Genomic DNA, 69,960 nt, shown 5'->3' with positions numbered 1-69,960 from the left:
GTTTGCAACAAGGGCAGGAGGAGAAATGTTGTGATAAAGGTTGATTTTGTGGATCTCACGGGGATGGCGACCAGGACCAGACACCCCAGCTGTGCCCAAGGAGTTCAAGACCACGTTCCTGGGGAGGTTTAGCTGTGATGTAGGAAAGATGGGGTAAAAAAGCCCCATCCACAGCCTCCCCCAATTAGTGCTGATGAAGGAAGCTTGGTCAGCATGTAAATCAGTGCAGCTGAATCGGAGCTCCCATCTGGTGCCTAAAGATGTGAGGAGTAGGAAGACACCTTAAAAGGACCTTCCTCTCCTCTTTATCCTCCTTTTTCTCCCCATCCACCCTAGCAGGACCTAAGTCAGGAAGGGGCTGAGGCCCTCATACCTTTCCTGTGGGGAAGGAGCCACGAAATCCCCAAAAACGAGCCTGAAAAAACCCAGAATATTGCCCAAGAGGCTCGTAGGGCTGAAGCAGGTGGGGATGGCAAGTGGGACGCTGCTGGGCTGAGCCCCCCACCTCCCTATGACCACAGTGGGGCCCAGGGCACCATGTCCCCCTGTTGCTGGGTTGAGCGTTGCTTTTCTCTTTCCTTTTGTGCCACCTCTGCCTCCTCCACCACTCTGAAACCCCCTTTCTTCCCTCCACTCTTTGCTTAAAAGCAGCAAACAAGCCATTTTCAGCCACAGTAAACAGGATCAACTCTCTCTTCTTTTTCTTTTTAACCCCAAGAACGCTGCAGGAATCTGCAATGTCTCGGCTGATAACATCTCAGTGCACCCGACCGCCAACATCCATCAGATGAAAAGCATCAATGAAAAATGACAGCGGCGGGTGGCAAGGCCTGACCAACACCGACCCCTCTAAATACCTCAAAATCACACTTTTGTGCCCCAATAGCCAACATCTTCTGTCTTGGGTCCTGTTTGCCTGTGGGTTTTGGTTGCTCAGGGTTAGTTTGCATTTGTTTTACTCCATCAGAGAGCTTCCTGCTGCTTTTTCTATGAGAAAACCCAGCAGCCTCAGGCAAGGCAAATGCACCCATTGGGTGCTGGTGTTCCTGTGGTCCAGCATCTTGAGGTTCTTCCAGAAATTTGCTGTAGCTATATTACTGGATCAGCTTTATTTACTAAATATATATATATATACACACACGCATATATATCTATTTTAAAATTATCTGCTGTTATTTTGGCAAAGCAGGACATCAGCCATCCCGCTGCCTTCCTCCCCTTCCTCCTCCTCCCCAGCCCTTTCCACCTTCCCCGGTTTCCCCTCCGCAGCCAGCGCTGTTTATTCTGCCGCATGTGCTTCAGATTTTTGCTTAATACTAATTCACATAAAATCTCTGTGAAGAAGAACCACCCATCTACACATATGGAAACAGTCTCGGCACGCAGTCCCCGTACCCAGCTGGGAGCCGGGAAGCCGTGTACAGCTCGGAATTAGGCTCCAGACAAGTGGTGAATGTGGGAGAAAAGGCAGTTAAAAGGAGAAAACCACGGCGTGTAAATGGGTTTATTACTTCAGTCACCCAATTAGGAATCTACGGGCTCTCTTCTTCGTTTCTTCTAAGGCAACAATATAATTAATTAAAGAGAAATGTCTCCTCCGCTCCCGTCTGTCACTCAGCCACGAGTCCGTGAGAGCGCCCTATGAACCGCCAACTAAAAACCCTAAAATTCAACTATTTAAAAAAAATATAAAGGGGATGGGGAAAACCCAACCGTAACCCCATCACCCCGAAGCCGCAGCGATATCGCCGGCCCGTTGACGCCACGAATCAGGTGACGCCGCTCTGCACCCAGCGGATGCCGAACCGGCGGCTCCGCCGTGCCGACCACAGAACCACCAGCCAGCCGAGCTACCTGCACCGCCGGTGGGGTTTTCCTCTTCCTCCCCGTCTCTGCCACCACTCCTATCCCTCCTCTTCCTCCCCGTCTCTGCCACCACTCCTATCCCTCCTCTTCCTCCCCTGCACCAGCTCTGCTGGGATACGGGGCGAGCGCGATGGCTTCCAACAGCATCTTCGACTCCTTCGCCACCTACTCCTCCGCTTTCCTGCGTGGTGAGTACAGACCGGGCTGTTTCGTTCCTTGGCGGCAGGAAATGTCATCGGGCTTTGTATTTATTGTATTTATATTTCCTTGCGAAGAAGCAAACGGGTTCTAATGTGGCTTTGCTGGCACCTCGCCGCGTTTTGTCCAGGTTTGGTGGGTGGTTTGCTCTCGGTTTATTCCCGTTTTCCCGCACAATCGCAGTGCCGGGAAGGGTCGGGGCTGAGCGGTGCTGGGATCCATTTGGAGTGCTTGTCCGAGTTGTGTGCAGCCCGAGGTGCCGCACGGCAGGAGCGAAATTCTGCAGAAATGTGAATTGTTTCTAAAGAGAAACAGGTTTGCAAGGGGAGAAGAGCGGGGAGAGATTAAGGTTGCATTCAAGCTTAGTATTTTAAGTATTTAGTTATATATAATACGCTAAATATGAAAACACACGGCAAGTGTGTATAGTGCCTTGCTAAATATAAAACTTCATTACCTGCATCACCGCATCTCCTTGGCTTTGAGTCTTCTGAGAGGCAGCAGAAGGAGCCAGGGACAGGGATGCAGATGGGATGGGGGTCAATCCAGACCAGCTTCCCCATCCCATCGTGGACAAACCGTGCCAAAGCACAGGGAAAGCAGACAAAACATCTTAATGCCCTCTGCTCGGAGATGGTGGCATTATAAATGTGTCCTTTGTACTCCGCGCAGCTAATTAAAGGCAGTCCTATGGCAAGGAAATAAGAGAAGTTTATAAAAAACATTTGCATGGTTCTTTTTAATCTATACTTCGCCCTCCGCAAGCCAGATGAAGAAATGCCGGGGTTTAACTGGGCCTGCTCATTTAAAAATACAAAGAGAGCGAGCAGCAGAAATATCACGTCTTGTATGCAATTTCCATACAAATAGGAACTCATAAAAGCAATAAATATCTTTGTTTCAGACATAATTTTGTCTTAAATGGGGGGAGAATTAAATGATTACACCAAGGATGGAGTGTGGCCAAATGGTGAAACATTTGGTTGGTATTAGGGCAAGAAACCCTTGTTTTCTTTAAGGAGCTCAGTGTGTCTTCTCCTGCCCGGTTAGATTTGGGTGAACACTGCAAAACATCCACGAATGTTCATTTAAATTCCTCACGGCTTTGGGGGATTCAACTGCATTCATGGGTTTTGTTTGCTTTTCTGGGCATATCCATGAAAATGGGTGTTTGTTTGCACAAATATTTAAGGAATGAAAGGAAAAATCCCAAAGGTATTCACCAGTTAGCTTGGAAACGTTGTGGGTTTTTGGATGGAAAAGGGATTTTTCGGCTTTTCAATGGGGCGGGTGAAGACGTCCCACGTGAGAGATCGGCACCAATGGCCTCTCACTCGCACCAGATTCATATATCAGTAAAATATCTGGTGGGGACTGAAATATATTTGCTTCCACTCAATGGTTTGGGGGTTAGAAACCCCATTTTTGGGCTGCCTTCACACCTCCTCCCTTCTCATGGAGACCAGGTGTAAGATAAACTGGGCTGAACTGGGAGGACGCCCCCCAGCAGCTGAACCCCATGGTCAGTGTGAGCCCAAACTCCCAGTGCGGCACGTGGGACGTGACCGACCCACGGCCGTGGGGCTGCCGAACAGTTTTATAGCCTTTTTTTTTTGTGCAAGGAGAAAAATAACGGTGTGTTTTTGTGCTCCATCCGTGGCTCAGCTCCCGGGTCCGGCCATGCCCTCCTGGACCTCTGGAGCTTCCATCCTGGTGGTAGCCGGTTGCCTTTAAGTCATCAAACCACAAATGTCACATCTGTGAGTCAGTTCTTTGTTACCGATGTCTATCGGTACGGGGATGCCTCAGCTATGGGGGCTGGTTTCTCAACGGCCACTGCTGCGTTTTCCATGGAAACCTCGAAGGATGCTCCGTTGGGTGCGATGCTCCATTGGGTGTGATGCAGCTCAAATGCTCTCGGTCCTCTTGGCTGAGCATTGGGAGTCATTTTTGCCCCAAGCTGAGCCCTTGCTGGTGGCACATCCTGGCTCCTCTGCTTGGGGTGTCTGTGCTGGGCTTGTTTGCCCCTTCCTACCTCAGGCTGCTGATGTTTGACGTTTTTTCCTTGTTTTTTTGTAGATCTAAAAGCATATGAGAACAGCCCATGAACCATCACTGTCTGTCCACACTCCCCAGTGAAAATGAAACAACATTAAAGCACTTATTTTGCCTCTTTCTCCATCATGCTGGTGCCCTCGTGGGCAGTTGCCCTCACCCCATCGCCTTGCCCAGGTGGCTTCATGCCCTTGCACGGTAGGCAAAGGGCACTGAGCCTTGTTCCTGGCACCCAGAGAGGGAGTTTCGCCATTTATTTTGCAAATGCACCAACATGGGCACGCTCTCAGCCCTGTTTGGCCATGATGCTGTGCTCAGTGCTGCTCTGAAGGAACTGGGACTGATCCTAGGGTTTAGGCCTGGCTTTACTGCTTCTTCTGGGCTCCCCTGGTCCTCGCCTCCAGTTGATCATGGCAACTTTCCTCCTGGCTCTGACCTTCTTTTTCAGACTTGCTAGAAGGAGCGGGTGGTCTATGTGGGCACAGGGAGACCTAAGGGTCCCTGCTGGCCCTGCGCAGCCTCGTTAGCTTAATGAACGGGCAGGGTTCTGCCTAAAGCAGGGAGTGTGGGGACTCAAGCGGTCCCTGCGGAGCAGCTCAGCCCCCAGGGATGCAGGGGGTCACAGCCCCACACTGGGCAGCCTTGCCTGGGGGTTTGATGTCTCCCTGAGAACATCGTCCCCATGGGGGACCCACCCCATCCCCAAAATATGGCGGCTCGAATAGACAAACTGACTCATCCTGCCCCAGCAGATGCTGGAGGAAGAGCAGGAGGAAGCCGGTGCCGGCCGCCTTTGGCTTCTGAAAGCGGGTGATGCTGATGGCTGTCATTTCTTCTCGGGAAGGTCGCTGCGTCTGGCCCGTTCCCCATTTGCCACCAGCACGTGTTAGTCAGAGTTTCGCAATTGCTGTGTTGGGGGCTGTGAGCTCAGGTTGGCTGGAGCATCCCAGGCACAGTGTGGCTGTCCCACTGTTCCCTTTGCACCCCGGTGCTCCGGCCATACCCCAGCACGGTGCTGTCCCCAGAGCTCCCGAGGTGGAGGACACAGGGACCCCCATGCCGCTCCAGCCCCACGCACGCACTGGCCCACGTGCCGGGGGCTGGCGGGCAGCACCACGTGGCCACGAATCTGGTTTGTCTCCATTCACCCTCCCCTCATGTGCTCGGAGCTCACTGGCTCCTGATTGACTGTCAGTGGCTTTGCCTCTTCCAAAGGAACCCCGCTGGCTGGTGGCATGTCCTTTATTTCTTTTTTTAAATCTATTTTTGTGTGTGTGAACTGGTATAAATCCATTGTCTCTCATCACCTTGTTATGATCTAATAGGAGCAGAGAGGCAGTGGCATTCCCCTTTGCTGAGAACTTTAATTCGTGATGATTTCTTAGACTTGATCTCCTCCGATATGTCGTCAGTGTTTGCGGTCCACTGTTTTGGCCACATACGGTTTGGGAAACAAAGAATGAGCTGGATGTTTGCAGGCTCAGATCCACACATGGCCAGCATTAGGAGCAAGAATGCGACTTCCCATCCGAAGCAAAGGGCCACACTGTAAATATTCCCCAAACGTGGCTGAGCAATGGAGGGGAGAACATGGGAAAACCTGCCGGGAGGTCCCAGCGCCATAGGGGTGATGGGGACTTGGGGCTGAGGATGCGCGTCCCCTCTCCCTCTTGCTTCAGGGTCTCTTTGCGTCCCTTTTTTCTCCTGGGGGTTGCCAGGGTGGGAAGAAAATGTTGCTGTGGAGTGGCGTCCATTAGATGTGCAAGTGATGCAGGATCCGGAGGGATGAGCTCTGGCATTTCCCATCACATTTGCCTTGGCTTCTGTGCTTCAGCGCTGATGTGCCAGTGATGGAGCCGGTGAAAAGGCTGGGGCTGAGTCCTCACTCCTCACTCTTTCATCCCAGAGATCCCAGTAGGCTTTTCCTTCAATTCTTAGCCCAAAAAAAGCCTTGCCTTGTCACTGGTAAAACCTCCATGGACTCGTGGTGAGGCTGATGTCTTGCTGGATGGGGATTCGGGATGTTATTCTGTGATTCAATGATTCTGTGCTGTGGGGAAGGTGCAGGGAGCTGAAGGAAAAGCTTCTGCTCCAGGTGGGGACGTGCCCTGTGCTGTAAGAGGGGACATGTTGGGGTGCACCAGGCTGGGGGTGCCAATGGCAGCACCCGGGGGTGGCAGCGCTGGGTGGGAAGGAAAAGTAACCAAAGACGTGCTGCAAATCTGGGACAGTGTCCCCCGTTATCTGCAGGTTATTGTCATTTTCTGGAGCTTGGGGAAGCATCCCCAGCATTGGCACCAGCTGAAAACACTTTGCAAACACAAATTTGGGTGCTGTACGGAGCATCGTGATGCACCGATAGCCTAAAGCAGCACCCAAAGTGGCCACGACAGTGGTTTGGAGGGTGCCAGGCACAGCCTTCGACCGCAGCGTCATCTTCCTCAGCTCATCTTGCTAAAAACGCTTTAATTTTTTTGAAATTATTATTATTTTTTCAAGAAAGTGGGGCAAGCGACGCGTCTGCAGTCTGGGGGTATTTTCCATAACATAAACATATTAAAAAGAAAAAGGAAAATAAAACAGAAACAATGATTTTCCATTCCCACTGGAAGCAGCGAGTGCGTTTGGAACATGAGGAACGTATTACTCAAGCTATTGTAAAATAAAATATAAAACCAACCAAAATAGGATGAGAAGAGAGAGAGAAGGGATGGGAGACACTGAAAAAGGGGTTTTTTTTCAACAATCTCTGTAGTGCAGGGGGACTCGTAGATCCCGTTTGCCTCTGGGATGGAGGGATAAGAGGGTTTGTGTTTCCACTTGTGGGGATGCAGCGTTTGGCACTGTGGGTGGTTTGACCTTGTAACCAGGAGCCATCGGTGTGTGGAACCTGTGCCCCCAAGGGGAGCTCGACCAGAGGAGCCACCTTCCAAAGGTCTTTTCTCCTAGTAATGATGAGATTTAGGGCTCCGGCTGCTTTTTGACTTCTTCATTTGCAGTGTGTGTGTGTTTATGGGTGCTCTATCGGGCTGTGATTTCACAAGGCAGCATGGTTTGTGTTAAAATAGCTTCTAAAAACAAATCACAACAAAATGGTAGGAATGAGGTTAGCGGCACAACCCTGGGCCCAAGTCTGCCCTGGCTTCTTGCACCTCCTGGGTCCCGGCCAGGGCTGGGTCTGGCACAGGGACAGACAGACAGACAAAGGCTGTCGCAAACTCTCTGTGTGCCGGTGGCGAACGCGCCAGTGCCCGCCATTGCGGTCGTTAAAAAGACGCTCGTTGTGTTAACGAACCTTGGTTGGGGCTTTGCAAGAGGTTTCCCGGGTGCAAACACAGCATCACAGGATGGAGCCGGCAGCGCGGGGTCCGCGTGCCCATCAGAGGGGTGATGGTTAATTACCGCTCCTCCTGCGGCTGGAGGTTCATGCATTGACATGGAGTTTGCAACGCAGGGGAGTTTTCTTGGAGGAAAACCTCAGCAAACGGCTGGAGCGGTTGCTTTCTGTTCTCTGGAGCGAACATGCAGGTTATTCCCAGGAGGGACACGTTTCCCAACCAGCAACGCAGCCGATAGCCGGGCTGTGATGGGAACATCCCCAGCTGTAGCTCCATTTCTCTCCCACTGAGAAGCCAAAAAGCCAGGGAGGAAGCTACACTCAATTACAAATACTAAAAACTTACCCAAAAACTGCCTATTATTTCCATTCCTCTTCATGCTGCTTACAAAATATTTAAAGGACTCTTGCTCCCTGCATCTCATGCTCAGTGATGGTGGCTGTGAGCGAGGGGCAAGAGGATGCTGGAGCTGGGAGCGGGGCCACACGTCGATGGGGTGCACGGAAAAAATGGGGAGGGTGTTTCTTCCCAGCCTGGCAGACATTAAATACCAGACACAGGCTGTGCTGTTTCCCTTTAAACTGGAAGCATATGCATGGAGATAATTCCAGGACAGAGCACGGTGCCGTGATTTCAGTGACTTGAAGTCAGGAATAAACCACTTAGTGGGGATTTGGGAAAGGCCGTGCTGTTTTCCCTCATTAGGAAGGAGAAAGTGCCAGCCGGAGAATGTAAAGACTAAATCAGACGTGCTGTTCCAAAATAAAGCCCTTGTTCCGCAGGTCCTTTGCACTGCACTGCATTTTAACTGGCCCCTTTTGTGCCCAATTATGTTGAACCCTGTAATTAAACACCTTTTTTTTTTTTATTAGCCCTGTGTTGGTTTGAAAAATCTCTATTCAATGAGTGAGCCTACTATTTTGTTTCCATAAAACTCAGCAAAACTGGCAGGCGGGGTGGACTCCTGGTCCCTGCTGGGTGGTGGGACACCCACCAGCATCTCAGCCCTGTTCCATGGGGGGTCACAGAATCCCCGAATGTCAGGGGTTGGAAAGGACCTCAAAGCTCATGCAGTGCAATCCCCCCATGGAGCAGGAACACCCAGCTGAGGTTCCACAGGAAGGGGTCCAGGCGGGTTTGAATGTCTGCAGAGAAGGAGACTCCACAACCCCCCTGGGCAGCCTGGGCCAGGCTCTGACACCCTCACCCTCTGCCACCCCAGGCTCTGCTTCTCAAATTTAAGTGGAACCTCCTGTGTTCCAGTTTGCACCCATTGCCCCTTGTCCTGTCACTGGTTGTCACCCAGAAGAGCCTGGCTCCATCCTCCTGACACTGCCCCTTTCCATATTGATCCCCATGAATGAGTCCCCCCTCAGTCTCCTCTTCTCCAGCTCCAGAGCCCCAGCTCCCTCAGCCTTTCCTCACACGGGAGATGCTCCACTCCCTTCAGCATCTTGGTGGCTGCGCTGGACTCTCTCCAGCAGTTCCCTGTCCTTCTGGAACTGAGGGGCCACAACTGGACACAATATTCCAGGTGTGGTCTCCCCAGGGCAGAGCAGAGGGGCAGGAGAACCTCTCTGACCTACTGACCACCCCCTTCTAACCCACCCCAGGTACCATTGGCTTCCTGGCCACAAGGGCCCGGTCCAGCAGGCGCCGAGCAGCTCAGACCCCAGGATGCAGCTGAGGTTGCATTTTGCAGATGAGATCCCCTCTCTCCCCGCAGAGCTGCCTGCTTGTACAAGACCAAAAGCCAGGACCATTTTGTTTGGGCAAGTTCTGCATTTCTCTCGTCTCCAGCCCGACGCGCTGCTCGCTGAACCGCTGCACTTCCCGGGCTGCCGTCTGGGCTGGGGCGAGGAGCCCGCTCGTGGGCTGCCCCAGGCAGACAGACACCTCCTGCTTCCCTACGAGCTTTTCTAAGCAACTTCTGCAAAATAAATAAATTAATAAATTAAAATATGAGCTCATGCTGATGGGGTTTGATGGAGGCAAGCAGGCGCGGTTCCCTTTCCAAGCTGCTGGAGATGGATGAGGAGCAGTTCCTAAATAACGTCACGTTTGATTTGTCTGACATAGCCAGAAACCAGAAAAGTACCTTCTGCGTCGTTTTTAGTCTGTGACTAATTCCTCCAAGTCGGGGGTTTGTTCTGTGCCGAAAGAGATGCGTAAATGTTGGGTGAACTCGCAGGCTGAGCCGTATTGGGGGCTTATTTTCTTGAGCTACTCTACAGCTACCAAACTCGCACCAATAAGAGTCTTTACAGAAGGGCAAATACAAAAGCAAAGTTTTGTAATGGAAATAATAACCCGAGGAAGGAGCAGGAGTGACACAACCCGGAGCCCAGCAAGTCAAAGTGGCCCTGCTGCGAAATAGCATCACCCAGAGTTATTCATAGAAGTGAAAGCAGTGAATAATCACAAAGGGCAAACAAACCTGGAAAATATGGTGTGGGCCTGCAGGACAATTTGCAACTGGAACCAGAGGCCGGTTTTCTCAGAATTACTTTGCTGTAGATGAGTCGTTGACGGCAGAGTTTGAGGTTGTTCCATGCGGCTGCTACAGGTTCTTCACTGTTTGTCCTGGGAGCTGCCACAAAATCTGGCAGAGGTGGCAGAAATCAGGGACTGATCACATAGGGACGATAAACACCTTGCACAGGCAGAGCTGGTCTTTGGCCAGGACCTTGTGTTTTGTGGAAAAGGGTCAGCGTGTTGCATTGACAGAAAAGTTTTGGGTGTGATCCCATTGCAAAGGGGCTGCCCAAACCTCATCTGCAGAGGCAAGTCTTGCAAGGCAGAGTCAATGAGCTGCGTGTGCCGGGGATTTGATGGGCAAGTTTGAGGAGCAAACGAGGTGAGGTGAACCTGGGGCGATGACTGAAAGCAGAGCTGTGGGATCTGCCCAGGTTGGCCAGAGAGGTGGTGGATGAACCATCCCTGGAGACATCCCAGGCCAGGCTGGACAGGGCTCTGAGCAACCTGAGCTGCTGAAGATGTCCCTGTCATGGCAGGGGTGGCACTGGGTGACCTTTGAAGGTCCCTTCAACCCAAACTATTCTATGATTCTATGTTTGGTGCAGAGCTCACAGCTTCTTTGCGCTCCATTGCTCTGTTTGATCCCGTTCTTCCCATCCCTGACTTTACCCTTCAAATATCAGTTTTGGCGACTTTTCCGAACTATTCTCTTGCTGGAGAACAACTACCAGCCACCCCGCGCTGGCACTGCTCTGCAAAGCTCGTCTGCCTGCAGACAGGTGGGGAAAACCCTCATGTGGATGAAAGCTGCTGGATTAAGCACATTTATAAACCACGCGTTTATAAAAAACCTCCCATGATGTGCTTCCCTCCCAACCCACTGTGTCTGCCTCCATCAGAGCTCAGCGTCAATGGGGTGAAAACCTCAGGGGGAAGATGGGGAAAGCACTGGGGCTGAGGCAGGAGGGGATGAGATGCTCGTGCTGGTGATTCTCCCAGCAAGACGTCACAGGCTGAGGTTTTGGGGTGAAACTCTCCACCTCCACCAAGAGAATATTCCAGGAAAGGTTTTGGAAATTTGGCAAAGCTGCCGTGAGGCTTCTGTGCTGCCCTGCGGTCAGCCAGGGTGAGACGGCGCGACCCCGTCATCCTCTTCAGAGCAAGATGCCGATGATGCACGAGGCCACCGCGGGAAGCACAGCTGTGGGCTGCCTGGATCAAGGGCTGTCTGTGGATCCCGAATCAGTGGGTGCCCTCGGGGTGACCGGGCTGGGTTCCCTTTGCGATGCTGATGTCCCGCAGGGAAGTTAAACGGAGATGGTGTGTTTGCGTTTGCCTGCAAAGCTGCTTTTGCTGAGATGTGACTTTCAGGCAGTCTATCAGAGCTGACCCAAAAGGGAAATTGGAGTTCCCTGTCTGACGCCAGTGCCGTTGCAGGCAGCTGACAGCTGTCCTGCCCTCCCAGGGGGGACAAACACACATTTCTGCCCCCACATCCAAGGGGTATTTGCAGATATTTCAGCCCCAAAGCAGCAACAGGCAAATCTTTGGCCAACAGCCCTTTGCAGGGAGGTGGGTGTGGGAATGCGAGTGGTTCTTGAGGTCCGCTTGCTTCACGTTTGACTTCCCCAAAGGGACAGCTCAGCAGCCGGAGCCCCGCGCGGTGTCACTTCACCCTGCCCGGCTCGAGCACGTACCCCGGTCACTGCTCCGCTGTGTGGGTGCAAGACCCTTCCCCGAGGGTCCCTGCAAACCCAGGGGCACCGAGCACCCGTTTGATACCCAGCATCACCCCAACATTTTGGGCCAGGCTGTAGAGAACAGCAGTGAAAAACGCTCTTTAGAAAACCCTCTTGCATGTTCAACAACCGGACAGGGATGTGAGATCAATTTTTCTCACCCCACCAGCGATGGGGACGAGTGATGGGGCAGTTTTTCAATTCAGAGCGATTTGCCCAGACAAGAAATGGCTTTCTGTAGCCTTTCCGTGTCGCAAGCGCGCTTTGCTCAGCACGTGCCGGAGGGTTCCCCTGCGCCGCGGCGCCCTGCCCGGGAGCCCTTCCGTGACAGCAGCTCCTCTCCTCGAAATCAGAAATCACACCGTGTTTTTCTGCGCCCACCCCGTTGTACTTTTCTCGTCGTCATGTGCCTTTCGGTTCCTCTTTCTTCCATCCAGACGTTTCCCCTTTTTCTTTCCTTTGGAATTTTTTTTGTTTCTCCCTCTGTCGCGTTTTGGGTTGTGGGTCCCGGGCTCTGGTGGGACGGGCGCTGCCCGTGGCGCTGGCGCTCGGTCCCTTCCCTCGTGTTCTCAGCTGTTTCCATGGGCTCCAGCGAAGTTCTGCCCAGGGGCCGCAGGAGTCCCATGAAATACTCACCACAGCTTCAACCACCGACCTTCCAACGTGGGGAACAGACAGGTTGGAGATGTCTCCCTCGTTCCCCATAGGGTCTGGCATGAGGCTTCGTGCAACCCTAAAGCTCCTCCAAAACCTCCAAAGAGAGAAACTTCCATGAACTTGGATAGCTCCGAACAAAGCCCGATGTTTCCAGTTGTATTATCCACCTCTGGGCATTTCTGGAGGAGATGGGATGTCCTTAGGTGCTCCATAACCTTTACATGAATAGTTCCTTTTCTCTGCATAAGCACATTCTTAAAGGAGCATTGTGCTTTCATTCTCCACTTCAACCGTCGTACTTCTCTGTTCACTTGTTTAAATCAAGCATAAAGCTCGAACTGTTCTTTGAATATTTATGACTAGTTTTTATCTCATGCCATGCATACAAAACATACTTGATTTCTTTCCTAAAAGTTTTTTCAAGTGCAAAGTTTTAAAAACATGTGGCTTTTATTGCAGGCAGGAATGAATAACAGCATTCCACCAGTAACCACATTAAATGGAACAGTAATATTCATATGCGTAAGGGCAAAAGCTGCCTTGTTTCCTATTTGCAGTTGAACTCTGAAATTAATTAAGAACTAAAAGGATCTGACAGTCATTAGGATCTTTTAAGAAGGAGTGGAAGTGGCAGATGGGACCCACGCTCCAAAAAGCTCAGCCATGCTATCAATAGCACAGAGGATGTGAGCCCCGAACATGCTCCTCTTTGTCGGGCTCTTGTGGGGAGAGGAGAATCGTGGTCCCGAACAATGAAGAATGGCACTTTCGTGACTTCAGAACCGCAGGATTCACGTCAATCGCACTCGTGCTCCCAAGTCCCTTCGCAGTGTTTGCAAACCCCATCTCATCCCCTCGGCGCTGCACAGGCTCGGGGATTTGTGCTACACCCGGAGCACAGGGCGCTTGCCAAGGGCTGGTGCTGGGGTGCGGTGGGTCCTGGCTCCCCCAGGTGCTGTCTATAGGGATGATAAATCCCCCAACAGCAACTGCATCACTCCCAGTTCACCCCAGTGGGTGCACCTGGGGCTCACCGCTCTGGTCCCCCCATGGCCGAGGGTGCGTGTGTGGGTGCAGACGCGTGTGGAGGTCTCCCTGGGGATGCTGATTTAAGGGAGGACGGATCATTAAATACACCAGTATAAAATGGGGAGAACTGGGAGGAGAGCCAAGCCCCAAAGCCATCAGAAGAGTCAGCGACCACTTCTTTGGCTGTGGCCATTTCTAATCCTTCAGGTGATGGTGAAGGAAACCTGGCCCCAGGTAACCAGGTGGGAACCTCAGGTTGATTTTCCCAGAGAACAACATTTCATGCCAGAATCCCAAACTCCCACTAGAGTCCTCCTCCTGCTGCCCCAAGCAAGGATCCTGGACGCCAGGCGCCAGGGCTGCGGATGCAGACAACAAGGTGGAATCGGGCAGCCGTGGCTCCCGTGGGATTAATGGCTGTCCCAGCTGGGGATTTGGTGTCAAGCTGCAGCCCTGGCCCTGGAAGCGGGTGCTGAGAAGGGTTTCCCCGGCTGCGGGTGTCGCCCTAGCCCGGGGCGCGGCGGATGCCGAGCTCAGCCTGGTGCAGCTCTGCTGGAGTCGTCAACAGGCTGGTCTGGCAGCTGGTCCCTCGCCCCAGCGCAGGCTTCCCCTGATTTATGTCTGGGGCAGCCACTGCTTTCCCCCCCCACCAAGTTCCCCCTTATTTCTTCCCCAAGCCCTGCAGCTTCCTCCTGCAGGAACCTCCGCCTGCAGCGCCCGTAATTGCCCCATGGGAGCCCCTTTTAGCGGTGACACTCAGGGGTTAAAAATTGTCACCATCGCGCACCCCATTGGACCCAGCATCTGTTGTTTGATTTATGAATGAATAGCACGCTCCCTCCCTGCATGCTGCTCTCAGATCCCCTTCACTTAACTGCAAAATAGATCCAGACACCCGCATGGCCCTACTGAGCGCCGTGCTCCTGAGAGGTCTGAGGCAGAGTTTGCGATGAATTTTTAATAGAAAACTTCCTATAAGGCTCCGCGCTCGCTTCCTTGCCGTCGAAACGAGCGGCTCTGCTGCTAAATAGCAGCTCAAATGAATTAAAAACTACAGAGGAGCCTGTAAGGGAAGTAATCCCAGAGACTAATGATTTAAAGAGCCGCTGACCTCCCTGCGATGTGAACAGTAGCTTTTAAGGATTTGAAAAGAGGCCCATGCAAATCCTGGGTCTTATACTCTGTTAATCTCCTCTGGAGTGCAGAAAGGGTGGCAGAGGAATAATCCCCACGCATCGATGTCTCCTGGTTTGTGGAGGACGAGAGCAGCGTGAGGTTTGCCCCCAGTTTGAGACTCTGAATCCTGCTGTGCTGAAAAGGATCATTGAAATGAAAGATAATTCCCGCAGGGCACAGTGTTGTGTGTCCCCATAGCCCGGGGATGGTTTTGCTCACCTGAACATCTCTTTGCAGAAGCAGCCGCTGAGTTGCTTTGCTGGGCTCTGCACCCCTGGGGGTCATCAGCCGATTTGGGGTTGGAGGGAGCCCAGTTTGCCACTGCTCTGTGTTTTGGGTCTCATTTTATATTTCTGAAAGTCAGTGACGGGCTTTGCCCCTATGCAGTGGAGAAATTCAGAGCCACACGACAGGTTGTGGGGGTGAATCTGCATCTCGTCACCCTGAAGAACAAGCCACGGTGGGAGGGTAGAGAGTGCTGGAGTGAGCGGCTTTTGGGAGGGAGCAGAACATGGCACCTGCACAGCTGGGAATGCATTGGGGACTGACTCCAAGTACTTCGGGTGGGCATTCGGATGCTGCTTGGAGGAAGCCAAAGTGATTAAATTAGGTGTCCTTTCTAACGGGATGCTCCCAGTATAAAACGGGATCAGAGGAATGCGTGGGAGGCCGGACTGTGAGCAGACACCGAGCGGATAAAGCAGATGAAGAAGGCAAGTCTGGGAACGGGGAGCTGGACACGGGCATCGTGCTGCAGGGAGGCAGCTCTGCCCTGCTGGAACCGAGCCCGTCACCTGATGGGGACTTGCAGGATGAGGGGAGCAGCCACGGCGGGGCAATACCTGCCCGTACAAGAACACCCGCCCTGCAGCTCAGAATCCCAGAGTGTCAGGGGTTGAAGGGCCCTGGAAAGCTCATCCAGTGCAATCCCCCCATGGAGCAGGAACACCCAGCTGAGGTTCCACAGGAAGGTGTCCAGGCGGGTTTGAATGTCTGCAGAGAAGGAGACTCCACAACCTCCCTGGGCAGCCTGGGCCAGGCTCTGCCACCCTCACCCCCAACAAGTTTCTTCTCAAATTAAAGTGGAACCTCTTGTGTTCCGGTTTGTCCCCATTGCCCCTTGTCCTGTCACTGGTTGTCACCCAGAAGAGCCTGGCTCCATCCTCGTGGCACTCACTCTTTACATATTGATAAACATTAACAGCTCCCGGGTCGGGGGGTGACCAGGTGACATCCCCAGGGCTGCGCAGAGAGGGCAAAGCCGAGGTAACCCCCGGGGGTCGGTTCAGCCGCGGGAAGAGGCGACAGCAGCACTGTCTTGCAGAGGGCCGGGGGGGTCACAGCGGCCGGGCCGCCCCGTCCCTCCCGCCCCGTCGCGGAGCCGCCACGGCGGAGCCTCGGCGACAACTACCGGCCGCGACCCGCACTGCAGCGCATGCGCGATGTGTCCCTCCGCGCATCCCTCCGTGCGCCCTCCCCTCCGGGGGAACCGGGCTGGGGGTACCGGGTGGGGATGTGGGACCCCCGAGCAAACGCCGGCGCAGGGCCGCGGCAGCCCGGCCGGGCCGGTCCTCCCCGCCCGGAGCTCTGGCCCCTGCTCCGGGCTTAGCGTGAGTCCCCCCGCTGCTGAACAGGGGGTGAGAAATAGAACTAAACCCGGCGGCCGCTTTCGCCTAAAAAGGGCAGGATTTCAGCGCCGGTAACTGCGGGAGACGGCCCGACACGCGGGGCTGGCGGCCGCCCCCGCCCGGGCACCGCCGCCCCCTGGGGCTGCTTGGGCTCGGAGCCGCCGCCGGCACCGGCTCAACGGACCCGGCTCGGCCCCCCGGGGGACCGGCGCTGCCCCCGCGCTGCCCCGCTCGCTAACGGGACGTTGTAGAGAGGAAAGCCCCGCTCCTCCTAGTTAAATATATATTTAAAAAAAAAAAAAACACAACTATTTTTGTTTTTCTTTTGGACAAACACGGGTTTTTTTCTGGGTCTTGCGAGCAGCAGGATGCGGAGCCCGGCCCGGGTTCTCTCCACCGGGCACTGCGGCTTGCGGAGGAAAATGTTTCATTAGTTTGCGGAGTGGGTTCAGGAAAAGGAAAACAATTTTTTATGTTGGGTGTTTTGTTCGTTTGTTTTAAGGAAAACTGCGTTTCACACCGCGCAGCGCGGAGCCGGGAACGTCGCGGCCCGGCCGGCTTCGCTCCGACGGGTCGTCCCGGTCCCTAAACACCGCCGGCGGAGCTCAGCCCCGTCGGGAAAGGGCTGGGAAGCGCGGGGAAAGAAACCTCCGCCTCACTTCCCGGTCCTGCCCCCCGCCCACCCCGCGGTTCGGCGTTTCCGCGGCCGGGGCTCCGCGGGCAGCCGCGGAGCGGAGCGAACCGCCGCCTTCGATATGTTCCCTCAGAACCGGCGGCTTCGCCACGAATTTTCTCGCCAACGATTCCGGCCGGAGCCGCCGGACCTGCCCGCAGCCACAGCCCCGGGGGAGCTGCCGGAGTCACCGGGCGCTGCGGGCGCCCCGGGATCGCCGGAGATGAAGGCGGTTTTCATTTTTTGGGAGGCAGGGGAGGCAAAAGGCGGGGTCGGGGAGCAGCGGTTTTCAGAGCAGGCCGTGGGACGCGTGTGCCGGCGGCACCGGCTGCTCCACAGCCGCCGTTCCCCACGCCCCGCCACGGCCGAGCCAGGGCTGGGGACGCGGGGGGACAGTGAGGGACGTGCTTTTTTCCCAGCCGCTCTGCACGGCGGCGGCTCCGGCAGCTCCGGCCCCAAAACCGCCCCATCGCGACCCAAAAGCCTCCGCCGGCGGCGGCAAGAAGCCACCGGGGCCCCGACGTTCGCCCGCCCCGCCGGGCCAGCCCAGCGGGGGGGGGGGCGGGGCTTTCCGAGGCCACGCCTATTTTGACGGAGACCACGCCCCTTTCGGTTGTGGTCACGCCCCTTTGTCCCGCAGGACAGGGTGGTGGGCGGGGAGAAGAACCCCTGCGGCTGTCCCATTGGCGCAGCGCCCCGTCCGTCAGGGCACGGCCCGCCCCCGCCCCGGGGGGCCGGCAGTAAATACGGTACCGGGCGGTACGGCTGACATTTGGGAGCTGGTTTCGGGGCCGCCCGGCGGAGCGGACCCGCCTGCAGCCGAGGGTGCCCGCGGCCGCGACGTGGCTCTGCCGGGGCTCCGCGCCGCCTTTCCCCGGGCGGGGCGGACGGGACTGCAGCGAAACCACCGGGGACGAGCCCCGGAGCCGGGCGGGAGCAGACACCCCGCACCGCTTTCCCCGCGCCGCCCCGCCGAGGACGGCGATCTGCCGGGACGGAGCGAGGCAGCGCGGGGCCCGGCCGCCGCTGCTCCCGCCGCGTCCCATCGCCGAGCCCCGTCGTAATCGAGCGGTGGGCACCGGGCCCCGTCAGGCCCCCCCTCGTACCTCCGGGCTGCGGCGGCTCCCTGACGCCCGCCGTTGTGATGCGTATTCCCGTAGACCCGAGCACCAGCAGGCGCTTCACACCCCCCTCCACGGCCTTCCCCTGCGGTAAGATGGGTGAGAACAGCGGGGCGCTGGGGGCCCCCGCACCGGGCGCCAGGGCTCGACCTGAGGTCCGCTCCGTCGTGGATGTACTGGCCGACCACGCCGGCGAGCTGGTGCGCACCGACAGCCCCAACTTCTTGTGCTCGGTGCTACCGTCCCACTGGAGGTGCAACAAGACGCTGCCCGTCGCCTTCAAGGTAAGCACTGAGCTCCGGGGAGGGTTGTGACCGGGCAGGTGGCCCCGGTGGCTCGGAGGGACCGGCTCAGCTCCGGGCTTGCCCTCCTCCCCGACCTACTCGCCTCTTTCCCTCCGCCCCTTTCACTTTAACTCGCTCTTGACATCACCTTCAAGGGAGCCCGGTTTATTATTTTTAATCAAGTCTCCACATTGCCCCGCGGTCACAGCATCTTAGATATTCCGTACAGTTAGGAGCTCTCAGGCAACTTTGAAGTTTAATGAGAGTGGAGGTTAATTACCTTCTTGGGAGAGGGAGAGAGAGGCAGGGAGGGGAGATCTAATCTGCAAAAAAAAAGAACGAAAACGAAGAGCTGGAGCACCGGCACCGGGCCGCGCTGCCCGGGCTCTCCGCGGCCGCCCGGCTCCGCTCCCGCGGGACAGGGTGACCGACGGGGCAGCCCCGGGCCGGGATTCCCCGCTGTGCTCCCGGGGCTTGGGGGAACGGGGCCGAGGAGAGGGAAGCCAAAATCTCAGCGCGGGGAGCCGGACAGGGCGGCAGCGGAGGCCCGGGGAGCCCGGTAGTGGCGGGGAGCGGGTGGCTGCAAACCGTGTTCCCCCGGCTGTCCCGGCACCGGGAGCTCGGGGCGCCGCTCCCCGGGGAGGGAAGTCCCTTCTCCGCCAGCTCCGCGCTCTCCTCCGCGGCCGCGCAGCTCCCCGGGTTTCCCTCGGCCCGGGCGCGGAGCTCCGGGGCCCCGCTCGCTGCCACTGCGCGCTCCGCAGCGCTTTTTTCCCGCTGAATCAAACAAAATAAAAGCACGATTTCTCCCAGCGGGGCCGACGACGAGCGGCTCCCCCTCTCCCCTCCCCATAGAACCCACTCGCTCATTTTAACCTATTTTTTAACTCATATTCCCCTTCCCCCTCCGATTTTACAGCCTTCCTCGGGGGCTCGGATTGCTTTTGGTTTTGCTTTGGTTTTGGGTTTTTTTTTTGGGGGGGAGGGCAAACCTTAGGGCAGGTTAGTTCCGACCGCAGTGAATTTGAGCCTAAAATCCTCTCCTCCTGCCCTAGGTCGTAGCCCTCGGAGATGTGCCCGATGGGACGGTGGTCACGGTGATGGCCGGGAACGACGAGAACTATTCGGCGGAGCTCCGCAACGCCTCCGCCGTGATGAAAAACCAAGTAGCGAGATTTAACGACCTCAGATTTGTTGGGAGAAGCGGCAGGGGTAGGTACAGGCCGGGAAATGGTTGGCCTTTTTATTTGGCTTTAAAAAAAGAGAGAGAGAAAAAAAGAAACTGAGTTTTGGTTGATTTTCTTGTTAACGATGTATTTCTCCCGGGCCGGTGGTTTCGTTGCTGCGGGCTGGGTTTGTCGCGCAGGGAGGATCCCCCGGCCCTGAAGCGGTTCCCGAGCGGCCGATGGGATGCGGGTGCGGGAGGGATGCGGGAGCATCCCCGGCCACCCCCGCAACAGAACGGCCGCTCTGCCCCGCTCGTCCCGGGGGTTTTCCCCGCCAAAGGACGGTGCAGGGGAAAGAAAAAATCAGCTCCGCGGTGGGGCAAAGCAGCCTCGACCCAAATCCTCCCGAATTTAGCTCCTCAGGGAGGAAAACGGGGGTAGCGAGGGGTGCGCGGCGGTTCGGTGAATGTGCTCAGGGGCAACAACCCACCTGGCAGCCCGTTTGTAAATGGTGCGAATCAGGTGTTTGAAGGGAAATAATAACGCGGTGCTCGGCAGGAGGGGAATGCAGCGAGGTTCGTTTTGATCGGGAGATGCGGGCACAGGGCAGAGCTGTGGGTGCTTTTTTGGGGAAGGTTCGCCCGTTTTCTGCCCTCTTTTTGCATGAAAAAACGGGGCAGAAATTTAGATGTTTAGAAATTTAGAGGCTGGCTGTATCGTTCAATCTCGAACGGATCACGCTGCTGCCTTTTTTAATACAAAGCGTCAAGGAAATCAGGCTTTGCCATCCGACGAGAGGGAAATGAATGCCCTGAAAACGCTGAACGGCCGCGGGTGTCGGGGGAGCCCCGCTGTACCTGCCTTTAAATAGTATAAATAGAATAACTTCGGTATTTCATCCCCAATAAACACTGCAGGTCGAAGCACTTAATTGCTCATTGAAACAGAAATAAGAATATTATATTTTAACGGCCACATGGCAGCGTTTTCTGAAAGGCACCATGTCAGATATATTTTGACTTCTCTGCATTAATTAAAAGCAGTGATGTTAGGAATTATTTGCATGTAATAACTGTTTACTTGTTCCTCTTTATGAAACTTGAATAGTTTACATTCTTTCATACATTTCCTTTTTCCTGTTGGCTCCTTCTCCATGTTGCAGTTTCTTTAAAAACTTGCCACTTAACTGGTTGCAGGTTGATGGATGGAAAATGTTTTTCTTTTATGAATTAAGCTTTCATTTCTGTAATCAATTATTCTCTTAGGCTCTTTTCTTTCTGTGCGTTTGATTTTTTTCGTCCCCCTTACACAAATTTCCAAGCTGAACGCAACCCAATCTCAGCTTGACTCTTGAATTCATTACTAACTTTCCTCCTCTGCAGACCCACGCTCTGAATTACCAGTAGTTTACAGTCTTAGAAAGTGCTTGGGTGAACAGTCTTTGCTCAGGTAGAGTCCTGGAAAATACTCATTACAGCAGTGAAAACACCTCCATCGCCTCTAAGAGGCTTTGGTGCAAGTAGCGTAACTCAAGCGCTGATTTCTATATATTTAATATATTCCTGTGGGTTGAGGCTTTGTAATATTCGTAGAGAAATAACCCTGTTGTCACTCCCTGGGGCTGGCACGAGGGTTTTCTCGCAGTGTGGAGTGTGTGTTCAGCTCCCCATGTCCGGCCGCACTTTCCCAGCGAGGGGCTCTTTCAGCTTTATTCAGCGTGAAAATCCTTTCTATTGAGTTTTTATTCTGGATGTCGCACTTGTTTTCCCTTGTTTGACTTAATATCTCCAAGCCCGGTGCTGGTTTTGTTTGTTCTGGCAGAAATCTGGATTTGCTGCGGAGCAGTTTGTTGGAGCGGAGTTGCGTGTGTGTCTAAGTGTTTGTGTAAATCCGACGTGCGGACGTGGGCACCCGAAAACGCGCAGCGTGAGCAGCCCGGTGTGCGCCCGAGCTGCAGGAGCCCTGGGAAATCAGCAGCAGTGAGGCTCTTGTTTTGAAAGCATGGCTTTGAAATAGTTCAGAATTGGGCATTTTTAAGAATAATAATTAATAATAATTATAATAAATACTAATTAATAATAATATATGTGGCTGGGATTATTCCCCAGCACTGTGAGCTGGGAAGAGCAGGTCCTTACTGATTCTTCTCCAGAATTAGCATGTGGAAGACAAAGAGAGGGGAGAAGGACCAATTTCCCTTTATGCTTAGCTCTTGAAATATATATGTATATATACAGATATAAAATCACCCTTTTCTGCCCAGATTGCACTGTATAAAATGAAAGCCAAGACCAGCGGGGTGCTCTCCCAGCTGGAATCTTCCCCCGGAGCCGTGGGTGCTCCCACAGGCACCCAGCAGCCGTGATCCCCAGGCAGAGGTGCAGGGGGCATGGTGGGAATGAGTAACCTCAGCCCGGCTTCTCGAGAAGGCGGGAAATGAGTAAAAATGATGCTGAGTAATAATTGTCGTTTTCGATTCATGGGAGGATTTTTTTTTGTGAGAGCTGTTTAAATAAAGAAGCAATGGCCCGGCTGTTTTCACGCTGTGACCGCCGTCCCTGGGGAGGTGTTTGTATCTGCAGTGAGTGGGGTGGGGGGAGTGAAATGCAGGGGACTTATTTCACGTGGAAAATAAGAAATTAAATAATAAAACGATACAAATGAGCTATAAAAGTGAGGAGGAGCTGTGCGCCGAGCTGCTGGGCTCAGCTCCTGGGGCGTGCGGGACGATCGTGTCTCATAAACCGAGGGGGTCCCTCCCTTGATTCTCCTCCCATGGGATTTCCTAACTAATTGCCCCTACTTATCCTCAGCCCCGCACGCTGGTTCTGCAAACCTTTCACCAACAAATGCTCCATGTCGGTGGTTTTTCCGCGGCCGAGCAGGCGCCCGGGAGCCTTCGCGCTCCACAGGCTGCGCCAGCCCGGCTCTTCCAGGCAGGTTATCAGTGCAGCCATTTCATTGGGGGTTACGTTTGTATTTGGGAGGATAAAACCAAATGAAAATAAATCATTTTTGTGCAGAAATTGAGCTGAAGGTTTGTGCAGCGTTTAGTCTTGTCTGGAAAGCTGAGGTTGGGCTTGGATCGATAGTTGCTGTCTGCTTTAAAGCCAATATTTCTCCCCCGGTGCTCCCGTAGGGAAACTCTCCCACCTGGGATAATTGCAGGATATTCTCCAGAGGAGATAATTTCATTTTTCTGTTTATTCTTTTTTTCCTCCTAGCTGTATAAATAGTATTTTGTTTTGCTATGGATATTCTCAGGTAGACAGACGATGGTTGGGATCTGAAAAAATCTCTAATTCCTTTAGAGTGGAGAAGGGAAAGGAGGTGGTTTGTTGTTGGATTGATTTGTGAAATGAAGGCTGGAGGAGTTCAGGGCATTTCCAGCCTGGTTCCTGCATCGAGGGGGTGACGGCAGCACAGATGGGGCAGAGGGTGCGGGAGGTGACTGGGTTTGGTTGGGGGTGGGCGCTGGGGAGCAGGGGGGTACGTGGGTGCGGGGGTGATAACACCCTCTGTGATACCAAAAGCATTTTCAGGTTGCGGATGGAAACCTGTCCCGCTGACTCACGGTTGCGTTCTTGCAAAATTGGGCTCCCAAGTGCTTTTCATTGCTTTACGCTCTGGTCAGGGCTGGGAGAGGGGGACGGTCCCCACAGCTGGCAGGGCCACCCCTCTGCTGCCCAAAGCCTGGCCAGATTCAGTTCCCATTTTGCAGTTTCCAAATTTATGGCACCCGTGCAGCCGAGACCCCGGCACAGTTCTGCTCCTAAGGCCACCGTGTAGGTAAATCCACAGGGCCAAAGCCACCCGGTTTCCCCAGCAAACCCCAGGCTGAAGCTGCCTCACCAGTTTGCTCCCCAGGAGCCTGCCATGGGTGCCAGGACCCAAATCCACCCCTCGCAGAGGGGATCCCACATCCAACAGCACATCTCAGGGCTGGGTTCACATGGGAAAAGGCACCAGGAAGCTGCATTATATGGAGGGGGTTGATATGGGGACAGGGCAGGAGAGAGGGGACACAAGTGGCTTTTCCACTGGCTCTGAACCAGGTCCAAGCCTCTCTCTGCAGCAGCTGAACCCCAGCGGGAGCCGGCCCAGCTCTGTGTCTCGGCAATAATGTCTCATAAAATTAAATGATGTGTGTGTTGGAGCTGGGTGGATGTGGCTATTTGTGCCTGAGCCTGCTCCAGCAGGACCCTTTTGCTCCCGCAGGAGCTGAACCCATTTCTCTTCTCATTCTCCTCATTTATTTTTATTTTGTACTTTTTCCTCCTTAGGAAAAAGCTTCACCCTGACCATCACCGTGTTCACCAACCCCACCCAGGTCGCTACTTATCACCGAGCCATTAAAGTGACTGTCGACGGGCCCCGGGAGCCACGAAGTAAGTGATGTGTTTGATTTGGCAGCCACTGAGCGGCATGGGGGGGATGCGGGGGCCGAGGTCTCCATGGCCGAAGGACGTAGGATGCCCTGCAGCTGGGCAGAGCCACCCGGGACAGGCACCGTTTGCATGGTCGAGCAAGCCCCATGAGGCAGGTTCAGCTTGGCCATTTTATTTTACTTCATTTTCTCGGCCCAGCAGAGCGTGGCGTGTGTCCCTGCCTGCTGCTCGCTCCGACCGTGCCCCGTATCCCATCGCACACGATGGTTTTATAGCTCCGCTCCTCATAGTGGTTGGGACGCATGGAAAATGCTTCGGGCTTTGACAGCAAAACTGCAGAGGCCTCAAATCTGGAGGCGCACAGGGCATTTCTAGGGGGTTGCAAAGCCCGAGGTGCTTTGGAGGCTGGCTTGCTGATTATCAAACCCAAAACGCTTGCAGGTTTCCTCTGCGCCGTGTTCGTCCGTCTGTCCGCACGGGCCTGGGAGAGCTCGGCGAGCGCCTTCCTCTCCGGGTCTGCGCGGTTTCGCTTTCGGGTTGTCAAAGGCTCCGCTGGCAGCGGCCAGGAGCTGCGTTGCTTGAGAAAACCCAAAGAGACGACTCAAGCACGGAAACGTCGTTGTGCTGTGACGGAGGAGGCTCCGCTGGGTGCGGGACGGTGCCTCCGGGTTGAGCGCGGCTCATTGCAAAGGCAGCTGCTGGGTTGGTTTCTGGCATCGGGCAGGTTTGAGCTCACCTTGGCATCTCCCGCCACACGGGGAAACACTCCGGTGCTGTTGACCAGAGGAATTTCCTTTTGTCAGGAATATTATTGGCACTGCAGGACCCCCTGTGCAACGGGACCTCATCCCCATTGCTTCCATCTCCGTTTTCTTGCTCTGGCTTCACCTTCCCGCTCGCTCCGCGCCACCCCGGGGACTATAAAGCCGAGTTTGTTCCCTTTGCGTGTCGAGCTGTGAGTGCCCAAATGGAAGGGAAACGGTTTGATCCTTCTAAATATGCTTCAGAAAATATTTGTCTGTTGATGCTGTCGTTGGGCCATGGGTGCCCCTTGATGTGAGGCCAGGTGGAGGCTGTTACCTCGGCGAGGGGGTTTTATTTGCATCGGGGCTGTTTGGATTTTCCTCCCTCTTGATTTTTATTTTGGAGCATGAAAGTCTTTAAAGGAGATTGTGGAGCTGTTGGGCTGGATTTGCAAAGCTGGCGTCCAGGGGATGCAACGCTGTTGGGTTTTATTTTAAGCCAGAAACACAAGGCAGGGCCCCGTCATGGGGCTGCGGCAGCGAGTGGTGGTGGGAGCCGGGAACGGGCTGGGCAGGGAATTTCACAACTTTGCCAGGTCAGGAATAGAAACCAGGTCTCCTGACTCCTGGCTCAGCCCTTTATCTGCTCTATCAGATCGCCTTTCTAATAATAATAATAATAATCAGGGATACATAAATAATAATACAAGGTGAGATAGTTCCTACTCTTAGCGTTTGGTTTTGCTCTGACTCGCCAAAACCCCCTGCTGAATCATCCCCGCTCCTCCTGCATTTCAACACCTCACCCCATCGCTCCCCATCTTTAATTTCAGTTTTCCGATACGGAGGGGAAGGTTTGGTGGCCGGGCAAGGGGCTGAGCCCCGGGTGCACTCACCCTGCACCATTCAGGTTGGGGCTGTGCCTTCGTTTGGCTCAAGGAAGCAGAGGCGGAGGACGGAGCGGCGTGCCCGGCGCTGGGTGCCCGAGGGATGCCCTCCCCGGGACGCCATCCTGCCTGCAACATCAGCACTTCTCGGCCTTTTTTTCTTCTGATTTGTGGACCTCAAAGTGTTTGTTTGGGAGGTGTGAGCTCATTAAGGAATTCTGCGTGGGGTTTATTTGCTGCTTCTGCTTGTTCTGTGAGGGCCCCAAAGGTTGATCTCTGCCCCATCCTTGCACCCCCACCGCCCATAAATTGCTGATGGAAGGAGTTCAGATACAAGTTGTGGGTTTGGGTTTTTTTTACTTTATTCATAGATTAAGATTTTTTCATAGATCATAGATTTATTAGCAGTAAAGGTCATATTTTGACTCCTAATTTGACCCTGGGGCTTAAAGCAGTGATTGATGAAAATCCAGTGCAAGACAAGAAGAAAACAAATTCATCCTCTTTCGCCACACTTTGGTTTGCATTTTCTAATAAACATGAATTTTAAAATATAATTTAAAAGAAATAACGCCCTTTGCACTGGGCTGCAGGGAAGGGCAGAAACCCCCGGTGTGGAAATACCGGCTGCCAAGTGATCCGGGTTCGCTTGTGGAAACCCAAGGTGGTTTTCCTGGTGAACCTGCCACTGGGTGGCTCTGCGGCACAGCACCCCTGGGCGTGCGGCACCCACCGGGCTGCTGGCCGCCCACTGGGGCCGGTAAAGCCCCGGTAAGAACCAGTTTGGCCCAACACCATGGTTTGCGCTGCCTTCCATTGGTTGGCTTTGGGAGGTGAGAGCTGCCAGCAGGAAATGCAATTTTTATGTGTGTGTATACACATTATATATATATATTTAAATATATATTTATATATATGTGTGTTAAATAGATATAAATATCTATGTGGACTTGATCCTTGTGGGTCCTTCCCAGCTCAAGCCATTCTATGATGTATGTAAGCACACATGTGCCATTCTGTAAATACATGCGTATGTGTGTGCATAAAAATATATATTTTTAATATATAAAATCTATTTTAATCCATCAAACGTGGCTGCAGCGTTGCAAATGAGCGGAACATGGTGTGCGTTGGCTCCCGTTGCATAGAATCGGTGCTGGCCGGAGCTGGAGGCTGGATATGGGGCTGGTGTGAGCGGGCAGCAAAGCGCCCTTAAATGTGGAAAGAATTGGCCATTTGTCTTGGTGCCCTGGGAAAGCCCTGGGCATCGTCTTCTCAGATGCGACGAAATCCTTCCAGCAACCGTTCTCGTGGGGTTTTTTGGGTCAGAACGTGGCTGGGCTCCACGCCCCACCTCCCAGCACCCCATTCATCTTCCACCCCTGCCCCATCGCTTCATCTCAGCCCTTGAGCAAGTCTTTTAACTAAAGCCGTGCCCAGAAGAAGGAATAATAATAAAAAAGAACTTCTGAGGAGTTTGCAATTGAGTCGAGATGGGTGAGGAATGGCGGGAAAACGGGTGACGACCCTCGCGGGGCCGGGGATGCAGCTGGATGGGGGACCAGGGTGTTGAGGACACCCAAGGGTGTTGGTTTGATGGCGCCACATCAGGGTGCATGTGAGGCTGAGAATCGTGGTGGCTTTGGCCGAATCACCATCTCGCCAGCTCCACCACGGTCCCAGCACCACGCAGGCTCACTCCCAGATTACTATTGCTTCTTTTTCCTCGAGCTCAAGCATTTTCTGGGTCAGATCTGGAGAGAAAAAGGACATTTTTTTTTTCAAGTTGACACCTTAGCTCTAAACAAATGGCGCAGCGGGTGCCAAGTGTTGACATACTTTGTACAAACAGGAAGTAATAAAATATTTGAACTTCCTGTGGAATTTCCTTTTTATTTATTCCCCCCTTCTCTGCAGCTCTTTATTTAGCAAGAGCCCGACTGGCCCAGGCTGCAGCCCCGGTGCAGAGCCCTCCCGTACCTGGAGCTGCTCGCAGAATAATCCACAAGAGGCAGAACCTGTTAAAAAATGAATAGCTGGATTCTATCCGGGGATGGTTGGTGTGGTCCTGGGTACATGGGAGCATCTCCAGGGCCTCCCCATCACACTCACCTGCTGGTGGCCTTCCCGTCCCCCCTTTTTTGGCCTTCCCGTCCCCCCTTTTTTGGCCTTCCCGTCCCCCCTTTTTTGGCCTTCCCGTCCCCCCTTTTTTGGCCTTCCCGTCCCCCCTTTTTTGGCCTTCCCGTCCCCCTTTTTTGACCTTCCCACCGCTCTCACCTCCTCCTTGCTCTCACTTTTTTCCTCCTCCTCTTGCCCATTTCCTGGGAACTCCTACACAAAGTCCTTTTATTTTTTCCCTTTAAATATCTTTTGTTTCCCCCCTCTTGGATTTATTTTCTTGTTGCTATTCAGTCTCAACCTCTCCCACCCTTCACCTAAATCCCCTTTGCCCTTAACCCCTTGTTTCTGTTTCCCCCCATCCCTGCTGAGGAGGAAAGGGAGAGCAAGAGGACTTGATCACCCACCATAACCCTTGTGGGGATGCACAAAGTTGCTTTTCTGAGGTTTAATGCTGTGTAAATTTGGGTGAATGGAGCTGGTTTTCTTCCCCGCTCAGCAAAGGTGGGGAGTGGAGCAGGGATTGGGATGCTGGAGCAGCACAGACCTCCCTGCTCCCAGCCCAGCTCCCGGGCTGAATGATGAAATGGAGAGTGATGATGAGGAAGGGTTGTAGCTCGGGTTTCCATGCTGGAGCAGAGAGGGGCAGTGGGGTCCCCACATCCCCCCCTGTTGCCCACTTGGCTGCGGTGCAAACACTTGTGGGGGTGGTGGTGGCTGGAGTCTCCTGCTCATTTTGGGTTTGTCATCAGAGAGTTGGTGCTTTTGGTTGTGTCACCGCTTGGTGTGACTGGGGTAAGTGCCAGGAGGGTGTCCCCGTGCTGAAGCATCGCTGAGCTTGGACCAGGACGAGGAGGGGGTTTGTGGCTGGAACACCCCCAGCCAGGCGAGAGTGTTTCATGTCCCTCTCCATCTTGTCCACACAAGGTTTTTCTGGTAGGACCCCATCCTGCACAGCTACAAATCCCCTCCGCGGTCATTTACCATCCCCAAAAGGCTCCTTCCCTCTGTGTCCCATGAGGATGGAGCAATGGGGCCACGTTGGGAGCGGGGACAACCTGGTGGCCACCGCTTTGGCTCACCCCAAGCACCCAGTGCTCCCCCATTGTACGGCACGTAGCCGGCGGGTGGAAAGGCTTCTCACCTCCCACGGCTCTGAGGTTTTTCCAAGAACCGCCGCTTTTTAGCTTTCATGTTTTCAAAAGCCTCAGCTGGGTGAGGGTTTCCCTGCCCACCTGCCCCACATACAACATCAGCCCCAGCCCTGCGCTCCTGGTTGGGAAATGAAGAGTTTGGGGTCTGCCAAGGGTGGAAACCCCCTTGTCCGTGCCTGTGCAAGGTGTTGGTGGCATCTGTGTCCCCGGGGTGCTGGCAGTCGGTGGGTGCAAGGCTGTGGCTTGGGTGCTGGCTGCCCTTGAGCCCCCCATGCACTGGGGGCTCTTGGCTTTAAGTATGGGTTAAAGAAGCAAAAAAAGACTGTAAATGGGAAGAACACTGTCTGTAAATCCAGCCTGAAGAAGGCTTTGCTGCTATTGATCATGGGAGGCTGTGGGAAGGGGTGTCTGTGTCCCCACGTGCCCCCAGCCCTCCCGTCAGGACACTTTCACAGTGCTGCCCGGGTGGCAGCCGGGGAGGAGGACGAGTCGCACCAGCCGGTCCCGGGGATGACACACACCTCGTGTGGCTTCTCTATCCACCTCGAGCTACCCGGATAAGAGCAGCGCCCTGAACCGCCCGTGCTGCCGCGGACACGCCTCGGCACCACTGCCCGCACCCCCGTCAGCACCCCATCTCCTTCCCACCCCACGCCCAGCGCCTCGCCGGCTCCCCGAACCCCGGCACGTCCGCAAACCACCCTCGAAAAGCCTTTCTCTTTTTTTCTATTTTTAATTTAAAGTGCCTATGAACTCTTTTTTTTTTCGAATTCAGAGGAATCTGTGCTGTGGATTTTTGCCCACATTATTCTGTGTGTATGCTCCAGTTTGAGGCCAGAGAGAAAAAGCAAAGCAAGTGATCCCCCACAACTTTCCCGATCCTCGTGGCTGCAGATGAGTCTGAGATTTACTACCAGAAATAGCAAAACTGAAACCCGTTTTACACAGGGAAGGGAAAAGAAGTGCAACCTTCCACCCTATTAACCAGAATAAGTTGTGTAGAGGCCCCAGTATGATGTTAATAACTAGAAGACACCAGGTGTCCCATGCAAGACTAAACCTCCCATTCTGCCCAGTTTGACCCCAAGATTTTGGGCTGGGGGTGACTGGGGGAGTCCGAAGAGCTGAGTCAGCTCCTCCACTCTTGCTGGCACAAATTTGGGGGGTTTCAGCTCCCCCTTCCAGCCTCCTGTTTGTTCTTCCTGGGGTACAGCAGCCCTGTGCAAACTTGATTCCTTTAGCAGTGTCGTATTTTCATGCCTTAATGGTTTAAATGCCAGAAAAAAGCACAAAATAACATGTTCAATATCTTGCAGAGTTGGTTATCTCCTTTCTAACTTTAGGGCTGTAGCGTCTTTAAAAGTATTGTCGGTGTCTGCTGAGATTTCTGACTCCGGGATGGTTGGAACAAAGAGCATCTTTCCTTTGCGTCATTTTGGGGGAAAAGAGGGAGAAAAACAAGGCAGAAATGTTCCCGTTGCTTTTGGGAAAACTGATCCATGAGTTCACACATCACCCCAGCCCGGGGTGGATTTCAGCTGATGCTTTGTCCTGTGCTTGGGGGGGGATTTGTGTAAATCCACGTTGTGCTTCCTCCATATGGGAGGGGGAGGGAAAAAAGGTTATCTAATGGTTTTGGTATTATTTGAAGCAATTTTGAGAGGAGACGAGGAGCTGGATGAGCTGTGCGGGATGCGGGGGAGCTTGGGACAATGTGTTGTGTCCCCTTGGGATGTCACCTCCATGAATCTGGATGGAAGATCAAAACCTGTAGTTCTCCCGTTGCCGGGACACGGGGGAATTGGGATCTACCGGGTGGCAGAGACGGGTGCGAGTCGACAAGGGCCGGTCTGAAATAGCTGAGGACGAAGAAGCGGGAGCGGCGAGTCGGACAGGGTGACGGGATGGGAGCCAAAGAGGAACAAAAGCAGAAATATCCCAAATTACCATATTCTTACGGAAAATTATGGAAGTCTGCAGCACACCCGGGGCCCCGACACCCCCTGTTTGTTGCGCCTTTTACCCTTGGAGGTTCGATCTGGCTTTGGCAAGTGCTTGGAGAAGAAATAATAAATTATTAGAGGGATTTGCGCTTCTCAGAAGCTCAAATGGAGACCGGGACGGGGGCTGCGCCGTGCCAGTATTGTACCATTCCAGATCTTTATCTTGGCAAAAAGGCTTCCTTGTGGGGATGCATAAAACTTGAACTGGGGATGTTTCTGTAATGAAAAGCAGGCCCGGTGCTGAAGTGCTCCCGTGGGGTGATAGTTTTGGATATTATTAGGGTCTTTTGTTTTCTTCCCCTGCTTGTCCTTAGCGAGATATAAATACACAGACATTTCCCAGTTTGTCTGGGAATTAGAGGGGAAAAAAAAAAAAAGAGAGGGAAACGGTGAAGAAAAAGGAAAATGAAAAAAAAAAAGGGCAACCAAATCAATCAAACCAAGATCATTTAAATTAAAAAATGATCTCACCGCTTCCTGGATAGTTACTTGTCGATGTAGAATTGCTATAATTTGTTCTAATTTAGAATGCGGTGCTTAAAATATGCGGATTTCCCACTTCTTGAGATCTGTCCCTTTCCCTGGGGAGGAAGAAGAGGAAATCCTGAGTGACACTTTCTCGCTTCCCAATTAAATTCCCTGCTCCGTATGAGCGCCCGGGAGCTTCAGCATCGCCCTGGCTGGTGGGGACCTGCTGTGGTGGTCCCAGCAGTGGCCCTTGGGCACAGGGGGGGTGACACTGCTTGGGGACATCCCGGTCGTGTTCCACACAGACAGAGCTCCTGGGTCTCAGCTTCTCCCTGTGCTGCTCCAGCCCCATGGAGTGTCCTGCCTGGAGGAGCAAAAGGGCTTTGGATGGAGCGTAGACACTTTGGGGTGTCCTGAAACAAGGTGGGCGTGGGAAATCCTCGGTGGGAATGCGACGTGTTTTAATCTTTAAGTTTTATTGGTGTTTTCGCTACTGTCCCCCGGCTGCCGTTGGGGTTGTTGGTGATGGGGCACTTGTGTGGATGGTCACCAAGAGTCCCGGCCACCCTGTGCATCCCACACAGGGACCGTCCAGCTCCATCACACCCTTCCCGCTCCCATTTGTTCTTTGGATGGAGACACATGGAAAGCATCGGTGCAGCTTGATTAGGGCACGATGCACCACCCGCTCTCACCTTCCATCTGCCGGATCCCTCAAAAACCTCCCACCGCCCCAGCCGCCACGAGCGGGAGGCGAAGGACGAAGCCGAAGCCGCATCTCCGGAGGCTGGCGGATGGTGCGGAGGGACGAGGAGACGCTGGGGCGAGACTCGGGGCTCCCGAGTTCACGCCGGAGCCCTTGCAAATCGGTACTTGCTGCGCAAGAGGGTTTCTCTGTTTGTATTCCCATCGCTAATGTGTTTTGATCCCAGCGGGGGAATTTGCACCCTTTGGGATGTGCCCAGACCGTCCAGGGCACTGTGTTCTTGCAGAGGCAGCTCTGGACCGCTGTTGATACATGCATGGCGAGCAATTATGTTAAACTGCCTCCTCCTCTAATTTCTTATAGGTGTTGGTATCCACTTAACCCCTTGGGGTCTGATCCTGCACAGACAAAGCGATGGGGAGTTGGGGCTCAGCTCTGGGGTGGGTGGTGGATGAAAATCAGAAGAGAAAAGCAGCTCAGCGCTGGGTTTGTGTGGGTTGGGCTGTGCAGGAGCCCCCAGCCCCATGCGGTCCTGTCACCCCTGGGCAGGACATGGGGACACCCCAGGGGACACCCCGGTGCTGGGAGTTCCCTGGGGAGAGCAGAGCAGGGACAAAGGTTGGGGGTTTGCATGGCCCAGGCTGTTGGTTCTACAGCTCCTGGCCTCGAAATACAATTTCGGTTGCTGCATTAATATGGGCTCCAGCACATTCACTCCTCTAATTATTTTATTTGCCACATATAGTAAATTCCACCTCTCCTTTTATAATCACCTGGCGCGTAGTAACTTCGAAATAATTTCACTTAAAAATGACCAATATTTGCTGAGTGCAGCAGTTATTGGGAGTCAGAACAGGGAAATTATATTTGCTTGCGTTGCACAAAGAAATCTTTGTTGAAATTGGTTGCAATACCTCCTGCTTTTGAACGCTTCGGGAAAACCCCAGGGCACGGTTCTCGGCTGGGGTGGAAGAGGCGTATCTGCTCCTGCTCTGAAAATAAATAGATCAGAGTCGGAGAAGTGGGGATTGATTGAATTTGGAAGAGATTAAACTCTGGTGGATGGGGAGGATGTTTGGAGAACTAAGTTTCATTGAAGGCTCCTTCCAGAAGGATGTTGGTGGCGTTGCGATGCCGGGCGCAGGAGCGAGTTGTGCTGGGATGCAGGTGATGGGATGATACTAAGAAGGAGTATTTGTGAGCAAGGATGTTGGTGAGCTTTACTCCTTTCAAAGGGGCTGCGTTTTGCCCCGTGCCTCAGTTTACCCATTTGTAAAGCAGGTCTAATAACCGGCTGGGCAGCGGGTGATGTGGGAGCGTTGCACAGACGCGGAGGCTGTTGTCGGCGAGGGTTTATTGAGCTATAGCCAGGACCGCAGGTTTATTAATGCCTCCTCGGGCAGGGTTTGTGAGCTCAGGAGGGCAGTGCGAAGGGTCGTGGATTGGAAAACAGGAGAAAAAAATAGAAGTCGGTGCTAAAAGGCAAGTTTTGTTTCGGGGAAGACACGAACTAAAGGGCTAGAACTATCAAACAAAACCACAAGATCACATCAGATGTCAGGGCAGGACACATCTTGTTTCTCCCTCTCGAAAGGGCTTATCAGCACAACCAATCACTTTAATGATGTGGCAGAGGGAGGAAGAGGATTTGACTCAGAGTGAGATGAAATTTAGTTCCTAAGACCCTTCTCTTCCGCTGCCGGAGCCCGGTCACCTGTTCTGCAATCAGCCAGAGATAAATCACATCCTGCAGCGGAAGGTGCTTAGACATGATTTTGCATTATTTTATCGCACTCTTTCCAGTGAATCGATGCGCTGCAGTGGGAACGGGGGGAGAGGGGAGGGAAGAAGAGAGACTCTGCAAGTGGGGAGCATCCCCTGTGCTCCGTGTCTCCCCCAGCCCATCACATCCAGAAAATGGGTCTGGGAGCAGGCGTCAGCTCGGTTTTTGGCTTTGGAGGAGCAGCGTTGCAGAGAGGATGAAGGTGCTGTGCAGGTAGCGTTGCTCTGGGGCTCTTGCTTACAGCGTTGTGTTGTGTGCACTGGAAAAGCTCGTCAGGAGTTGTAATTATCCGACGTACCGGGCAGTCTCTGGAGATGGAGCTCGGAGCTCAGTCCTGGGGTGGGGGAATATTAGCATTCAAATGGCTCGGCTCCGCTCTCTCCTAGGGCAAAGGGGAAACCCAGCGCTTGGCAGCCCCAAATCTTGGGAAAATTTGGGTCTGATCTGGGTTGTGCTGGGTTATCTGGAGCCCAGGACCGGTTGGAAAAATGCTGCTATATCCAGTTGGCTCCCACATGGACACGGCATCCGAGACATCTCCAATCCATTACCTGCACCGCGGCGCATTCCTTGCACAGCGCTGACCCCAGCGGATGGTCCTTCCCGTCCTGGGCAGTGTCCTTAACCAGTGTCACCCAAAGGAATTTGATGTGCTTGCCCTAATGGAACAGGTTATTACTGGGGAAAAACCAGCTATACTGGTAGCATGCAGGTCCCATTTCAAGTTGTTAGATAGCAGGCATTAACTCATGGTAAATTGGCATCACTCCACTGATCTGTGCAGCGACAGCTCATACATGCAGCTGCAAATCTGATCTGGGACATGACTGACGCGATATCAGCTGGAGGTATTGAGATCTGCCTGGGTGACATTAACTTTATATACCACCTAGTTCACTCTGCAGTTTGTAGATAGATTTTCAGAAGTCTATAAGGATGGGAAGGTGCAGGAAAGCGCTTGTGGGGATTTTCAGTGAGGCACAAGTGGGCTAAATGCTCAAATGTGACGAATTTTACCCAGTCTGCTGCTGAGAATGCCCCCAGCTTTACCTGTGCTGTAAATGCTTTAAACACTTTTCATTTTTAATCCAGAAAGATTCAGCCTTCTGGCTGAAACCCTGGGAATGGGGAACCCGTGTCCTTTTGGGATTTGCGCTGGAGTTGCATGGAAATTTGGGTGTGATGTTCCTTCGGATTTGAACACGGATACACAGCTCTCACATCCCAGGAGGTTTGGGAAATGCTACCCTAGATTTCTCCTCAAATATCTGAATTAATACCCTGCTTTGTTTTCTTTCCAGAGGACTCATTCTTTGGGTTTCCCAGTGTAATAAGAAGCCACCATAGGGTTTATCAGAAGCCGCCCCGTTCGCAAGGCTTCCCATGGTGGGGTGGGCAGAGGCAAAGCCAAGGGACCAGCCCAGAAGTGAGAGGAGATTAGGGGCTTGCAAAGGCAGCTAATCAATGCCAGGCTGCCTTTGCAAACATCTCTCCTGCTGCTGGAGCTTCAGACAGTAAAAAAAACCCTACTGTAAATGCAACATATCTCGGTGCTTCCTGCCAGCTGGCCGGGAGCCAGCCTATTTCCTTCAAAAAGAGGGATATTTATTTTCATCCTTTTAGAGGCAGCCAATTCATCTCAGACCACCACCAGCTAAAAAAGCTCTAGAAATTAGCAACCTTTTTTTGTTGTTGTTGTTGTTAATTCTCTCCCCCACCCCCTTCAATACGATTTTCCTTTCGTTGTTCGGGTCGGTGTAAATCCTCCGCCAGGACATGCGAGCCGAGGCGCATTGCGACACACTCCCCTTTCTCTCCAAGCTGGGGGAAGACAGTAGCCGTAGTGTCTCACGAAAGCCAGAGGAAACCAAAGCAAAGCCTCGCCGTGACTGATTCTCCTTCCAAATGGCGTAAGCAAGCCAACTTCAAACATGTGAATAATGAGTTATCTGTGCTTGACTTTGTTCGGCAGCAGAAGAGACGGTTCCTTCTAACATTTTCCTCCTGCTCCCTCCTGTGAACTTCTGGGCTTCAACTTTAAGAAGTGGGTTGAAGTAGCGTTGGCACTTGCTGGCTGCTGCTGCACAAGAGAATCACAGAATCATTTTGGGTGGAAAAGCCCATCAAGATCATCAAGTCCAACCGTTCCGCCACCCCTGGCACTGCCCCACATCCTGAGAACCTCACGTCCATCTGTCCAGCCCTCCAGGGATGGTGACTCCAGCACTGCCCTGGGCAGCCTGTTCCAATGCCCCACAGCCCTTTGGGGAAGAAATTGTTCCCAGATCCAACCTCAACCTCCCCTGGCGCAACTTGAGGCCGTTTCCTCTGCTCCTGGCGCTTGTTCCTGGGGAGCAGAGCCCGACCCCCCTGGCTCCAAGCTCCTTTCAGGCAGTTCAGAGATCAGAAGGTCTCCCCTCAGCTCCTGTTCTCCAGCTGAACCCCCCAGCTCCCTCAGCCGCTCCCATCACACTTGTGCTCCAGCTCCATTCCCTTCTGTCAACTCGCTCCAGCACCTCAAGGGCTTTCTTGTCATGAGGGGCCAAAAACTGACCCCAGTGCAGGGGGACAATCACTGCCTTGGTCCTGCTGCTCACGGGAGCTCGATGGAGATCTCCAGCATCCCCCATGGAGACGTCATGTTTGAGCCCCTTCTAGTTATGGACAGCCCAGTTTCCATCTCCGCACTGTCCTCCCCTCCCTCTTTCACCACCCATGTGGCTCCACCAAATTCTTCTTGGCCAGGAATTCCCCACGGCGAGTGTGGAGCTGGAGGTGGGTTTCCAGGGAAAACCTGAGGGATGTTCACGTCTCGGGTTATAGGTGTGCAAAGATGAAACCGCCCCAGCATCTGCTGTAAGGGACAGGCCTGCTGTTCCCATAACACAGGCGGTTCACATGTGGCTTATTTCTGGAGCACATGCTGGGACTTGATAGTCTAGCCGAGACTCAGACTGGGAAGAAATTCAACCTTGTGTAGAGGATTGGTGTGTCTCTCTGAAGTTCTTATTTTGAGGGCTACAAGAGGGATTTGAAAGGTGTTTTGTGCATAGAGCTGGAGTTTTATCCGCTACTGATCGCTTTCTTGTGGTGGGTTCTCAGGGACGTGTAGAGACTGAACCATTGGGTTGTGCACAGCGTGGCTGGGCCAGCTGCTCCCAGTGAGCTCCTGCTCGGCTAAACCGTGGAGTTTGGCTGATAATATTTGAGCAGAGCCGTGGGTGAGGGTGGTCGGAGCTTACTGGTGGGACGCTTGGAGCCTTGCTTTGAACATGGACGAGCGGTGGCTGCTGATGGCTCAGCTCGAGCTGCTGCCCCAGCCCGCGCTACCGTCTCCTGGTTCTCGTCTCCTCCTCGGTGGAGCGAAGGAAATGATCTGCAAATGCGTGTGTTAATGAACATCCCCTCCGAGCTGAGACGCTCCGCGTTTCCTTTGCTCCAGCTTGCCGCCAGCGTTTCGCAGCAAGACGCCTGGGGATGGCCAAGCCACTTCCCACCATCTGCTCTCCCGTTCTTTTAGTAACACGGTGCTGTGGGGGACGGGGATGAACGTGACACCCAAATCCAAACCCCCTGAAGTCGGAGGGCAGGCTGTGCTCTCCTTGTCTCTCCCACCTGTGATCCCATCTACATCTAAACACAGATAAATCAGGGAACTGGGACCCCCAGGCATCTCTAAGAGTGTTTTTTCAAATCTACCCGCTCTGAGATTTTTGGTATCACTCAAACCATGAAGTTCCTGGACTCTCTTTCTACTTTTAATCAACTTTATGTTCAGCATCTCAGGAATTCAGGGAAATAAGCTGCTTTTGGTGGACACCCCCTCGGTGGATGGATGGAAACACCATCCAGGTCCCAGCTTCGGAGGCCACATCAGGTTGCACCCTCCTAGAAGGAAGAGCAGGATCTGCTTGGTCTTTGCAATGTTCTAATGCAGAAAGCGTGGCTTTGAGTCACCGTTTGGAGGGCTGGAGTTGCAGTGTGGCACACACTGTTTCACTGTCTGCATTCCAAGGAAACACCCAAAACTTCCAGTATGCTTCTTATTACTGGCCTAAAGTGTCGAATTCACATCGGCTCTTCCAGCTGGGAAGTGTTCAATGGGATCGTTTGTTTGATGTGCTGATAGAGATCTTGTTACTGCGTCAGGATCGTAGGTGATCTGTCAATGTTTACATCATGTCATGTTCAATATCGGAGTTAACAGGTTCGGAAACCTGAGCCAGCATTAAAACGCTCGCGCTGTTGACAAGAAGTGCCTAAGGTCAGTAGCTGCCGTCGTTTCGTAGACCTGAGGACTGTTGTTTCCATAAATATTGCCCTGCGAGGCAGCGCTAGCACAGCTGGAAACGCAGCGCACAACCGCCAACCCAACAGCAGGTTTCGTGCCCCAAAATCCACAGGTTGGAGTGATTAAGACTTCTCCGACTGATTTCTTGGGATGAGGCCTGGAGCTGTTTGAAGTCGATTGAAAATCCACCCCCTGGCATCGGGTGGCTTTGAGTCAGTCCTTGGGTTAAGCTCGAAACCACCTTCCTCTTCTCTAAGGTATGAGCCATTGTTCACTTGACGGCACTGGTTTCCTCTCCGTGACAGCTGTGGGTAGATGGGGAAGGGCTTTTAATGAAGCCAACCGCTGCAGAAATTAAAAAGCTCAGGTTGTTCTGATGAAAGAAACCTATTAATAGCGATCCTCTCTTGCGTGACAAAGTCTGACGTCCCCAGCTCAAAGTGACAAGCGGCAGGAAGTCCTGGGGAGACAGCCTGTACCAACCAGGCTTGGCAGGCCAAGTTGGTGGTTTTTAACTCATTCACCACCTTTTTTCTTGCAGTTTAACACTTCCCGGCCCCTCCCGTGTAGATGGGGTGGGATACAACCTGGAGAAAGTCTATGAAAGCCAAGAAGCGTCCTGATCCCACCACGACTCCTCTGGCTTTTCACTCCTAAATAAGCCTGTGTTTGCCGTTTGCATCAAGTTTTCTACTTCCTTTTTATCAGTTTAAGGTTTTTTGGGGGTGTTTGCTGGTAGTTTCTGGGTCTCCCCGCAGACCAGCCCCTTTCAGAGAGGGTAGATACAGCACTTCTATTTTCTTGAGGTTAAACCAACCCCCGGGGCTGTGCCCGCGTTCAGACGGCGCGGGGACCGGATCAACCGCAGCGCAGCATGATGCAGCCACATGAAGCCCTCGGTTCAGTCGTACGGCTGAATAATCTCTACAAACATTATCAGCACAGAGATCACTTGATTTATTTTTCAGGATTTTCTCCGTCACATGCCAGATACTACCGCAGGATAGGGTTTCAGCCCAGATAGAGGCAGAGGACTTAATTTCCATTAGATTTCCATGGAACACGGTCTTTGAAGTTCTTTTGGCTTCTCCGCTGAGCTCTGCCTGAGAAAAGTGGTTAAAGGAAGAACGTAAACCTATTTTTCTTCTTCTGCGCTCAATGCATGCTGCAATAGTAAAATGTGGACCAAAACACGGCACCTCAGTGACCGCACGTTCCCTTTGGGAAGGCACAAGTACCGTGTGACAGATGCTGCTCACATCTCCAAAGACCATCGGATAAGGCAGAGGTGCCCAAGGTCTAGGGACGCATGGAGATGAGAACGGATTGTCTATGGTGTTGATTTGAGGTTTCCTTGGTTTACTTCACACAGCAGGGAAAACGCATTTTCAAAATACAGCTGGGTTTTGCTTTGTGCTGGGATTTCGTCCTCACCAGGTTTTGCTCTCTGGGGTCAGCACGTTTTTGTTCAGTTTGGACTTTTCCGCACCCAGAAGCTTAGGGATTATAGAGGTTTTGGGGTGGTGGGGGTCACCCAGATGTGGAGCTCCCAGGGGAGGGTCAAAGCCCCTCAAAAACTGGGTTTTAGGACAGTTTGCCTTTGGGACACCCAGGGAGCGACGCTGTGGCGCGGAGCTCAGCTGGGAACAGGAGGTCCCCTCCAGAATCAACCCCGTCCCTTCCAAGCCCCCAGCTTCTCTGCAAACAGCCTGGCAAGTGCAGCCTGAGCACCACGAGCCAAGAAAATGCGAGATCAGAAGATATCAGACATCAGATTTAAAGAGGGGGAAGTCTGGGGACTTTCTGTGACTTCGCTATAAATTAACACCCGAGCTCACGCTACGCAGATGTGAAGGGGGGTGCGAGCAAGAGGTGGCTGCGTTTGTCGCCTTTCAAATGTGTTGCTTTTCTTCTTAAAAGCTGCTGAGAACTGAGCCCGACTTGGTGGATGTTGGGCTGTAGGGCTGGATCTGATAAGGCTCTGCTCTCAGGAGAGCTGCAGAAGGCTTTTTGTCTTCCCAGCTCCTCTCCTGCCTCCCCGGCGTGCCCGCACACCTCCAGTGCCCCGAGCTCTGCTCCCGATTCCGCTGGGATAAGGCATTCCCCACCTTGGGAAGGTCCTTTCATGGCAGGTGCAAAGAGCTGGGGGCGTTTCAGGGCCGTCTGGCCGCGGCAGGTAAAGAACAAGGAGAATGCAAGGTCTGAACCTGGCACTGATGTCAAACCGGAGCAGCTCCGGCTTCTCTGGAGCCCCTCCAGCTTTGTACGGGTGTAACTGAGACTGGAATCCGGCCCAGAGAGAGTGAAGCTGTTCAGCAGTGATTAATACAGTAAAATGCAAAAGTTATGTATCAAGTGTATTTCATGCGCTTCTTGCCTCGGGACAATTAGCATAAATTTAATAATTATTGCCCTGTGCCAGCCCTACCTAAGGAGCTGGGAGCGCTTTACAAACGCTCGTTAGCTGCTGCCCTGCCTGCGGGAGCTGGGGGAATCGTCTCCCCGCTTTACGGGTAGGAAAAGAGGAACAGAAAGAAGCAAAGTGAGGTGGCCCATGTGCGGTGCCATGGCCGGGCTGGTCCCTCCCCATCTCCTGCACCTTCCCAGCCCTGCTCGGCTCTGGGTGGGCAGAGCTGGGGAGGGGGATGAAGTAAGACAAGAGTTTATTCTTTGTGCACGGAGAAAATGCTGTTGGAAATACTTAAAATTCAAGGTTTCCTTTGCTGGTTCCCCAATCACCACCCTGCCAGGAGATGGGGTTTCTCCTGCCTTGCGTGTATCTCCTCTCTGCGTTCGGATCCACTGATGGTGGCTGTAGGTTGTCGCTCGAGCACGGCACATCCCGACCCCGGCGCCTGCATCCTGCTCCTCCATCGGGTGCTTGACTTTCCAGATGATCTGGGGCCACCCGTGTGGGTCGATCTGTGTCCCTCTCTCTCCAGGCTTCGTTTGCCCAAACCGTGAGATCCTCTTGTGTGCGTGTGTGCCTTGCAAACCCCCCCGTGCGAATAACAGCAAACCGTGGAGACGGAGGCTGCGCTGGCTTGGTGTGTAACCAGGGAACTCTCGCCAAAGGGTAACTGATTAGATATCAGACTCTCTTATCATGTTCCAGGGCACAGACAAAAGCTAGAAGACCAAGCCAAACCCTTCACCGACCGCTACGGGGAACTGGAACGGCTGCGCCAGTCCATGAGGGTCACCCCAACAACACCCAACCCCCGCGGAACCCTCAGCACCACCAGCCACTTTGGGTCCCAGGCTCAGACTCCAATACAAGGTAATTGGGTGGGTGCCCTAGCCTGGCATCGCACCCCGAACCCTCGTGCCGGGCAGGGAGTGGATGAACATCCCTCTGGGAGGTATTTCAGGGTTGTCCCTGCCTGGGGGACAAGCCAGGAAGGGGTTTGGTTGGGTTTCTTGGCTCTTTTTGCACCCATTAAATCAACAGGTGGCTGCTGAATTGGAAATTCGCTCCGTGCACCATTAGATATGGGGTCCCGGGAAAAACTGAGCGATTTCAGCGTGAGCACGAGCAGCACCCTTTGAATCCAGTAGCTTCTTTGACACGAAGGCAACTAGAGAGCTTCGCAGCGTCAACTAGAAAGGGTGGATTATACTTTACATGCTAATCCAAAGGGCTTCTTATCTGGTTGCATTGTGTTTATGCCAAGTCTGGTGATCTAGCGCCCGACTCCAGCATAATTCCCCACACGTATGCACACCTGCATGGGCGCACACACACGGGCCCCGCTCTTCCCAGCTTTGCCATCAGCAGAGCTGAGCCCTCGGGCACTCCCCGAGAATCGCGTTGCCAGGAAAGAGGTTGGAATTGCCACCAGAGTTACTCGAGAGAGGCCGCTCTGCCCATTCCCGTGCACCTAGAACTTTTAGCCCCCAAATTAAGCCTTGCATTTGAAAATACCCAGCGGCCGGGATGCTCGCGCCTTGCTGCGCCTCTCAGCACAGCCAGAAGCCACCGGGATGTATCAGAGAGACCGTTCTGCACACAAGACGCTTCCCTTTCCCATGCGTTTCTCATCTCGGTGGTGTTTCCCTTTGAAAACGAGCAGCAATTCTAATGGGGTTTAAGGGATAATATTTAAGCTGTTTGCATTTTGAGTTTTGGTGATTGGGAGCTTTCAGAATGAAAAGCTGCAGAAGCCTTTACGGTGCGTTTTAAGTGACGCGGACGTTTCCCAGTGGCACTGAGGTTTTGCAACGAGGGCATCTCGGGTGCAAAAACACGTTGGAAAACATTACCTGAAATGTAGAAGCCGCCCCGCTCCTCCCAACCCAAAATTACAGTGAAAATTTAATCTATTTCTCATTGAAATGCAAATTCTTACGCTTGGAATTTTCATTGATATTAGCACAGTTTATGAGAAGAAGACGGGCATTTCGTGTAGGATTATGGTTTGATTTTCGTTAAAAAAAGCAAGAGGGAGAAAGAGTTTTATGGTCTCATCTCATTGGCTGCGTAATAAATAAACAGATTCTTGAGGGAAGAATAAAAAAAAGAAGCATATTTTAAATTAGCACAGTGCCCCGTAGTGCCAGAAACCCAGAGAGTGTCGTTTGCAGCAAAGAATCAGGTGATGACACAAATTCAACACGAAAAAAGAGAATAAGCCGGCCACAAGCTGCCGTGGGTGCCAAGCTCCCAAATGTCAAGTGACAGCAGGAGAGGAGACGCAAATGAGCCATCTCCAGCCATTCCTGCGGGGTGACCCCCCCGCCCCGGGAATGCTGCAGGAGGCGCCTCGTGCGCACTCTGCGCTTGGCTCCCGCGCTCCCGAAACGGGAGGAACTGCCTTAAAACGACTGCGGGTTCTTACCAGTCGGGTGATTGTAACCTCAGCCCTGTCCTTGTGACACGGCGCTGACTATAACCAATCGTAATCATCGGTTTTTAAGTCTTTCCCCTCACATACACACGGCTTATTCACCGAGATCGTAATTTTTAGCCAACCAAGTGGAGCTTGGCCCGTGCCAAGAATAACACAGGAGTTAACAGGCCTGTAATTCTCGCGACTTGGCACGTTCTTAGGTAACACGCACGAGAAGCCAATTAGCAAAAAGCATAACGAGATATCAGCTGGGTGGGATGGGCTGGAGTTCATCCCTTACCTGGGTGCTTCCCAACATCAATGTTTTAGCATCCTTGCACCCCTGGATTAAAGGGGGGCGGAGGGGCAGCTCTTTTCTGTGGGAATGAACCCCCAGCTCGTGTGCCAGAGGTGGTTGGGGCCTCCCGGTTCTGCTGACCCAGCAGTTTGCACAAACCCTTCCTAATCCTTCTGGCAAAACCAGGCTGGGAGCCGAGCTGCTCAGGAACAGCCGTGGCCACTGAGGGGGGTTCGGGCACCTCGGGTCCCTGGACACGTGGGGTTTGGGCTTTGAGGCAAACAGGTCGGAGACAGTGTTTTTTTTGGGGGGGGGGAGAATTGGGGTCCTTTGGGGATGGGTTTGGTCTGATCTGGTGGAGATCACGCCAAGGACGCTGGTGTAGAGGGAGGAAGGATCTGGCCCCTGGCCATGTGCGGAGGGCTTTCAGGAAAGCTGCCCATGCGGGTTATAAATAGACCCCGTGTAAAACGATCATCCTGAGGTTAAATGGTCTCAAACCAAAAACCTCCTGGTAAGAGAAAGCTGATGGTTTCTGAAGGGCATGCCAGGAAACACGGGAGGAGAAGGTGCTCAGCACCGTGGCCGAGCGGGTCAGATCCTGCTCTCCAGCTGGTTTCCCACCGCCCAGTGTCAGTGCAAGTCAGTGGCTTTGGTCTCGCCTTACCCTGTGCGGGAATCAATCCCTCCCAAGCCTGTCTGCAAACAGGACTGACGTCTGCAGCCCTCCACAGACCGGATTTTATTCCCGATTTCCACGGCTTTGGAGGGAAAACAGGGCAATTCAGGGCTCACCCCAGTGCAGCCGTGATGAGAACCTGGTAGCAGGGAAGGCAGGACAAGCAGACCCTGGTCTCACATCAACCAGCGCTGCTTCCCTGGCTTCAGCTGGGCAGAGCCGTTCGCCCCCGTTGAGGATTTGGCCCAATTCTTCTGCAGCGAGGTCTGGAAAATGTGAGGTTTTGAAATGCCGGCTCTCCCGTCTCCGCAGCGAGACACCAAGCTGTCATTAGGATGGCTTGAAATGGTTCCTTATTACGGGGCACGCGAAGCCAGAGCCTTGCGTGCTTGCTTCATTTCGAGTTGTGTCTTCTAGCTTAGGAAAAAAAACAAATCAAGTAGCTCTCTAAAAGTGAAGCAAGATGTTGAAGGAACTTGCTTCTGCTGCTTCTCAGGGCCCCTGTTGCTCTGGGGAAGGGGGATGGTGATGGACGCACATCCTCATGGGGAGATGCTCCTGCAGCCCCCATTCCCCGTGCGGTGTTTTGCCCTCGCCCGCGTTCCGGCTCGTGCTGCAGCGCTGGGTTCCCGTTGCGACGGAGCGGGGCCGCCCACGCAGCCGCTCCCGCGCCCCGGCTTTGCGGTGGAAACATCTCCAGCCACTCCAAAGCAATTGTGTGCGTTGTCCAGCAGCACGTCGGGGCCTTGCGTACACAAGGACAATTGCAAAGCCACTCAGATTTGATCTACAGGGCGAGCTGTTTTGATTAATGCACTTAACGTCCCCTTGCATGCTCTTCATATTGCTCCAGCAAACCCAAATTCCCTTGACTTCCCAGGGAGAACAGTAAATGCTGGATCCTTTTGCAGGCTCCATCCTGCCTCTCCCAGCCTCAGCGTCTGCCGAACGGCTTGGGAGACTTTGTCTTTGCTGGTGAAGAGCTTTGGGGTCTCCTGATCTGGAAACAGCCCAGCTTTAACCAGCTTGATTTCCAATCCATCACTTAAAACCAGTGTAACGTTTTTAACACAGACCAGTCATCAGCAGAATGCTTCACCATACGCGTTTAGAACAAAATCGCTCTCTCTTTTTCTTTTTAAATTTACATTTTTAAAGTATTACATTACTTTTAAGAAACCTCTTGGCATAGGCACCAAGTGCCCTATTGTTTCCGAAATGCAACGTGGCTGCTCTGAGGTTAAGTCCTGAATTACGGGCCCAGCAAATACACTTAATTGCTGCTTCCTAATCCCTGTCCAGATCGACTTATGGTTTCTTTAAAATATCCGTTTCTTAATGGGTAAAAACATTCTACCATGGGCAGAGGCTAAATTGTTTCCAAAGGAAGCTAGGCAAGCATTAGTGGGAAGAAAACATCTTGTGGGATCCAGCTTCAGCCTCAAAGGAAGGAACACGCAGAAGATGGGTTTCCTGCCTGCTCTCAGGCTCCGCAGGCTGCTGTGCCTATCTTTAAACTGCTTTTCTGCTCCTCTCAATTACATTTGCCCGTGGATGTCCCTTAAGCGAATTTGGCATGTAACGGTCAAAGATGAACCACAGGCCAGCGCTGTTTGGGAGCATCCACTAAAAGAGAGCCCGAGCATCCGTGACCGCTGACGTGCAGCCGTCTCCATCTCCCAGCCGCGGCTCAGGGTGCCGAAGCGCTGCCGTTCCTATGAAATAACAGCAGATGAGCTTGCAACAATCCCGGCTGAATTTGCCTCGGGCTCCAGGGATGCCATCCCGCCTTTGCCGTGGGATTTTGGCAATGCTGGGATGCTGATTGCCAGCTTCAGAGCGCCGCCGGGGATCCCCCAGCCCGCGGTCCCGCTGCGGGAGGGCGCTGCCCGCATCGTGGGGCTGCGGTGCAGCCCAGGAGCGCTGGAGCGAGGCAAGAGCCGAACCTCCGATCGCCCCGTCAGCCGCCCTTATCACCCCAGCGCTCCGCAGTGGGTTTCCCATGGCAGAGCTGGCTTGGCCCAGACCTGCTCGGCAGGCACGGTGGTCTAGCTGCAGGCAGGGTTGTAAATCCTGCAACTTCCTTTTATGTAGTCAGGGCTTGTTAATCTCTTTTTTTTAATACCCTTTGAATACAGGTAAAGAGCGAAGCGCGGGCAGGCCAGAGGGAGCGCCTGCAATCCCGTTCAGCCCACCCACCCGCTCCAATTAGCACCGTTAGCTTATTCATTAGCTTGGCGGGATGGAGCGGCAGGGATTGAGGTTGATGCCGGGATGTGGGATGTGAGATGTAGGCAGGGGAGAGCTCTGGGGATGGCAAGGGGAGAAGAGAAGCAGCGGAGGGAGAGGAAGCCGGGAGAGCCTGGCTTGTTTAGTCTAGGCTGGGATCGGGGCTGATTGCTCTGTTTAAATACACCCAGGGGGTAAACATCGCGGAGGGAGAGGAGCTAATGTAAGCTATGGAGGAGGGTGCTGGCACAGGAGATGGGGCTGAACTGGCCTGCAATAAATCCCGGCTGGATGTTGGCAGCAGGGTCCTCCCCAGAAGGGTGGGAGCATCGCGCTGGACCTGGGGGAGTTTGCAGAGATGCGGTGTGTGATTCACGGAGCCGGGAACACCTGGGAACGTCCCTTCTCACTGCCCTGCCCACCTGTATAGACCGGGGGGCTGTTACTCACTGTATTCAGGGTGCCGGGAGAGGACCCAGGAGAGCAGAGTGAAGGTTTGGGGTGCTCACCGGGGCAGGTTTGGGAGCTGAGCGTGTGCACGGAGAATTGTGCGAGGAGAATGAGAAAACCGAGCAACAAACGTGCTCGGCGATCTCGAGGAGGTGCCTGGTGATGCTGCGATAAGCGCCATGTGTGCTGGTGTGTTTTGGTTTGGGGTTTGGGCTTTTTTTGCTCAAGCTCTGCAGAGGAAGTACTTGCACCCAGTCGCTGAGCCGCTCCTATCAGCTACACAACAATCGCTCCATGGGCGTGTAATAACGGATGCTGTTCACACCCTCATTTTTTTTCAACACCTCCCCTCCTCCCCCCAAAATAAATTTTGCTCTATTTTTCGCGGGGTGGGAGGAAGGGGCCGTTTTCTTTTTTAGCTGGCCCAGACTTGGAAACGCACGAACTCGTTCACATACGTGACAGAGGCGTGAGAGCGTGCGTGGGTGGGGAGGAGAGCGGCGCCTTCTCTAGAGATGAGCTGGGTCTTCAGAGACCAAATGCATCTCGTGCACCTTCCCGGGCAGAGCAGATTCCCCCGTCCTTGGCCACCTGCCTCTCCATGCTCCCATATGGAGCTGTTCTGGTCACGGGAAGGAAGCAGAGAGCAAGAGAGGTCAGAAAAATGCTGAAAGACAACTTGGAGGGCCAAGCATCACAGAAAGTAGCAGAGAAAAAACAGCCCAAGTTATATACAGACAGAGAATTTCTGTCCCCGCTTTGTCTCTCACATGTGTGTTATTACATGGGCATAAAGTCTCATTAGAGTTTACATTGTCATCAATCTTCATGGCATGAAACAGGAAAGGAGGGGTATTTTCCCCCAGGATAGATTTTTCATGACAATTTTGCAAGGCACATACGTGCGTATAAATAAAACAGTGATATATGGCCAGCTTCAGCATATTTAAATATTCTGTACGCTTGGAGAGTTCCACTCTACCAAATTCCCTCTGAATTTCCTTTATTCTCTCCATGTGCACCACACACTCCGTGCATTCGTGTGTGCTGTGCAATGTACACACGTGCTTAGGTTTATCGCTGAATAAGATGTGTTCCCCGCATCTCTAAACCGGGGAGCAGGGAGTGATTTAAAGGCATTTTCCGGGGTGGGGAGGCAGTGGAAGCCCCACCACTTCGCTGGGCTGGATGCACATCCGCGCCGTTAATCTCTAAAACCTCTTGCAGGATGCATCGCCTTGGCATTTATTTCCTTGCCACCCCCCAAAGAAAAGACCCCTATTGTCTCCAAGGCTAGAAGAAAGCTGCTGTGTCACTCGGACGCGGTTGTTTTCTCTGGAAAGGGGCTGAGCAGCTTTAAAAGCCTGTTTCTATCCGGCTCCATGTGCAGGGGGACCTGGGGGTCCTCAAAAGGTGCAAATTGCAGCTGCACAATTAAACACCGGGGTGTGTCCCGGCCTCCGCGGTCCCCTGGGCAGCACAGCCCTAACGAGGAGACAGTGGCATTACTAATCAGGGCTTTGACCTTTACATGGCTTTTATTTAATACACATTCCACACTTCCCCAAACTCCCATCCAAAACATTGACATTTCCGCTGATAGATTGGGTCAGATTTTGGAGTAGTTGGGGGACTCAATTCACTCTTACAATGGTTAAATTCTTACAGCTAAATGGGCTTATTCAGTTAGTGCAGCAGCTGGTGTGATTTCGAGAAGAAAATAAACATTTCCTTCAAATATTTTGATTGGCAACTGGACAACTGAAATACTCAAGCTCACATTGCCAGGGTCCAAAAAAGCAAACGGGGGCTGGCCGGTGAGTGAGCGAGGCAAACCGTAGTAAATCCTCCGCGGCAGCGCTACCAGGCACGCGTGTGTGAGGTGCGCTGGGCTCTGCCCGTGCTGGGGACGGGGACAGCGAAATGTGATTTTTAAAGCACGTTTGGCTACGATTTGGAAGGGAGTGCAGAGCCCGAGGGCAGAACTTCAGCCGCTTCCCTGGCATTGGCTTAGCCCGTTGCTTGGCGCTTGGCGGCTGGCTGAGCGTCAGGGAGGGTTGCTTTGCTGCTCAGTTAGGTGGTTATGCAGGGTATTAATGGCGATGTTTTATTTGGACCTGGCTGGGGCTGTTTCAGCAGGGATCTCCTCGGATGCAGGGCAGGAAGGACGGGGCCGTCGGTCAGGGCTGCGTCGCTAACACACATGGACCTGTGAGATGGAGGGGCAGCCCTGGGGTGAGGACTGAGGAGAAGAGGAGACTGAGGGGGGACTCATTCATGGGGATCAATATGGAAAGGGGCAGTGTCAGGAGGATGGAGCCAGGCTCTTCTGGGTGACAACCAGTGACAGGACAAGGGGCAATGGGTGCAAACTGGAACACAGGAGGTTCCACTTAAAGATGAGAAGCAACTTGTTGGGGGTGAGGGTGTCAGAGCCTGGCCCAGGCTGCCCAGGGAGGTTGTGGAGTCTCCTTCTCTGCAGACATTCAAACCCGCCTGGACCCCTTCCTGTGGAACCTCAGCTGGGTGTTCCTGCTCCATGGGGGGATTGCACTGGATGAGCTTTCCAGGGCCCTTCCAACCCCTGACATTCTGGGATTCTGTGATAGAGGGGCAGCCCCGAGGTGATGGCGCTGGGCGGAGGGACAGCCCCGCGGTTGACGGCGCTCAGGTTCAGGTGCCACCCCTCCGTGCAGCCGCTGGGTCGCCGCACGGCTCCCCGGGCCCGCTCGCGGCTGCCGCTCCCCGCCCAACACGGGCGGCAGCGAGGCCGGCGCGGCCGCGGCTCCATCTGGCGGCCGCTTTCCGCCGCGGGCCCGGCGGCCGCTGCGCTCCTGAGACCGCTGTTCGAGCCCCGGCCGCGGCTGCTCCTGCGGGGAGCCGGGATGGCCGCCGAGCCCGCGGCGGGCCGGTCCGTGGTTAACGAGGAGGCCCCGGGGGTCTAGCGCTCTCCGCCGGGCAGCTCCGTGCTCTCCCACCTGGTGTCACTTTGGGGAGTGGGGACTCAAAGCTCATCCAGTGCAGCTCATCCAGGCTCCTCAGGGGCTGCTGGGGGCCACGGGAAAACAGAGACCGACATTATACAGCAGAGCAGCCCCGTGTCTGGTTGCCACATCCTGGGAAGTCTGAATCCCAACCCCAGATAACACAGAGACAAAATACACAAGTGGTTTTTTTATACCAAATCCTGCAAAAACCAGGTCCTGCAGAGCCCTGTCTGTCACAGACTGGGGTTCCAAAGCCTGGGAGAGCTCACCCGTTGCCCACCAGTGTTTTGCAGGCAATACCCGAGTGTCTCTGTTCCCGACGCTATCGCTGCGCTGTGCTCGCCACGCACGCAGCCTGCAATTAACACTCTCACACGCTTGCCTCTAAATTAGTAGTGAGGACCCGTTGCCAAATGCTGCGAGCTCAGGCCAATAAAACATAACCTTTAAAAACAACAAAACAGAACAACTTCGAGTGTGTTATAGAGGAAAAGGGAAATGTGCCCTGAGCACTTATGTTTCGTTTCAATCTGCTTTTTATGGAATATTATTTATGGGCATGTGAAAGGTAATGAAGGAGCAGGGTCTGATGGCTGGAGATGATTGTCATCTGCCCTGGGGAAGGCAGGAGCAGCAGTCTGGGTTTCCTGGGGTTTTGGGGGATTTTGAGACGGCTTTCTCTCAGTGTCTGGCAAAACAGCCCAGCGACTCGGACCGCAGTGGGAGGGCTGTGTGCGTGTAAGGAGGAAGCATTCAGAAAATACCACTTTTTCTCTCCAAGTTCAGCCAGGATTTTTGCCCCATGGTCCTACTTCAGTCTGTGATGCTGCCGGATCGGTGAAGCTACAGAATCTGGTCAAACTGCTTCTGTACAGAGCTGGTCTCCAAAGCTCAGCTCGCGGTTTTGGTGCCGCTTTTGTGGCAGCGTGGCTTTGGGATGGGGCAGAGCGAACCACTGGCAGGCTGAGCCCTGAGATCGGGTTGGTTTGGTCAGTCCTGAGCATTTTTCACAGTGTCGTGCTTTTCAGGACAGCCCAAGCATCCTACCCCTCCAAACAGCATGCAAAGGGGGACGGCTGGGCAGCCGCTTCCACAGAATCACAGAATCCCAGAGTGTCAGGGGTTGAAGGGCCCTGGAAAGCTCATCCAGTGCAATCCCCCCATGGAGCAGGAACACCCAGCTGAGGTTCCACAGGAAGGTGTCCAGGCGGGTTTGAATGTCTGCAGAGAAGGAGACTCCACAACCTCCCTGGGCAGCCTGGGCCAGGCTCTGACACCCTCACCCCCAACAAGTTTCTTCTCATCTTTAAGTGGAACCTCCTGTGTTCCAGTTTGCACCCATTGCCCCTTGTCCTGTCACTGGTTGTCACCCAGAAGAGCCTGGCTCCATCCTCCTGACACTGCCCCTTTCCATATTGATCCCCAGGAATGAGTCCCCCCTCAGTCTCCTCTTCTCCAGCTCCAGAGCCCCAGCTCCCTCAGCCTTTCCTCACACGGGAGATGCTCCACTCCCTTCAGCATCTTGGTGGCTGCGCTGGACTCTCTGCAGCAGTTCCCTGTCCTTCTGGAACTGAGGGGCCCAGAACACTTGGTTCTGCTGCATCCAGCCCCGGGTGTGTGCAGAACAGCACGGTTCGTGAGGGTTTTGGGGCTGCTCCTCTCTATCTCGCACCAAAGCCGCAGCCACGTTCCCAAACCAGGTGCTTCCTCCGCCTTTCTCCTCCGTGGAGCCTGCGTGGGAAGGGCAGGTGCTGCCCATCGCCCGCAAAACGGCTGGATGGGAGGGAGGAACCTCCTGCTCCTTCTCCTTCCAGCGGCCGGTGGCTGAAGGACTCACCTGGGATGAGAAAGAGGGTTCAGACCAAATCCCCTGCCCATCTGCTCCTCCAGAACATGCTTTTGCCACCAGTTCACTGCAAGGGATTCGCTCAAATGTTGTTTGTTTGTTTGTTTGTTTTTTCCCAGGGAAATGCTACAGGGCTTGAAACACCAGCCCTGAGAAGTTAACAATGCCTCATCATAATAAATATATATATAGAACATGCATCCCTGTGCATGCATAGCAAATATGCAATCATATGAATGCGTGCATCAGTATGTGTGCATATCTAAAACCAATGAGCATGTTTATCACACTTATCTCACACACCTGATGTGACCAAAAAAAATTGTCCCTGAGGCCAGGTGACATCTCACTACCAAAGTAAGCGCGATGCCCTTGCTTTTAACGAGGGAAAAATAGGGGTCTGGGGGTTAAAGAGAAAGGATGAAAAGCCACCTCCAGCCAACCAAGGCTTCGAGCTTGGGGCACCAGTCTGGTGCTTTGGGCTGGAACTGCTCTCTCTGGAGAGCGGTCCTAGGAGAGCTGAGAGAGCCATGAAAAGCCTCGAGGTCCCCAAAGGATCTGCTAGTCTGGATTCCTGTCTTTAAGCCAGGCTTACCGCAGAAAGACGGGGCCCGGCAGCACTGGGCAAATGTCCCTTTCCAGCTACAAACCCTCTTTTGGGTTTAAATGCCCCTCTAGGAAAAGGCACAAGGGGCTCCAGCATCCGAGGGACCTGGGTAACGTCCCCACTGTGCTGTCCTAAACCTCCCTTCCCCCAGCAGAAGAAAAGCTGGATTTCTCACTCTCCTTTATCTTCTTGGAAGGAGCAAAATACACAGAGAACTCGAGCAAAGGGATATCGTGGCTCCTCGCTTGGGAGTTTTCAGCTGTGTGTTTATCAGCTCCATCCCCTGATGGTATCAGCACGAACAGGCCACCCACACGAAGGCTTAGCAGGCTGCTCTGGACTCAGCTTTTCCTGCCCGGCTCCGTGTGTGTGTATATACACCAGCGAGGATCTCAGGGACCGGCCGTCTGGGGCCCGCGTCCATTTATTTACTACACAGCTGATGTCATGGCTAAACATTATTTTTCTGTGTTTATGGGGTGTGGGGTGTTTTTTAATCCTCCAGAGATGAACAGACCCCTGTAGAAGTCAGTGCAGTCGTGTCTCTTCTTGGGTAGGAAATAACAAATTTTCGGGCAGGAAATGGGAACAACTTAAACAGATGGGTTTGGGGGTTTTGTATTTAAGTTCCCCTGGCAGATCCAAGGGTTGCTTTTCCCACTCACACAGTATCATAGTATCACAGTATGTTTGAGATTGGAAGGGACCTGGAAAGCTCATCCAGTGCAATCCCCCCATGGAGCAGGAACACCCAGCTGAGGTTCCACAGGAAGGGGTCCAGGCGGGTTTGAATGTCTGCAGAGAAGGAGACTCCACAACCTCCCTGGGCAGCCTGGGCCAGGCTCTGCCACCCTCACCCCAAACAAGTTTCTTCTCATCTTTAAGTGGAACCTCTTGTGTTCCAGCTTGATCCCATTGCCCCTTGTCCTATCATTGTTTGCCACCGAGAAGAGCCTGGCTTTGGTTCCTCAGCCCAGGCTATAGGACAAACTCTACCAGCTCTAACCCCCCGCTTTCTTCCTCCACCTCCGCAGGCACGTCGGACCTGAGCCCCTTCCCCGACCCACGGCAGTTCGATCGCTCCTTCCCCGCGCTGCCGGCGCTCACCGAGACCAGGTTCTCCGACCCGCGGATGCATTACCCCGGCGCCATGTCCGCCGCCTTCCCGTACACCGCGACGCCCTCGGCCACCGGCATCGGGGGCATCAGCATGACCAGCATGCCCACCACCACGCGCTTCCACCACACCTACCTGCCGCCCCCCTACCCCGGCTCCACGCAAAACCAGAGCGGACCCTTCCAGACCAACCCTTCTCCCTACCACTTGTACTACGGCACGTCCTCGGGCTCCTACCAGTTCTCCATGGTGGCGGGCGGCGAGCGTTCCCCCACACGGATGCTCTCGTCTTGTACGAGCGCCTCGGCGGGGAACAACTTGATGAATCCCAACCTGGGCAACCAGAACGACGGGGTGGACGCGGACGGGAGCCACAGTAACTCGCCAACGACCATGACGACTACTGGGAGGATGGATGAATCGGTCTGGAGACCCTACTAGGAGGAACTCAACTGGGAAGCAGTATCTTTGACTTAATCAGCCACCGATAACGTTACTCCTGTTGGTAGTGAATAGGAAAAGGTAAACCAAAGTGTCCCAAACCAAAAGCATGCGAGCGTGGGCAAACATCAAGCGAAGATGGACCAGGACCTACGTTACATTTCAAGATGAACGTCCATGAGGCTTGAATTTGTCGCTTGATGTGGTTCCTCTCATATAAGTGTGTGGAATGTACATAGGGAAAAGGAAAACAAAAAGAAAAGGATGTGTGGAATCCGATGTTTGTTTCTTGCAGACACTTCTCAGTCATCTCACTCGCACCTCTTCTCCACACAAAGCATTCGGAAGTTACCAAAAGCTCACCCTTCTTCTGCAAAATGTTTCAGAGAAGAGAAAATAAACCAGGGAGTCGTGCAAGCCCATGCAGGAAGACTGAACTGGAAAAAGGAAGAAAAAAGAAAAACAAAAAAATAAATACCCCCCCCATTGTCTCCCCTCCTTCCCCCGCACCGGTGCAGGGTCCCCAACCACCAAAGAGCTCCGGGACGGCAGCAGAGCACCCAGAGCCTGGTTTACAGCCCAGCGTCTTCCCCGGGGTCGGCGGCACCAGCCACGCGAACGAGAGCTGTGACGTGATTGTTTTTATTCGTTGCTGACGACACGGGTTGTATTGTTCGTTTTTTGTCATTGTCGTCGTTTTTCAAACAGTAACGTGGTTGATCCCCGTGCCTGACAGACCCCCCCTTTCCTCTATGTTTACATACGAGATGTACTATTTACGAGATGCGTTTTTTGCTTGCTCTTTTGTCCTGACCTCACCATTCAATTCTTTGCTCCTCTTCGCAAATCTCAGTGGCGGTGGCTGAAGCGTTCAGGACAATCCAAGGTGTACCAGATGCACTTCCGAGCGCGTTCGCTGCAAAAGGGCCTGGGGAGCCTTTGGCATGACCCTGGGTGTCCCTGCCACCCCCTCTGAGCGGTGACGCACGCAGCTGGTGGCAAAGCATCATGTTTCCCTTATGATCCTTTCCCACGTTTTCACCCGGAGCAGATTGACGTGCGATGATTTTTTTTAATTACAAAGCGACTTACACTTGTCAGTTGATCCTGAAAGCTCTAACTGAGATTTGGAGAAAGGAGCGGTTTCTATTTAATCCCTCGGTGGCGGGAATATTGCAAAGCAATGTTATCTTGCATTTCCCCACTTTCCTTTCCCCCGGGTCACCCAGCACACGGGTATCTTGCTGTAGACGAATAAGCTGAAGAAGCGGCACTAAAAGTGCCAAATCCCATTGCCACCAAGCCTTTTGTTTTTTTGGCATGAACGCAAGGAAAAAAAACCCTCAGCTGCCCCCCCCGGCCCCTCTGTTGCAAGTTGCCCCATTCCAAATCTCAGTTGGCAGCTTGGGAGCCCTCGGTCGAGGTGCGGAGCGTTGTAATTGCACTACCACGGCAAGACTGGAGCAAGACATCCTGGCTTCGTTGGAAAGCTGCGATGACCACTCACGGCTTAAATAAGCAACAAGAACAACTCTTTGAAATGATAATAATTAATAATAATAATAAAACTAAACCCTACCCCAGCAAAACTGCAACATCCATTCGCCTTAGCGGCCGCGGGCGCCTCGCCGGTGCTCGCCAGCTGTAGAAACTGGACCACGGCAGCCTGTGTTTTAATGCATTTATTTCTATCATCCGATCGCGCCACTGGTTGAAAGCACAAAGAAAACAAGGCATTCGTAGTACTAGGTTAATTTAAGACTGTTCGTAACGAATTAAAATGAAAAAGGTAACTAAAAAGAATGGCAACGATGTTATTTTTATGACATATTGTCATGTGAAGGTGTGAATAGATGCACCTCTATTGTACGCAGATGGTCAGAAGACAGGCCAATGTTTTTTGCTTTGCACTATAATTTGCTTTTTTTAAGAAAATGCACAATCGCTTGTACAGTCAAACCCCTTTGGCTCACAGAATATTTAACTATAAAATCTAATTTTTGGTCTTATTTGTTATAATAATATAATTCTTAAATGTGTTGAAGGATCCAATGCTTAATAATGCTTCTAATACTTGTATGTGCAGGGTAAAATAACAACAAACAACTAAGGAGATGAGAACAAAGTTCTTTGGAGGTAAAGAAGGCTAAAGTTGTTGGGTTTTTTTAATGGTGTCTTACGATGGACATTAAAGAAAAAGAAATGCTAGTGATACCAAATAATGTGGTTATTTGTGTAATATACCAGCCCTACTTGAAGGTAATGCCCTTATATTTAATATGTAGCCCATCTTTTTAACCTGTAGCACTTGTCACTGGGGATGTGGGGACATGGGGAGGGAGGGAGGGGGAGGAAGAGGAGGGTCTGCTCCTGTCGAGGCCATCGGGAGAAGCTCTGGCCGGAGCCGATGAGAACAGGGTCGGGCGGCAATCGCGTCGGGACGGAGCCGCAGCGAAGCGGTCAGTTCTGCTTTCCTAATTATCGGGTGTCGATGTTCTGTATCCAATGTACGTGATTGTATCGTCAGGCCTCCGTGTAATCATTTTCATGACTTTCCATGTGGAATAATAAACGTATGGTTACGAGTCTCCCCGCTGCCATCCGTCTGCTCAGTTCTCGCCCCCGCACACAGGAACGTTCCTCTTGCTGCCCTTTCTCCAGGGTCTGATTTTGGCACCTCTTTGAGCATCCCAGTACCCCGATCAGTGTCTGGGGTGGCTCCCGACTGCTCTCAAGCACAGTTTGGCACTGCAGGGTTGTCCAGGGAGGGTTGGGGGGGACCCTGGGCTGAGAAAACCCCTTTAGGCACCTCCAGGGTGGGTCTGGACCACTCACACTGGGCTGGCAGCTGATCCCTGCATCCCGTGCTGAGCATCCCATGCTTCCCCGGCCACCTCTCATTGTTTCGCTGCTTCCCCAGGCACAAAACCCAGGGAGTGGAGCATCTCCTGTGTAAGGAAAGGCTGAGGGAGCCGGGGCTCTGGAGCTGGAGAAGAGGAGACTGAGGGGGGACTCATTCATGGGGATCAATATGGAAAGGGGCAGTGTCAGGAGGATGGAGCCAGGCTCTTCTGGGTGACAACCAGTGACAGGACAAGGAGCGATGGGCTCCCTCTGTTCCAGGAGAACTCTGCAAAACAAGCCAGAGAACCATCCCGGGGGGCAGGCGGAGCAGGAGCGCCTGGGGTTTCTTTCGCAAATGAAAACTGAAAGGGAAAAAAAAAATCACAGAAGCTCGGGTGACTTTTTTTGAACGTTCAGATATTAAATTGAGCAGAGTTTGGGCTGAAGAAAAAATGAAGAATATTTCCTTTGAGAACAAAGCTCACAAAAGTCTCAGCAAAAAAATCTTATATTCTGTTTCCAGACCGAACTCTAAAGCTCTGTTTTAATGGTCTTGTTGTCTCCAAACTCTCCGTCTCAGTAAATAAACTTTTAGCTTGCAAAAAGTTTCTTGGCTTCACAAGACATAGGGAAGGAGCCTCCCCACACCATCCCGTTTCCTCATTGAGCCCTTAATGAACCTTGCAAGAAAGCACAATTAGCTTTGTTAAGACATAATCCAGTTTGGCTGAAATAGTGGGGCCAGTGCCCTTCCCACATCCCCTGAACCCACAAACACCCATCACCTGGACCAGTGTGAGATGGAGCCACTCAGCATCATCTCCGTGGGCATCCAGGGGGGTTAATCCTGCTGGGAAGGATGGGTGGCTTGTTGAGGTTGGGGTCTGGTTTTAAATACTGCCTATTTCAAAGCTAAATGGTGGAAAACATGGAAAATTCATTAGGGAGTCTGGGCAAGTGTTAGGTTACACATCATTCACATCGACTTACTCAGCGGGACCTCGCGCCTTGGGGGAGATATGTATTTATATATATTTTTTTCTATGGGTTGGTGTGGTGGGTTGTTTTGTTTGGTTTTTCCCGTCCATTCGGTTCCCAGACAGCACAAAAGGAGTCCTTTCGCTGCTCTTCAAAGCTCCCGGTCTCAATGGGGCTCCGTTGTCCCCTTCCCACCCAGCCCTGATGCAGCATCTCTGGGAGGCGACCGCTGCCGTTCCCACCCGCTCCCAAAAAGCTGTTCCACCCCATAAAAAGGGCAAATCCGGAGCTGCTCCAGGACCAGCTGGCAGCCGTCCCCTGGCTCTTTCTTCATCGCTGGCTGGCAAAACGCTCGGTGAGGACCGGAGCAGGGAGGAAAGCAGCAGGGCAGAGTGCCCAAACTATAACCTCCTCCCCCCGAAAAACCCCAATCCTTCATTCCTGACCACTCGGAGTTCTCAAGTTTGGTGTGAGACAAAAAACAACTCAATAATAACATCGCATCGGGATCACAAGAACTGTTCGCTCGGCTCCTCTGCCCGGCTCTTTCTGCCCAGCTTTGGCCCATCCCGGTGCCACCGTCCAGCCCCGAACCGCAGCTTGTTCAGCTAAAATCGACCCCAAATCTTTCTGTGTGTTGCAGAGGAGACTCCTTGATCCAAAGCAAAACCAAAAGCAGGCTGTGTGTCTGTGTTTTCCCATAAATAGGACTCCAACAGCAAACCCTCTCTGCTCCGGCGCCTCTTTGCTCCCAGCCAGGACACCCCAGCCCGTGCAAAGGGGATCAGGCTGAGTCCAGAGTGGTCCGGTTGGAGCAGTTTGGGTTCATTTCTAGTGGGTTTGGGGCACTTCTAAAACATCAGGTACCTTGGAAATCTCTCCTTAAACCCAAATGGGGTCAAGGCTGCACTTGGAGCTAAAACAGGCAAAAAAGCCGGTGGGAATTAAGCACCAAAATACTTCTGCACAGCTCAGGAGTCTTTCCCAGTGCCAGATTTAAACCCAGTTCCATGCATCCCCACCTAATAACATATGTTATTTTTTATTTAAGCCATGCAAAGTCACCTGTATAACTGTTAATTCCTTGCCAGCAGCAGGCTGACATGCAGGGGCGGTGTTTTCTTTCGCAGAAATTGGGCTGGGCTGGGAGATCAGAAGAGTTTAAATTAAAACAGGCTCATGCCCTGTAAGTCTTTATTCTTGGCTTAACCCACAGAGGCTAAAAATGATCTTCACGACAGAGTGTCGGGCTTGAGGCTCATCCCACCCAGCACCTCCCGCCACCATGCGACAGAAAACAGTTCAGATTCAGAGGGCTGGGGCAGTGGAGGAACAGAGAATCCCGGGGGTTGGAAGGGACCTGGAAAGCTCATCCAGTGCAATCCCCCCATGGAGCAGGAACACCCAGCTGAGGTTCCACAGGAAGGTGTCCAGGCGGGTTTGAATGTCTGCAGAGAAGGAGACTCCACAACCTCCCTGGGCAGCCTGGGCCAGGCTCTGACACCCTCACCCCAAACAAGTTTCTTCTCATCTCTAAGTGGAACCTCCTGTGTTCCAGTTTGCACCCATTGCCCCTTGTCCTGTCACTGGTTGTCACCCAGAAGAGCCTGGCTCCATCCTCCTGACACTGCCCCTTTCCATATTGATCCCCAGGAATGAGTCACCCCTCAGTCTCCTCCAGCTCCAGAGCCCCAGCTCCCTCAGCCTTTCCTCACACGGGAGATGCTCCACTCCCTTCAGCATCTTGGTGGCTGTGCTGGACTCTCTCCAGCAGTTCCCTGTCCTTCTGGAGCTGAGGGGCCACAACTGGACACAATATTCCAGGTGTGGTCTCCCCAGGGCAGAGCAGAGGGGCAGGAGAACCTCTCTGACCTACTGACCACCCCCTTCTAATACTGATAAGATGGAGAGTGAGGACTCACTAACCTCAGCATCGCATTATATGGGGTGATAGCGGGTTTATTTAGGCCATATGAGGCGGGCAGGGGAGACGAGGCTGCATCCTGGGGGAGCACGTGGATGTGTGGTGTTATTTCGGTGCATTTACCCCCCAGGTCAGCAGCCCCAGGCATGCACCTGCCTGCGTGGGCAGAGCACTCACACACGACAGGACATGTCGGTGTGGTGGGGGGGACACGCACCCAGTGTCACCCACCACCTCCCACCACCTCCCACGGGGACGTGGTGCTGCCCCGGGGATGCTCCGATCCAGGGGGACACGAGTGTCACCCCCCCGCTGCCACATCCATGGGTCTGGCAGGGAGGTTAATGGGCGCTGCTTTTAAAGATTTGTATATACCCTGAGCTCATATATTTTTTAAGATGGGGAGGGTAATAACCATTGCAAAGCTGGGTTTGGCTGCAGAGAGGGGACCTGGCGGTGCCGTCACCGGGGTGGCTGCGGCCCCGTCCCCCCCTTGGCAGGTTTTGCTGTTTGTCTTTGCAGCCGCTGGGTTTATTATGGCCGGGAACACCCAGGGTTTTTTCACTGTCTGCCGTGAAATCGATACAGTAATTTCATTTCTCAGCCATAAATGAAATGAGCTGTAAAGTAAAGTTGGGTGTTTAAGCCAGACTGAAAGAATGAATTGTTCTAATGGGGGACGTTAACGAGGGGATTAAATGTTCCTGTGAAAGCCGGGGGTCCCCGGCCGGCCCTGCTCGCTGCTGGCTGATTTTAGGGCTCCCTCACATCACCTTGGAGCTGTGTGGTCCAGCACCCCCAGCCATTATTGTTTTGCTTATTATTACTTTATTTATTATAATTTTTAATTTATTTTTTGTACAGCACCCCCAGCCATTACTGTTTCTTAATAAAATAAAATAAGAATAAATAGGGTTCTTAACAATAGCCTTTCAGCTGACCCAAAGCAACTGGTTCTTCTACCCAGCCCAAACCCTCCTGTCCCTCCCTCTCCCCTCCTTCCCCTGCACCATCATTTATTTTCCACCAAAAAATAACCAGGGCAAGAGAGAGCACTTTGACAAGTCCAAAAATACGAGGGCCATATTATCTTTAAACCAATAAAACAAAATAGAAAACCCACCGTGAAAGCCCTATTGGGCCAGGAGAAACTGCAGCCAAGTTCCCCAAGCCTGAGTTGTATTCCCCTGGAAATCCCGGCGAAGAAAAACACAGGGCACGAGAAAGAATTTGGTTTTCATTAAAACCCTCGAATGTAAGGGGTTCTGTAGCTTTCAATGGGGCTTTGATTCCTATAGATGCTGGAATGTTTTCAGAACATTTAAAAAATGTTCTCCACCTTTCTATCTTATATCAGCGGAAAAGCGCGCTGGCGTTTCTTTGCTGATAGAAGTGGCAGGCGTTGAATGCAGATGCAAACCTCTGCCTTCATTTACCTTGAGGTTTCGATTTAAAAATACGGTGATATTTTCTTGTGGCTTTGGAACCAGAGGAGATAATCCACCTGGGGGGAAAAGGAAGGTGCAAAAATGCTGCTGGAATTTTCTTAAAGGGGGATTTTGTTGCTTTTTTCATTGAGAGAAAGCAGGGTCACTCAGCACTCGAAGGCACCGTTGCCTGGTCTTTGAGCCATCGCTGCCTTCATGGAGCTTGTTGTCTTTGCCTAAAGAGATTGATTTGTTGCTGGGTCACATCCCCACTTCCCATCACACCCACATGTGCCTGGAGCCGGCGACGCTCGAGGAGCCCCGTGACACAACGTGTCCCCTCCACAGCCAGGGTTTGTCCCCACCGGCGTGTCCCCAGGGCCCGGCTGCCCACGGTGTTCTCTGCAAAGAGCTTTGGTCCTGAGGGCTGTGCCACGGTGCTGGATGTACCCGTGTCACAGCACCGGTGTCACCCCCAGGCCTCACCGGGAGCCGGAGCTCGCCTGCCTCGTGCAAACCACAACCCAGCTGGCGTTTTGGGTGGCTTTGTGCTTTCCCTTGTGGGAAAAGAAATAGAATAAAAGGAAATAAAATGGAGGAGAGGAGGAGGAGAAGGAGAAGGAGAAGAGGGAAGGAGAAGGAGAAGAGGGAAGGGAAGGGAAGGGAAGGGAAGGGAAGGGAAGGGAAGGGAAGGGAAGGGAAGGGAAGGGAAGGGAAGGGAAGGGAAGGGAAGGGAAGGGAAGGGAAGGGAAGGGAAGGGAAGGGAAGGGAAGGGAAGGGAAGGAGAAGGGAGGGGAGGGGAGGGGAGGGGAGGGGAGGGGAGGGGAGGGGAGGGGAGGGGAGGGGAGGGGAGGGGAGGGGAGGGGAGGGGAGGGGAGGGGAGGGGGAGGGGAGGGGAGGGGAAGGGGAGGGGGCAAGGGAGGGGAGGGGAGGGGAGGGGGAGGGGAGGGGGTGAGGGAGGGGGTGCAGGAGGGGAGGGGAGGGGGTGCAGGAGGGGGTGGGGGAGGGGAGGGGGAGGGGGAAGGGGAGGAGGAGGGAGAGAGAGAGGGAGAGGGAGAGGGAGAGGGAGAGGGAGAGGGAGAGGGGGAGGGAGAGGGAGAGGGAGAGGGGGAGGGAGAGGGGGAGCAGCACCAGGACACGCTGTGGAGGGCAGGAGGTGCGAGCCCAGCCCTGCGCGGCTTGTGCCGAAATGCAGCACCCGGTATGGGCCGGTGCAACCGGTCAGGCTGGCTGAGCAGCACCCGCTGCACCCAGACACGCCGCGTTCACCCCTATCTCTGCTCCTTTTCCCCCTACACCTTATGTCAGCTCACCTGCCCGTGGAGATGAAAGCCTCATCCCAATTACAAGAGTCATTAGTCACCACCCCAGGAAGGGCCACCCAGGCTGCGGTGGCACGGTGCCACCGCGGGTGCCCGGCTGCCTCGCGCCGCGGGATCACCTGCAGCGCTCCCAGCCCGCAGTTATTCCAGAGGGATTAGAGGGAGATGATGAGGGATTTGAATAAACCCGAGGGAGCCGTGCACACGCTGCCGCAGAGCGACGGCATCCTTGGGGTTTGGCATCCTCGGGGTTTGGCATCCATCGGGAGGCGCGGAGGTGACGGATGTCAGACCCCAAGGATGCCGTCGCTCCAGCCCCGCCACGTTGACCCGACACCTTTGGAAAAGCAGCCACTGTCTGGTTTTGTAGCTGTTCCCCAAGTCGGTGTCCCCACACACCGGTGGGGTGTGACACCTGGGAACGGGACTCGACTGCCTGACCTTCAGAAGGGCAACGGTGAAGGAGCTGGAGCACAAGTGTGATGGAGCGGCTGAGGGAGCTGGGGGGTTCAGCTGGAGAACAGGAGCTGAGGGGAGACCTTCTGATCTCTGAACTGCCTGAAAGGAGCTTGGAGCCAGGGGGGGTCGGGCTCTGCTCCCCAGGAACAAGCGCCAGGAGCAGAGGAAACGGCCTCAAGTTGCGCCAGGGGAGGCTGAGGTTGGATTTAGGAACAATTTCTTCCCCAAAGGGCTGTGGGGCATTGGAACAGGCTGCCCAGGGCAGTGCTGGAGTCACCATCCCTGGAGGGCTGGACAGACGGACATGAGGTTCTCAGGATGTGGGGCAGTGCCAGAGCTGGGGGAATAGTTGGACTCCATGAGCGTGAGGGTCTTTTCCATTCAAAATGATTCTGTGATTCTCTTGTGCAGGCAGGAACAAGCCCGCTCTGCCTGCCGGCAGCTGCCAGGCTGCAGTGTATCAAAGGGCTGGGAAGAAGCATCTTGGAGTTCAGTCTTTACCTTCGCCCTCCCCTGCGGTGTCCCCGGGCTCCCCCAGCACAGGGCTTGGTGGCCCCGACCCGTCCCAGCGCCTGCCCCGGGCTGGGAGGTTGGGCAGAGCCGGGCTGCGGCGCCGTGCCTGCCGGGGCTCACGTAGGCAGGAGGTGCTGCCGAGCTCGGTTGCCTCCTCTCCAGCACGGGAGAAGACGGGATGAATTCGCTTTGCCGGGAGAAATTCCCTTTGCAGGGAAAAATTCCCTTTGCAGGATGGACTAGAAGCAACCGAGAGCCAAAGGCATTGTTCAATGGAGATGTGGCTGGTCCTTGTTTTAATATTACAGAATCATAGAAGAGACCCTCAAGATCATGGAGTCCAACCATTAACCCACCCCCAGTACTGCCCCATGTCCTGAGAACCTCATGTCCGTCTGTCCAGCCCTCCAGGGATGGTGACTCCAGCACTGCCCTGGGCAGCCTGTTCCAATGCCCCACAGCCCTTTGGGGAAGAAATTGTTCCCCAGATCCAGTCTAAACAATTTAAAATATCCTTCCCGCTGACTTTCCTTGATGGTCCCCACGGTGCCACGTCCCCAGCCGTGGGCTGGGCTGTGACCCTGGTGGCTTCTGCCCATCCCACCTGTCCCGGCACTGCCCGCACAGCGGCCCTGGCCCCGCAGAGGTGCCTGGACGTGTGTGTTATTTCCTGTGGTCGATGCAAACCCTTCCCATAAACCAGCAGCGTGTGGTTTTGGGCTCAGGTTCCCTCTTTCCCTTCTCTCTCCCCTCCCGTACCTGCACTAATAAGCCGGGTGCCCTCCCCGGCGTGTGGGGTGAGACAGGCTGAGCTTTTCTCCTGTCCTGGCACGTCCCAGGGGGTGTCGGGGGGAGCTGGGTCCATCCCGGCTCTTCTCCAGCCACCCCGTCCACATCTGGGTGCTGGGGTGGGTCCCTGAGCCGGGAGATGGGGATGGGTGAGGCACGGCTGCTGCAGAGCTGGGGGGCAAATGTGACCCCCCAGATGTAAGTCCCTGCAGTTTGGGACCCAAAAGGACCCATTCCTGTGCCCAGCACCTTGTCCTGCTCCCAGAGGGCTCTGCAACATCATCTCCATCCCTTGGAGATGGAGTGAGGAGGGGCTGATGGGGAGAAAAGAGAACAAGAGCTCCCCACTTTGATACCCAGGTTTTCCTCCCCTTGTTAAAAAGCCAGGGGCAGAATCAGTTCTATTAATATATTTCTACTCTTTTTTAGAGGAAACGGGTTTTTTCACCATGTTCCCATTGCTGTGCAGTGAGCGGATGGGGTGCACTGGGATGCCCGAGCCTGGTGGCTGCTGGTTCAAATGGAACCAGGAGCCACTCAGCTGTGGCACCTGCCCTACGAGGACCTGGGTGACAACGGCTCCAGCCCACCCGCCACCTCCACAAACACAGAGGGAACAGGGGAGCGTTTCACCCAGTTTTGCAGTGAGATGAAAGCGTTTGCCCGAGGTCATTCCACAAATGTGGGGCAGAGCTCAGAGCCGAGCGCTCGCCTTCCCCGTCCTCACCCCAGCGCGGGTGACCCGGGCAGGGCTGCGGCTGCTCGTCCTCTCCCTTTCTCTCGTCCTCTCCCTTTCTCTCGTCCTCTCCCTTTCTCTCGTCCTCTCCCTTTCTCTCGTCCTCTCCCTTTCTCTCATCCGTGGCTTCAAATGGCTCTGGGGCTCTTTCATGTGCGCCGTGCCGGCTCTTGCTGCTCGGGGCCGGCTCCTCCTCCGCTCCAGCCTGGTGGGCACGAGCCCTGAGCATCCCAGGAAGGTCCCACCAGCTTTTTCCAGCCCTTGCCTTACCCAGATCCCACGATGCTCTTTTGGAGAAAGCCATGTCCTTGTCACCTCAACTCAAGAGGTGCCCGAGGTGGGGGGACCCAGGGCCTTTAGCTGAGCTGTGGAGCAGCGCGGCTTTTTCTGGCCCAAGTGCTTTAGGTTCTCATTGGGGAAATGGGGGTGAGTCAGGAGCTTCGTTTGGCTCCTGTTAATTGCCTCTGCCAGGCTGGAGGGCGTTTGCTCTTTGCCCCGTCTCCTTGTTGTGGTGCAGGAGAAAACCAGAGACCCCTCATATTTGCAGCTCCCAGGGTCCCCCCCTTTAAGCAAAAGGCCTGGCTGTAATATTAATAATTTTTTAAATTATTATTTTTTAATTTGCGTTTCTTTTGCTTTCCAGACCAGCTTCAGCCAGCGGGGTCACTGGTGGAAATTAAACCGGGCTTTCCAAGCCCAGCTTATCTTCACTAAAGCGCCAGCTCCGGGCAGCGCAGGTTCCCCGACACCTCACCTGGGGCTCTGGGCTGCGTTTCCTTCCAGCTGCTCATTTTTCATCTCCAGAGCTGAACCTCTTAATACTTTCATTGGCAAACGCCAAAAACATTATCCTGGAAAAACAGCTGATTCAGATCCGTAGTATCTTGATGTGGCAGAAAGAAATTAGCTCTTGCATGTGGGCTGAGAAAGGCTGTTTGTCCAGGAGGACGGGGGCGGGGAACGGCCTCTTTGATTCCTTTTTTTGTTGTTTATTTAAATGATTGAAATCTCTCTGCTCGCTGTATGGGCAGGGGGCGGTTGTTTTAGCAGCGAGATGGTGCTGGAATCGTGTCAGACAACGGCAGCAGCGCCTCCTGCCCCGAGCATCGCTCGCCCCTCCGTCCCCTGGTTTTCTGCAGCGGGAACCTGCTGTCCAGCCTGATTTCCAGCCCTTCCCTTTGGGCACAGTTCCTATTTTCCCCTAAGCCCGTCCTAAGCATCCCCTGTGCTCCCAGAGCGGAGATTGTGTCCCCAGCCGGGAACGCCGGTCCCTTGGGACCAGCCCTGAGCTCCGCGTTAGAGCAGCAGTTTTCTCCATCGGACAGCGAGGCTGGGGAGCAAAGAGTCAAAGTTTATTCCATCCACCTGTATATTTTCACAAGCCGGCAGATAGCAATCAAGAACGCAGGAAACGGTGTGTTTAAGGGGGTTGAATTTGCCAAAACTGTGCCACAGTTCTAAAGCAAAGTTTATTTGTAAAGTTATAGAAGGCCGAAGGTCTCCTGTGAAGGGGGAAGGCTCTTCAAAGCTTTCCTTTTGGTTTTCAACCTCTGCCTTTTAGGAAGGGGGAGAGGATTCACGAAGAGGGGCTTGGTTTTAATGTAATGTGTTTTGTTGGTTTTTTCCTGTAGGCAAGCGCTGGAGCTCCTCAAGACACCGACCAGCCCAGCGCTGGGTTATAGAGGGGCTTTTGGTGTTTACCTTGAATAATCTCAGCTTGTTTGGAGCCCCGTGAGGGACCCCATGGGGCTCTGAGCCGCCCCAGCTGTGGCTCCGCAGCTCCAGGTGGGTCAGTGCTGCCCAAATCAGCAGCCAAGCTCTTTGCTGATTAATCCTGCTCACTCCTATGTGCTAATTAATGTGATCCTGTAAAGACTCCACTAGGGTGTTTTATAAGCTCTTTACGCGTAGTGTTAAAGTGATGGCTGCAGAGGTGGTGACTGTACTCCTAGCACATGAGAAGTCGATTATATATTACAAAAAATCATTATGTTTGTATTTCTTGTGGCAGGTCAGAGCTGGGGAGCTTTTATTTGGCTCATGGGCTCCTGGGGGGCAGCGAGGGGCTGTTGGTTTTCACATCTGCACAGCTCAGGTTGCACCAGGGGAGGTTGAGGTTGGATTTAGGAACAATTTCCTCCCCAAAGGGCTGTGGGGCATTGGAACAGGCTGCCCAGGGCAGTGCTGGAGTCACCATCCCTGGAGGGCTGGACAGACGGACATGAGGTTCTCAGGACACGGGGCAGTGCCAGGGGTGGGTTATGGTTGGACCCGATGATCTTGAGGGGCTTTTCCATCCCGAAGGATCTTGTGATTCTCCAAGGGTCACGCTGACCCCAGCACCACCCACACACACCCGGCGTGGAGCATCCCCCTTCCCCTCCGCTCCCCAAAAACACCACCAGAGCTGCCAAGATGCTTTGGGGTCCCTTTTGTACGCACCAAAACTCAGCAGGAGTTTTGCTACTCGGAGAAACCTCTACCCCTGTTCACAGCAAAGACAGAGCCCTGGAGCAGCAGAACGTCTGCTGGACACATCAGCCGGTGGATGGGGAGCAGCGTGGTCCCCATCCATCCCCATCTGTCCCCTTCACTGCTCTGCAGCCCAGTTCAGCCCCACAACCTGCTTCTCCTTGGCCGGACCCACCACCCATCACACAGGGATCTGATTCGAGTCACCGAGCGGCTGCACCATCCCCAACTTGTGGGGACAGCGGGAGGGGAACACGGGCCAAACCCCCAGCACAAACCCCCTTATCCAGGGCCAGCGCGAGCGGGTTGTGCAATAACACCCCAGTACCAGCCCGGCTTTGAAATGCAAAGGCAGAAAGATCTGTTACGCTCAGGTAGCGCCGCTGTGGTCTAAGGCAAACAAAGTGCACAATATAAACCGGCTGCAATTGCTAATCAACCAGCAGGTTCAGACCAAGAGGCATCTCGCATGCAAATCGGATTTACCGCTAATTAAATGCACAAAGAAGATTTTTCCAGGCATCCGAGGTTGCCTCTGCAGAGTCTGAACACCCACACGCACACGCCCAGCGCCTCTGCAGAACCAGGGCTTTTTCTTAATTCTTTTTTGCGCACAAAGCAGCTCATTTCCATGCGCGTGGATTGGGCAACGCTGCCGTTCCCATGTCCCCGGCCCTGCTCCCGCCAAAGGTGGCACCATCCTGACCTGTCACCAGCCCTTGGGTTTCATCCCCACGTCCATCTCGGGGCGTCTGGATGGGAAACGCGGAGCGATGGGACCATCTGAGGCCGTTTCCAGGGTTGGCGGAGCTGGGTGAGGTTCTGAAGGCATCAGGATCCTGCAGGTTGGGGGAAAACGGTTTGAGGGACAAGACCCAAGAGGTCCCATTTTCAAGAGCTGAACATGAGGGTGATGGGAACAGAGGAGGACGAGCCCCTCCATGCAACCCTGCCTGCAAACACAGATAATTTGGGGCAAAGGAGCGATTCCCCGCGCGTGTTGTCACCCACAGCGGGTCAGGAGGCAGCCAGCCCGCGGGACAGAGCGGCGACCGCTGCCTTTAATGGGTGGTGAATATAAATCATCTGCTAAACTTGAGAATGCTGCGACTTCATAGCGAGGAGGGGATGGCGGTGAAACCGTCCTGGTCTTTCCCTAGAGCTGCCCCTGGGGCGGTTTGACCAGCAGAGCCCCAGGACCGGCCGGGCAGGACGGGGCGGCCGAGCTGGGATGAGGCAGCATGGCTGGGATGTCACAACCCGCTCACCCTGGCCACACGTGCAGAGCACGAACCTCAGCGCTCCCAGCAATGCTGAGGAGCTCGGGGACACCCACACCCCAAAACCCCACTGCTGCTGACCCCCGGGTGCAGACCCCCGCGTTCCATGTGCACGGTCACCCCTGAGCATCACCCGCACCTGCAAGCAAGGCTTTAATGCTTTAACCCCAGCTGGCTGCTGTGCCTGGAGCCATCGTCACACCACGAGGACATCGCCACACAGGACACATTTGGGATTCATTACACTGGGGGTGTCAGCGGCAGTGAACGCTTCAAGGCTTGGAACCACGGACAGACAGACATTCCTGCCACTTCTTGACACAGCGAAGCCCCGTGTACGTGTCATGTGCGATTAGGGGGACGATCAAACACATGGTGAGGCAGTGGAAGGATTAAACTCCTAATCCGGAGCAGCGCTAACGCTCGTGAGGCTCCAGGAGAGTCTGCAAACCCAGGGATGAGAGATTTTCCACGCCTGCAGTTGAACAGTGAAAGCAGCATCAGGGCCAAGGGTGGGAAGGGTCAGCGAGCAGCCAGCCAGGCTCATGGGGACATTGCGAGCGACCAGGACTTAAAAGGGACCAATAAGATGGGGACAGACTTTTGAGCAGGGTCTGTTGTGATAAGACAAGGGGTGATGGGTTAAACTAAAGGAGGGAGATTCAGGCTGGACATGAGGAAGGAATTGTTGCCCTGAGGGTGGTGAGAGCCTGGCCCAGGTTCCCAGAGAGGTGGTGGCTGAACCATCCCTGGAGACATCCCAGGCCAGGCTGGACGGGGCTCTGAGCAACCTGAGCTGGTGAAGATGTCCCTGCTCATGGCAGGGGGGGGACTCCAGGTTTTGGAGCCCCCGCTGCCCCACGGAGACACAGGGGACATGGGGACAGCAAACGCTGCCGTGTTTCGCAACCCCAAACGGCTCGTGCTCCCCCTTCCGCCACCCACATTTGGGGTGTGTTTGGGATATCTGGATATCGACTTTGTATCTCCTGCTTATCTCCCGCTGGAGCATTCCTTCTTGTTTACTGGTCCTCTCCCCCTCCCAGGATCCCAGTCGAGCGAAGGAGCCTTCATTTCCAAGGGACATCTTGCACTCATTAGGACGCGTTGTTATTGACTTACAAGGCTGCTAATTCCCAAAGTCCAATTTAGCCCTCAAAACCACTAACATGTGCGCTGGGGAGTTGCTACATCAGTGCGATCAGCCAGGAGCACAAGCCAACGCAGCAAAGCCGGGCTCAAAGGAAGGCCCAGTTTAAAGCCTTCTCCATCACTTTGGCAGGGAGGGAGATTTAGATCCTCAGGAGGTTCAGTCTTAAAGAGCAGCTAGAGAACGATGGCTGTGGAGCGAGGGCTGGAAGATGAGCTCAATATTTGCCCTCTGCAAGTGGAAATGCAAGTCGATTAAGAGCTGCAATGCCAGGGGAGATGCCGTGGGGTGACGGGGACACCTGGTCCTCCACACCAGCACTGCTGGGGGGCCACAGGAACAGCCCATGCGGCTGCAGGTCCAGGGGACACACAGGCAGCCCCCCCAAAATAGCAGCAGAGGGTGAAGGACAAAGCCCGGCTCCCAGGGCCCGTCCGCCCACGAGCCAGCGCGTCAGACGCGTCTGCAGAGCAAATTCAAGTGGTTTGAGAAATTGCCTCAGCCGGGGATGAACTGCACCGACTGACCACAGATGGGCTCCGTGTCTGGGCCCAGCATTAAGTAAAACAGGTTTGCTTAACTCCCCATCTCGGGGTATTTCTCCCCACCTCTGGTACCCGGGGAGGGGCAGGTCCCT

At 53.8% G+C, this 69,960-nt stretch overlaps 1 protein-coding gene across 2 annotated transcripts; it reads left to right on the top strand.

Moving 5' to 3' along the window:
* The first annotated feature begins 17,630 nt into the window (after nucleotides 1-17,630).
* On the top strand, nucleotides 17,631-53,903 carry RUNX3 (RUNX family transcription factor 3). 2 transcript variants are annotated; one of them, XM_065857260.2, is made up of 5 exons: nucleotides 17,631-18,242; nucleotides 19,295-19,451; nucleotides 23,689-23,793; nucleotides 41,062-41,226; nucleotides 52,906-53,903. In XM_065857260.2, exons 1-5 carry the CDS (start codon nucleotides 17,982-17,984, stop codon nucleotides 53,427-53,429), a joined length of 1,212 nt encoding a protein of 403 aa, XP_065713332.1. In that variant the 5' UTR covers nucleotides 17,631-17,981; the 3' UTR covers nucleotides 53,430-53,903. The 2 variants fall into 2 exon arrangements, with proteins under 2 accessions (XP_065713332.1, XP_071655268.1); XM_071799167.1 differs by lacking the exon at nucleotides 41,062-41,226.
* Nucleotides 53,904-69,960: the final 16,057 nt, after the last annotated feature.

The sequence above is a fragment of the Patagioenas fasciata genome, chromosome 25, assembly GCF_037038585.1.
Source record: "Patagioenas fasciata isolate bPatFas1 chromosome 25, bPatFas1.hap1, whole genome shotgun sequence".
NCBI lineage: Eukaryota > Metazoa > Chordata > Aves > Columbiformes > Columbidae > Patagioenas > Patagioenas fasciata.
This window is presented reverse-complemented; position numbering and strand designations above follow the sequence as displayed.

Excerpts from the sequence above, each read along its gene's own strand:
- RUNX3 (XM_065857260.2), top strand. The coding sequence starts at position 17,982 with ATGCGTATTCCCGTAGACCCGAGCACCAGCAGGCGCTTCACACCCCCC. Across the intron at positions 18,243-19,294 it reads CGCTGCCCGTCGCCTTCAAG|GTCGTAGCCCTCGGAGATGT; the intron begins GTAAGCACTGAG and ends CTCCTGCCCTAG. Across the intron at positions 23,794-41,061 it reads CGGGCCCCGGGAGCCACGAA|GGCACAGACAAAAGCTAGAA; the intron begins GTAAGTGATGTG and ends ATCATGTTCCAG.